The sequence below is a fragment of the Trachemys scripta genome, chromosome 3 (genome assembly GCF_013100865.1).
Source record: "Trachemys scripta elegans isolate TJP31775 chromosome 3, CAS_Tse_1.0, whole genome shotgun sequence".
Classification (NCBI taxonomy): Eukaryota; Metazoa; Chordata; order Testudines; family Emydidae; genus Trachemys; species Trachemys scripta.
The window spans coordinates 190,270,746-190,328,487 of NC_048300.1; the positions used below are offsets into that span (position 1 = coordinate 190,270,746).

The window sequence follows — 57,742 nt, forward strand, 5'->3', positions numbered from 1 at the left end:
CGGGAGAGCTCTCCTGACGACAAAGCGCTGTTCATACCGGTGCTTGTCATCGGTAAAACTTTTGTCATTCAGGGTGTGGTTTTTTCACACCCCTGAATGAAAAAAGTTTTACCGACGAAAGTCCAGTGTAGGCAAAGCCTAAGTCCTATTTAAATCCTCAAAACAGGGTCTAAATGAATCTTAAGTGGCAGCTGTCTCTCTGCACAGAGATTAATTTAATCCATTGTGTGTATGATTTCCAGAACTGGCCTACATTTGGTATCTTTATCAGTAAAGCTTTGGCTTTACTCTCATGCCTTTTTTTTGTAATGGCCACTTTGTGTTTCTAAAGTATGCACAGAATATTGATAAGATCTTTACATGTTCATCAGAGTATTTCATCCAATCAACAAAGGAATAAAATGTGGGACCTGGAACAGCTACAAAAGTGAACATTTCTGTGTTTCTGAAAATAGTATAAAATGTGTTACAACAAACAGGCGTTTCATTCAGAGATAAAAGCTTCTATGTAACACAGTACACATAGGATTTGCCATATTGGTCTGCCTAGCCCAGCCTCCTGTTTTATGTTGTTCAATGCTGGATACTTCAGAAGAACATGTAAAACCTCCAATGGGATATTTACTTTATGTAATTCTACATTATAGAGGGCATTTTCTCCCCAACCTTCAGAGGCAAGCCCTAAAACAAGGTGAAAATGGTCGATTTAATTTCATGCTTTAACCTTTTCAAAATCTTTCTGGTACCGCTATTTGTCAGACCTGTAGCTTGAAGGAATGAGTTCCATAGGTTAATCTTACACAATTCCTCTTCTTTTAAAATTAGTTTCTTTTCTGGTTCATCATGGAACCCTCTTGTCACTGGACTATGACACATGGTGAACAGGAGCTGATCTTCTCCAAGCTATTATTTTATGCACCTCTTTTCATAGGGAATTTTGTGAATGCTTCTGATTTTAATTTTTGTTGATATTCTTGCCACTTTTCCTTTTCTGTCTTTCGAGATGTGGTGTGTCCCCAGAGAAGGCGGCATAACATAATGACATTCTAATATTCTGCTTCTGATTCTGCTGTGATTTGAACAAATGTCCTTACTAACCTTTCCTTAACGGTACAGTTCCTTAACGGTAACTCTTTATTGAGACAGCGCTTAGCTCAGAACCAGTCAATGTACTTGAATAGGCTTCAGTTTTTTCTTCCAATGTATGGTATTTTTCACTTGTATATACTGGTTACCTAGTTTTGGTAGGTCCTTCTGGACTGGCTCATCAAATCCTGCCTTGACTGGTTTAACCTAAATAATTTAGTGCCAATAAAAATGTTGTCACTTCTTTCTCTGGGTCATTAATAAATGCTATATTGAAAAAAAAAAAAACAACCAAAAAAACTAAATCACGCTGTCTAGCTTTCCCAGTCAACTTGGTTAAGAAAATAGGCACCTCTTTATTCTCTGGGATCTTGTGGATCCCACACAGTCTCTCAAAGATGGACAGTTATTCCTCAGTGCAGTCAGTCTCTTGATAAATTGGACAGGCTTTCTCCCACTCCTTTCTGGTGAAAGGTTTCAGAGTAGCAGCCGTGTTAGCCTGTATCCGCAAAAAAGAACAGGAGTACTTGTGGCACCTTAGAGACTAAGATTTGTGTCCATTTATTCTTTTGCGTAGAGACTGGGGCTCGTTCACCTGCACATCTACCAACGTGATACATGCCATCATGTGCCAGCAATGCCCCTCTGCCATGTTCATTGGCCAAACCGGACAACCTCTATGCAAAAGACTAAATCGACACAAATGTGACATCAGGAATCATAACATTCAAAAACCAGTGGAAGAACACTTCAACCTCTCTAACCACTCAGTGACGGACTTGAAGGTGGCAATTTTGCAACAAAAAAACTTCAAAAACAGACTCCAAAGAGAGACTGCTGAACTTGAATTAATATGCAAATTAGATACAATTAACTTAGGTTTGAACAGAGACTGGGAATGGTTGGGTCATTACACTAATTGAATCTATTTCCTCATGTTAAAATATCCTCACACCTTCTATGGGTCATCTCGATTATCACTTCAAAGGTTTTTTTCTCTCTCCTGCTGATGATAGCTCATCTCAATTGATTGGCCTCTTACAGTTGGTATGGCTACTCCCACCTTTTCATGTTCTCTGTATGTATAAATATCTTCTTTCTGTGTGTTCCATTCTATGCATCCGAAGAAGTGGGCTGTAGCCCACGAAAGCTTATGCTCAAATAAATTTGTTAGTCTCTAAGGTGCCACAAGTACTCCTGTTCTTTTTTCTGGTGAAAGGGAATGTGCTCACAGTCGGAAACTGCTCCTTGTGCTGCTCCAGGAGCTGCAACGTGTGAGCTTCCCTCTGTTTCTGCGGTGCTCTTTCCTCAGCTCCTAGTTGTTCAATGTGTCTTATGTGAGCTTCCTCCTGAATTTCAGTGGTGGCTTTGTGTCTTTGGTAGGCCCTCTTCTCAGACTCCTTGGTTTCATTCTTCTTGATCTGGAGTTACACCATCAGTATGTGGTGCTCATGTTCTTTCTGGGCTTCCAGGAGCTTTAGCCGAACCAGTTCCAATGCAGCAATCTCTGCGTCAGCTGAGGTAAGGGGTGCTCAAACCCTGCTGCTTGGTCTAAGTCTATGTGCAAAGCTCTCAGTTCCTCATCCGAGGCTTTCTTTTTATGGGATATTCCCCTATTTTTACATAATTTTTTCAAGGTCTTTTGTGTCAAGGCCCTCATATGAATCCGATTCACTCATTGTGACTAGTCTTTAACCCTTAAAACTCTCCATCAAATTTAAACTTTTAACAGGTCAACTCAGTTGACCTGTGGCAAGTGAATCCTGTCAAGACTATGCCAATTGTCAGGCTGTCTGGAGTTCTCATAACTGTGAGTGGCTACCTCAGGCAAGGTCCGATGAGGGGGGGCGGAAGCCGGTACAAATTACCAGGGCCTGGCTTCCCCCCCCTCGTTGCCTTACCGGGGCCCGGCGGTCCAGAAGGGGGCCCAGGGCCCGGTTTCCCTGGCTTCCCCCGGTCTCATCGGCCCTGTTTAGCCGGTCCACCTTTGCTGGGGGGCCCGAACCCGCTCTCGGTGGCCCTGACCTCAGGGCAGACTGTCAGGAAACTGGTGGTGTGTTCTATAAATTAGATTTCACCAAGCCAGGGACAATTGTGAACTCCTGGATCTCTATACCAGTCTTTCCATGGAGTTACACAGAGTCCCCTTAGACTCTCCAGTCTGTTTTGTGACCCAGACAAACTAGACTTTGTGATAAAATGATTACTTACACTAAAACTCAGACCACATTTAGGTTGTTTCCAGTCCCAGGAAAAGAAAAGAGCTGGTAGGAAGCAAGCAGTTCCCAACCAAGATACAGACATTTGCAATAACTGTCAAGGATCATGCAAATCTTGGATTGGACTATTCAGTCACATGAGACATTGCAAACCATCCACATCAAAGCAGCAATTCCACCATCTCTCGCAGACGAAAGGATGCCAACAAACAGTCCCAAGAGACCAGTCACTTGCCCTAGATCAGTTGGTACTCTAGATCTTACACCTGTAGCCAATCCTGTAGTAAACGATCTAAAGGTTTATTAACTAGAAAAAAGAAATGAGCACTATTTATGAGTTAAAGTAAGCAAACAAATACAAGCAAATGAGTTACCATCTAGATCCTAAGAGTGACAGAGTGGCCGTGATCTGTAAATTCAAAGTGTCTTTCAGGGCGGACCCAGGAGGTAAGCCCTGGGGAGCTCCAGCTTCAGTTTGATTTCTCTGGCCCTTTGAGATTTCAAACAGCAAAAGAGAGGAAAAATCTTCATGCCCAGTACTTTTATTTCCCTCTTCCAGCATTCAAAGAGATGGGGCAAGTCCTTCTGCATGTACTTCTCCAGGGGTGGATGGGGCAATTAAAGTGGTATAATGGCCCACTTAAATTTTGATAGCTCTCCTGGATGGGCTCGGGGGAGGGGGAATTCCCTTGCAGGGGTTCACACATTCAGAGCAAACATTTTCAAAGTTACAAAGCAAAACTTACATATTTTCTTATAGCCTGGAATATAGACATTATGCCTGAGATTAAGGCATGCAGCAACTTAGAAGCATTTCATAGAGTCTAAACACTAAAAATATTCTTATATGAGTAACACCTATTTTGAACAAAGCTAACATACAGGTGAAATGATCTGGTCTCCAACTATGAGTTTGTCAGTTTTAGCTAATGCCTGAAGTCTTGAAAAGAGTTGGCACCTGCTCTGCCAGCATCACAACCTGATTATTGTACTGCTGCCTGAGATATCTCACTGTCACGCATTGTTCATACTTAGAATTAGCTATAAATTCCCAATACTTTGATTCCTATCACTTATCCAGTTTTTAATCCATGGCACGATTCATCTCTTGACCCAGAGTGAGGTAAGGAAGGTTGCATAGACTCATAGGACTGGAAGGGACCTCGAGAGTTCATCTAGTCCACTCCCCTGCACTCATGGCAGGACTAAGTATTATCTAGACCATCCCTGACGGGTGTTTGTCAAACCTGCTCTTAAAAATCCCCAATGATGGAGATTCCACAACCTCTCTAGGCAATTTATTCCAGTGCTGAACCACTCTGACAGTTAGGAAGTTTTTCCTAATGTTCAACGTGAACCTCCCTTGCTACAACTTAAGGACATTTTAGTGAAAAACCTTTTGGAAATCTAAATAATCTACACTAACTGATCCCCTTCAGCCTCTAATTGATTACACCTAGTAGCTTAAAGGGTATGTTTTTAAGTCTTTTGTGATTCAGCATGTTCAATGTGTAAAAAGAAACATTCCCAAATCTGAAATTTTGCAGTCAAATATGGTACCAGGGTGAAAGGCATATTAGAAACACATAGATAGGAAATCTGTACGTTAAAACAACCTCAGTGATGACGGATGGTTAAAATACAAAGAATACTGCATATCACTTAGCATCTTTCAGGTTAGAAAAATAAAATGTATATCAAGGATCCTCAAATGCATTTGCATTGTGTGTATCACATTTGTCAGTGATGACATTCTAAATAAAGTTTGTTTGGGTTTTAAAAAGAACGCAGCTATCTACACCTCTCTTTACGTATTGAAAGCAATGAGTGGTATAGATGATATTTAGATATTGTCTCTTTCAATTAGAAACTGGAAACAGCACCACTAGGACAGGAATTTATGATGGAGAATTCATCCTACACATTGATGTTGACTGTTCTGTGATCCCCAGCGTCACCGAACTGACCAGCAGGTTGTCTCTCTTCTGCTGGAACCTAGCATGAAAACCAGACAAGAGGTTAATGCCACATCATGATATTTGGCTTGTTTTCCCCCCTAGAAGTTACAGATCTGATTCTTTTTACTTATATCAATTGTCAAACATGCATAGCCTACTGAAGACTGCTGTGCCACCCAGAGTGATCATAGTTTGCGATGTTGCATCAGGCATCATGTACTGAAGTTCCCAGATCTGGCTCATGCATTTCATTATTAACAAGATGATCTAGCCTGCCATATATGCCTGTACTAAAATCAGCAATTATGCGTTATTTACTGTCTTTTTAAACTGGAACTGACTGAAAGCCATGCCAAAGGAAGTATTTAATAACATGTGCTATAACCATCTATATAGCATAAAGACTCCATCTGTGATTTTCAAAAAAGCCTAAAGGAGATCGGTGCCTAATTCCCACTGAACTTCAACAGGAGTTGGATGCCAAACTCCCTTAAGCTCCTATAAAAATACCAGGCTCTATTAGAGTCATGGGCTAATTAGTGTCATGGTATCTTACGCAAGTAGATTCACTGGCTCTAGTAGGACTCTGTGGTGGTGAGGTGAGCGGACCTGTATTTGTGGTTAAAATAATGCTGAGTTTCTTTGTGTCTCTTTCATCAACACTTCAAAACTTTTCCACTCGCTCTAATTGTTGTTGTTAAATATTTCTATTACGGACACGCATTTCTGGAACTTCTGCATGATTTCCCCAGGATCAGACAGAATCAGTTGCAGAGCTCTCAACAGGACCCATGCGTCTGGCCACTCACCCCAGACACTATCCTTTTTGATCACAGCTGCCCCTTAGGCAGGAAGCTTCCCTGGGCCACTGGATCAACCAAGTTGCATTTCTAACACTGGAGTGGTTTGTATTTCCCAGTGCATCACTGCATTCTCCTCCTCCCATCAAGTAAAGAGCCATGATTCACATACAGTGCAACAGTTTAGGCCTGGTCTTAAAAGACAGATTGTCCTAGCTACATCGCTCAGGGGTGTAAAAAATTCACCCCCTGCGTGTTGTAGTTAAGCCAGTGTAGCCCATGGTGTAGTCAAGTGTAGATTGATGGAAGAATTCTTCCGTCAACCAAGCTACTGCCACTTGGGAAGGGGGAGATGGGAAAACCCTGCCCACGGGATTAAGAAATATCCACTCTACGGGGCTACAGCAGTGGAGCTGTGCCGCTCTACCGCCCATTGTGTAGACATGCCTTTACTTCCCACAGAACTTACCTCACTTACCTCCTCTGACATTGCACTTTACGGGCTCACACTAACACTCACAACATTCAGGTATTTCTCTCTTCTTCCAGTACATTTTTCATCTGAGTTTGCTGGTGCTCCCCTCTCCCCACAATATAACTTACTGGAGACCTTAGCTCTGACAAATGCTCATGACCAGAGCATGACAGGCTGAAGACAAAGCCACCCTCTAAGGGGCCAGAAGCCTCCTGGTGCCTAAACCCTTCTCTTTGAAAGCTAACTGTGGTCTTTGATGTACTCTTGACTTGGGAGGGCCTGGTGTCTATTGTTGTTTGTGAGATTCCAGTGCCAAGAGGCCTTAATTGAGATCAAGGCCCCATTGCGCTAGGTGCTGTACAAACCCATAGTAAGAGTCTGTCCTTGCCCTGAAGCACCTACCATCGAAATAGACCAGACAGAAAAAGTAAAGTGACTTTCACATTATCCTCATTTTACAGATGGGGAACTGGGGTATACAAGCAGTTAATGACTTCCCCAGGGTTACAAAGGTAGAGCCAGGAAGTGAACTGAGATCTGATGAGTCCTAGCAGAGTGCCTTTACTATGAGACCTTCCTTGCACCTACACTGCAAAGCCTGAGATTTTCATTCTGGCTCCCCTCTCCCCCGCAGCCCTGTCCCCAAGGTTTCTCTTTATCATATGAAAAAAAAAAGAGTTTGTTTTTTAAAACCATGAGCAATAACCATCTCCTGATGTGCAATGAAATGGATTTCAAGAGCTGTCTCCTTTGCAGCCTGCCTATAGAGGGCCCACTCTCTATTCCTCCTCCATTCACTTTGACAGCTGTAGCACCGAAAGTCTTGTGATTTTGGAGGCGAGCCTGAGAAATCCTAAACCTGAGATTAGGCAAGATTTTTGAAGCCTGGCTCCCATGTGTAAGTGAGTCCCCAGTTTATCAAAGATTCAACAAATCCTCCCTCTCCGACTAGGAAAACAGAATTGCGGTGTGTTGTAATCTTCTAATAAAAGGCAATAAAAGCTGCACTTCCTGATGGTTGGATTACTCCACGGTTATGTCCTACCTCCCAGTAAACTGAGTCGTCGTAGCAGTTCTCATCAGGTGCTTGTCCCAAGAAAGGCAAATTTAGAACTAAACCTGCAGGAGAGAAAATACGGTCAACTACAATACTCAAACCTGCCATAACAGATGCATAAGAGATAGCCTTGGAGGGGGAAGCATGGCCTTTGTCCTATGGCCCTATCTACATCTCTGATTTTGTACTTCTGGAGAGGTACTGACTTCCTTTCAGAAACATCCAGCATCACAAAGGATCAGCCCCTATAATATCAAGCCATTCAATAGTCTAGGCAGTGCAGGTTAACACTTTCCATTATAAGACCCTAATTTCAGTTGCTTATAGCTTTTCCAAACATAAACTGTTTGGACTGAACTTTTCCACGCTGCGGGTCTGCCTCAGGCTAAATCTTTTTTTGGAAAGTATCAGCTAAAAGGGCTCACGCCATTTCTGACAATAAGGTTAGGGAAAAATACGTTTATTCCCTTCCCCCCCAGATTAAAAAATTCTTACAGTGGTTTCATTGGGAAGTTCTAGCCCTCCATGCTTCAGGATTTGAAATTTGGCATGCGGTTGCCCTGGTGTTAAGGACGTGCCTTTGGCTGTGCTTGTGACAATCAGCTGAAATTTGGTCAAATTCTAAGCCTTTGAAAAAATCAGTATGCACAGGTTTAGTAGAGGCTGGCAGTTAATTTCTCTGAACTGTTCATATTTACTGAGCATGCTCCATCCCCATACAGTACCTACCTGAGACTCAGGAATTCTGGGTTCAATTCCAGCTTCTGGGGAGAAGTGTTCACTAGTGACTACAGAGCCTTCTGTCCCAGCCCTCCACCAGCCTGTCCCTGTCCATCTCTGCTTCTATTCTCCCTTCTCACTCACCCCAACTCCTGTCCTGACCCTCCCACTACTTCTTATACTTCCCACCCCATTGCAAGTTATTTAATTAATTAAGTATATACATATAATTAATTAATTCTGCCATTTCTTAATATCCGAGTACTTCACTTTGTAACCTTAACCTTTTTTACAGCATAGGTTTTTGTTTTTTAAGATCATATATACATATAAGCTTGCTGCCTGATTCTTGGATTTCCAGGCAGGATTTCTTAAAAGTGTTGGTGGTTTGGAGACGATATGTTACATGTCTCCTATTGAGCACCCACAGATATACTGGAAAACAAACCAGAAGCTTTTATTACAATTCCACAATCAGATCCTTATGCCTGTGCAGATTCTCTGTGAGTATCCAGCTACACGGTCAGGCATTCCAGTCTAAAACTGTTTCCTTAACCTATCTGATTTACATCCACTGGCATATAAATAGATAGCTATTAAATTATTCACTGTTCCAAACTTTTATTTTATTGAAAAAAATAGATAAAAAAAAATAACCCAACAGCTAAGTGACATATATCAAGGGCAACCGCTTCAATAAAACAAGAAGATTCCCAATGTGATCCTTATTTTAAAATTCTTTATTGAAGGTTTAGCAGTGGGTAAGGTTGTGCAGGAAGTCAGACTAGATAGTCATAGTGGTCCCTTCTGGCCTTTAAAGCTATCAATCTGTTTTTCTGGTTGACATTATTTGCACCACAAAGTGCTACCTGAGGATGTCTCTAGAGTTTGCATCTTTCGGATCTGCATTTGGATGCTGTTTGCATCTTACTAACCTGCAAATGCTCCTCCTACCAAAGCAATCCCAATGGTACAACCCAGAGCAGCAGCCTGCATGGGAGCAGAAGGAGAGTCAGTCTCCCTGAAAACGAGAAAAAGGCAAATGACACAATATTAAAATACCACTGAGTTTCCAGAGCTGGTATTCTGCTAGCTTATACACATGTTTATTATCATCCCCTACTGTATGGGTGCGATTTTTAGGGAAGTTCATCTGCAGGAGAGCTGTGCTTTCATCACAAAAATTGAAACCATGTAAAATGTATTCACTTTGGGTTTTGTTTCAAATTCAGAGCACGGCACAGACTAGTTGAGAGGTTTACTGAATGCTATATTTTCATGTAAAGTTTCCATGAGAGAAAAAGGGAGCACAGTGAACAGTGCTGTCAACTATTGTGATTTTATTGCAGTAGTAGGTTTTTTCAATTCAGGCCGTGGATTCTAGATTCAGGTGAATTTGTGAGAACCTCTTCTGTCATTAGAAAACAAAACTAAGGGCTTGTCTACACTTACCAGGGGTTCGATGTGTGGCAATTGATGCATCGGCGGTCGATTTAGTGGGTCCAGTGAAGACCCATTAAATGGACCGCAGATCACTCTCCCGTCGACTCCTGTACTTCACCTGAATGAAAAGTGCAAGGGGAGTCAACCGGAGAGTGTCTCCTGTTGACACAGTGTAGTGTGGACCCCGTGGTAAGTAGATCTAAGTACGTCAATTTCAACTACATTATTCATGTAGCTGAAGTTGTGTAACTTCGATCGATCTCCCCCCGTAGTGTAGACAAGGCCTACATTGCTAGCTCTTGTGGGTGCAAAGAAAAGAATGAAAATGTGACCTGAGTGCACCCTAAAGGTTCAGAAACCAGAAGACAAATAAAAAGAACGCCTCTTCCCCAGTTTTTTAAAAATCTCACTGTTTTAAAGCCAATCTCATGATTTATGAGCATTCAGGATAAAATACAAAGTAGCTGCCAGTGACTGCAAAGAGGAAAGCTAAAGGTGCAGTATACAGAAAATCATATCAGTTACATAGCTCAATACATCATTCATTCAAGCAAGCCTAGGGCCCTTTTATGGTTCTGATATGTACCAGGGGGTTGACAGATTTACTCTGAATCGTTAGGTATGTTTGGCTTTGCAGGTGTGATTGCATTGAAAATGCCTAAGATATGACTGCAGTGGAAGAAGTGGCTTGTAGGACCCACTGGATTTTGCACAGCTCTGTTGTGTACTCGTGAGGCTGTTCTTTTAGGTCACTGGCAGTGGCCTATAGTTCTGGTGTCAAAGACCATGAATCTTATACCTGGTGTGTCATGTATGTGATTAGCTGTGATGTCTTTATGTCAAGAAGCTGCTAACTTTGGACAATTTGGGCATGAAAAAATTTATTTACATTTGGGCACCCCAGTAAGAATTACGTTTTAACTGCAGAATCGAGGCAGTATTTAAAAAGGTATGAAATCAAACCAGAGGGGCATCTTCTGAAAAGAAATAGTGTTTAGGGTGACCAGATGTCCTGATTTTATAGGGACAGTCCTGATATTTGGGGCTTTTTCTTATATTGACCCCCCAACCCCGTCCTGATTTTTCACACTTGCTATCTGGTCACTATCAGGGTTCATGCTCCTTTCGTGTTTCTCCTGTGCAAATTCTCTAACAAATGGGTTTTCTGGTCCTTGAAACAGAATTTTTAAGTGATTGTTCAAAATAGTGACCAAAAATGTATTTCAAATTTTCAATCCAAAGGATTTGCACTGGAAACCTGTTTCAAAAGCTGCAGATAGAGAACCCAGGATCATGGTCATTGAATGGACACGCAGCTAAGAGGCAGAGGTACGGCTGTGAATAGACACTTCCTGACTTTCTAGTACTTAACTTCTAGTACTTAACTTGCAACATTAAGTTTGCCACAGGACAGTGCCTGATTCTCTCTCATTTACAGCAGGGTAAATCAGCAGTAACCACATGGAAGTCTATGGAGTTAACTGGATGTAAAAAAGGTAGAAGCAAGGGGAACACCAGGCCCATGGGTTTTATATTTAATATAAACGGTATGAAATCTATTATATAAAGTTCTTATGCAGGGCTACAGGAGAGGATACAGTTTAGTCAGTCTGATCCCCACAGTAAAGTGGTGAAGTGGAATAAAGGCATTCTTGGGAATTGCCTTGGCTCATAGTCGAGTAATTCTAGATCCAATACTGCAACAAGGGACTCCATATAAAACATGGAAAGAAACCAAAGTAGAATGCAACTTCACTAAAGAAGCCTCACTTCCACCTTCTTTCACTCACCTCCATTTGACATGTGCCACAGCGGCAATGATGCTTGCAAGGCCTCCCAATAATCCAGGTAACCCATGTAAATTATGGACTCCACACGTGTCATGAATTTTCAGTTTAGAAGAAAAGAATGGCTAAAAGGGGAGGGAAATACACTTTCATGTCAGGGTATGGGCTACAGGTTTCATTGACCAGTTTTGCTAGGCAAATTAACTGGGGGAGAACATGAAATACTAAAATATGTTTCCAGAGCCGTCCCTAGGGGGGTGTGGGGCCTGGGATGGAAGTGATGATACTTCCTGGCCAGAAGTGACCAGTGACTGACCACGCTGGGGACGGGTAGGGGAGGTGGCACCTCTGGGCTCCAGGGAGTTGGGGCTGCAGCACCTGCCTTTCTGGGGCTGGAGGGGCTGCAGCGGTGCTGTTGCATGCTCTCCCTCAGGTGGAAGGGGTGGGGATCCCCCAGCCAGCAGTTCACCCACTGCCCATGCAGTGCTGGCCAATTGCACTGGCCCGTGGGGCCTCCCCAAAGTGCAGGGCCCTGAGCGGCCGCCCCAATTTGCCATTCCCTACGTATAGATAAGGATTTGATCTTAACCCAGAGGACTTCCCCACCATGGTTATAGTAATTATGCAGGAGCGAATCCCAATATTACCTGCATTATGGCACAGAACACAGCTGCTCTATGATGCTTCTGAACAACTCAGCCACGGATGTGAAGGTTGAGGGCTGAGTGATATCTACATGCCACCTAAAAGCTGGCTGAAAATTTTTCAAAGGAATTTTTTTCTGTTGGAAAATGCTGTTTCATTTAAATCAAAACTTTCTACCGGATGTATCAATTTTGGTGAAACTACATTTAGAAACCTATGGAATGAAAATCCTGAGTTTCAGCCAGCTCTAATGCCTACCCAATCCCTTCATCTTCCCAGGGTTTGGGATCCTTATTCAGGATAGCAATTAAGAACATGTTTTAGACCTATTGGCTTCCATGTAGCCCGCTGACTAGGTCTCGATGTCTCTATATACAGTACAGGCCTGATTCTGAACTTTCTGTCTAGTAAATCAGGAGTAACTCCAGTGAAATCAATGAAATTACAGTGCCGTGAAGCCAGTGTAAGAGAGATCAGAATCAGGTCCTGCATATTCTACTTTATTTTATACTTACAGTCAAGAACTTGAACCCGATGACAGAGATGACACCAGCAATACTACCAATTAACATAGCACCAAATGGGTAGATGCTCATGTCGGCACAGGAACCCACTGCTACTCCTCCTGCTAGGGTGGCATTTTGAATGTGAACCTGTGCAGGACAGAAAAGCCTGAAGAGTAAGAGGACAGCTGGGAATGGAGGGGCCAGGTTTGTATGTGAATGACTAACAGCACAAGCCTCCTCTGTCTTCTCACGTGATATTTACATTGTAAAGTATTTATCAGTGAAACTTAAAAGTTCATCTCCAATACACTGATGTCAGACTGAGGCAGTCAAGGAATGAATTACGACCAGCAGAGGCCTGGTTTTGATTCTACAGCACAATCACTGCTCTGTAGGGTCCCCTTCTGTACCCAGGGACTGGTTATGTAGATCCATGGATCCACACTAAATCCATCTATTGGCATAAGGGTAGGCTACATGGGTAATTAATTAGGCTGCTTAATTTTCAGAGGCAGTTCCTATGCATCTTCCCAACCCAGCCAGCAGGCAGGACAGCTTTGAGGGAGGTCACACTCTGATATACTTTAAAGACATCCTCCCACTACAGGGAGCAGCAACAGTAGTTGGGAGACTAGCCAGGATCTGACTTCCCCGTTCCCATCAGCTAGGACATTGTGGGGGAGAAGGACATCCACTCCTTCAAGGTCAGCCCCACCAAAGCTACAAGGACAGCAGCAGGGACCACGACTCCTCATTCCAGTGTGGATCGAGCCGCGGCCACTCCCTCACCCCAGTGGTAAGTTTTAGGGAGGTGGGAGGAGGTGGCTTGCCCCTTTGAGCCCCCCTTCCCTCCCTCAGTAGCGCTGGCCTAGGGCACTGGAGTGCCCAACACCAGCCAACTGAGGGGGGCTTTTTTTGCTCTGGAAAGAGTCCAACTCAAACTATCACTTGAGGGAACACTTGAATAGGATGGTGCAGAGTGGATCCAGGCCCCAACTGCCTTCCTGCCTAAGGGGCTGCTGGTGGAGATGGTATGTACCCCTAGAGAGCATGAGGAGGGACTGTCTTTGTTACTGACCCCAATGTTGTCCGTGCTTTCCCCTCCCACATGTCCCACCCCTGTAGCCAACCCTAGTTGGACTAACAGTTGGGTTTTATCCCTGGCCCTTCAGTACTACAGCTTGAGTCAATGGACTAAATCCTCTAGTAGCAGACACATAAATCTCCATGGATCATAGCCACTAGAGGGGGAGGGGAAACATGCACAGAACAGTGTGGGACACACACACACACACTCACTCACACACTACAACCCTAAACTTTTTTGAACCATAAACAAGGGTCCTAGTTTGGTCTGAGTTTGGAGCAAAGGCTCCAGCGAGCTCTTATATTTTCTGAACCAGCCCATTCATTGACAGCCCTCCATCATTGTAATTCTACGCTAGATTTAATGGCAGACATGGGATTTTGATGTGACTCTTACCATATCCAACTTGCCTCTGTGTTCGACCAGGCTTGAGAGGGCAAAGGCTGTGAGGGTGCATGCAGCCATAGAAAAGTAAGTGTTAATGATCGCTCTCTGCTGGAGATCAGGGTGCGCAATGGCAGAGTTAAAACTCGGCCAAAACAGCCAGAGGAAAAGGGTACCTGCATGAATGCAAAAAACCCAACAACATTAAATCGCAGGAGGGTTTTCAATGTCAGATACTCCATTTAGCAGAACAAGCTAGCCAAGAGCAGGAGAATGGGGAAGTGCAATAAGAAATGATTAGATGACTGGAAAAATGATGGACTATTACCCAGAAGCTTTTGACACCAGAGATGAAAGAGAAGACAAAAGAAACCCCCCCAGCCCATGTGAGCTCCACTACCTTCCTGTGAAGTGGACAGGAATTCAGGATGGTCAAGTGCTAGTTCTTCCGAAGACTCACTGTGTAGCCCTGCTTAAGTCACTTAGAGTAAGATTCTGTAATGCTCAGTCACCCTGAGTAGGATGTTACTCCCAAAGTAACTTCTAGGGAAACCCGCAGAGAAAGCTCCTCAACATGAATAAAGGGGGCAGAATCTGGCCCGTAACCTCTTTCTGCCTCAGTTTCTCTAGCTGTAAAAGGAGCGTCATACTAGTACGTACCTACTTAGCAGGCTGTTAACTCATTAATTAGAACGGGTTGATAGTTTTCCATTGAACCCTTTTTTTTTAAAAACAGAAAATTGACTTTTTTCCCTAAAGTAAATTTTTTGCAAAAAATGAACCATCACTGAAATTTTCTGTTTTCTTTTTTTCAATGAAAAACCAAAACATTTTCGGTTGCATTGAAAACACATCTGCAGCAGAAGAAAAGAAGCATGCTGCATGGAGGGAGAGAAACACAAGTCTCTAATAGAGCAACGGTAGTACACCTCTATCTCGATATAATGTTGTCCTTGGGAGCCAAAAAATCTTACCGTGTTATAGGTGAAACCGTGTTATATTGAACTTGCTTTGATCCACTGGAGTGCTCAGCTCCACCCCCCCTGGAGCACTGCTTTACCGAGTTATATCCAAATTCGTGTTATATCGAGGTAGCGGCGTATTTATAATGTATCGGCAACAGGAAGGAACAGCTGACCCATGCTCTCCATTCTTTTGACAATCCACTTCTCTTACTTACCAATCATGGCAAACATGTCCGAGTGGTAGGCTGACTCTTCATTTTTATGTCCCTCTTTCAGACCAGGACGATACAAGACTCGCGCTGCAGCCAATCCAAAATAGGCTCCAAAAGCATGGATAGTCATTGATGCTCCAGTATCAGTAGCCTGCAACAGGGAAAAAATGTGAATCCTAAAACTGGCACCATCCATACTGGGAACAGGGAGGGGGTAGGATTCTAATAGAGGAGGAATTTGGATGGGTCTGGCTGTGCACCTTCCATGGTGGAGACCAGAGTTAGAAGTTCAGGCTACTACAGAAAGACACAAGTAAGGATTAAAATGGGATCAGTAACTCTTACCCACCATTTAAACAAGGCACTTTTCTAGTGACCATCTTCAACAATGCTTCACGGTTCAGTTGTTTAACAGAGATTGACCCAAACCTAAATTCTGGCCCCCAGCATCCCTAAAGTTTGGGAGGGTTCACACAACCCCAGTCCCAAATTTCAAGTCGCTCCTCGTTTACTAGTGAGTGACTCAAAACTCCAGATCGGAGCACCCTCAGAATTTTCCCTGTTAGAAATCTGGGCTTGGATTGGAGTTCTGTGGCTCGAATTACGTCTCTGGGTTTTTTTAAAATTACCTTATATTTTATACACTGCAAGAATTATCTGCCAACTGTTAGCCAGGCAGTACAATGTTCTAGAGGAGATCCTAGGCAGATATATACAGACACAGGAGATACAAGAGGAAAAACATAGTTTAGTGTCAGGGATGGATGACTCAAAGATTTCTTGACTTGGGAGCAAAGGTCTGAACTAAAGACAATGAAAAGAAGCCAGGAGATCTCCAAAGATCTGGATGAGCAATTTTCATACTGGGCATGAGACTCTCTCAAAAGTAGATGATGCCATTATTTTCAAAGCAGCTCTCTGGGCTCTCTCATGCAGAAAACCAGAATCATGCCCATAGACCTAGAAGTCAGCTGCTCTTCATTCTCTTGGAAAGCCATTTGTCAATCATATACAAGATATTACTATCACCTTTTACCCAAAGGAGGGACTTCAGGAGAGGACTTCGAAGCATTCAGCAGTCACAAGTTACGCTGTAGCCAGGAGTTCACAAAGACAAAGATAGAGGAATTGGCAAGCGAGTTGAGGAAGACAAAGCTGTGTTACACACACTGAAGCAGTATCTGAGTTTGAAGCTAAGCAATGAGCTATCCGGAGAGGAGACAACAGATGGAGAAGTGAAGAAGAACAAGGAGGGAGATTGGATTCATCCTATGACAGAGCAAATGGATGGGAAATAGAATTCTCCACACACAGAGAACTGTTTGCTATAACTAATGGAGATAATAGTAGCTTTTCCTCCTCAGTAAATGTATATTTCCTACCCTTAGTACGTTCACAACAAGATGTTCATTGCATGAAAAAATTGTGATCTCCAGAATGGTCATGATCAGCATCTGGACTGGACTTGTTTTCCCCAGGACAGCTCCAAATGAAATCAAGACGGTTGCTGTACTGAAGTCTGCATTTATCATACTGTATTTAAGAAAAAAAAAACAGTTTAATCTGACGAGAAATTAAATGGATCCCCAAACTTGTATCAACACAATCCATAAAGCTAGAACCCTCAAAGAGTGAGATATCAGTTCTGCTAATTGTACATAAAAAACTCCTTAGGACTGTTTCAAAGTATGGGGCCCAACACATGCTGTGGGACAAATAGTGGGTCCCAAGGAAGGTTACATACATGTACAGACTTCATTCTTGCCAAGCAGAATGAAATCATAAAGAAAAAGTCAGATGAAACAAGGCAATTGAGGACACACAAGAAGATTGTTATTATCTAATTGTTATTGTCATTGCTGATGTTTCCAAAGGCAACTGTAAGATGAGTTACTCCCTTGTTCTGGGTAAGATTCTCCTCTTGGGTTACATGGTGTAGCTCAGCTCTGAAATTCTACTCCCCCTGTATGTGCCTCCCTCCCATTGTTATCAGGGGTAGATTTGCTTGGGTAGGTGTTGGGAGGGGGTTAGTGTTAACTGGTTATTGGAATGGAATAAAGGTATGTTAACTAGAGCTGGATGAATAACTGATTATGAGTTTGGCCAGGACAAAACTCAGAAAACATATTTGGCTTCAAAAATATTTGGAATTTGTCAGCAAATCGGAAAAAGGCAAACTTCAGAAAAGTGACTTCCTCAAAACCATTGGCCTTATGGTTGGGGCACTTTTGTCTGGGATGTGGAAGACAGAGGTTTGAATCCCTGCTCTGGATCGGGGACTTGAATACAAATCTGCTCCCTTCCTCAGTGAGCATCCTAACACCAGGCTTTGGGCTATTATGGGGTGGGTAGCATTCAATGCCTCCTGTTAACACTGCTCCACACACACACACACACACACACACACACACACACACATATATATATATGAGCCATTGCAGTCAGGGGATTTGGGATGTTAAATTAACTGGGAACACCATTGGGCCTGAGAGAGTTACACTTACCTTTCAATGCCAATATTAATTTTTTGTTCCTTCATGTGCCAAAATCCTTGCATCAGGGTGCCCCACTGGAGACCAAGCGCTGCAATGAGCATGTTGATACCGACACTGCTGAATCCATATTTCTTCAGGAAGGTCATTAAGAAACCAAACCCAACAAATATCATCACGTGGACATCCTGAAAGACTGAAAGGACCAAGGGCCCATAAAGCGGAGGTATTTGGGGCAAAGGATAGACAATTCTTTTCCTACCTAGCTATTTGGCAGAGAACTAGACCACCCAACCAATGCTGACAGCCAAGATATAGATAGAAGCCACCCAAACATTCTTGCTGTCTGACAGATGGGGAGATCTTTGTACTACAGTTAATTAAAATGTTATTTTTAAAATTTTATTAAAAAATTGCAACAGAAATTCATTATATTAATGTGGACATTTACCAATTAATAAAAAAGCCCCTCCCCCCAAAAAACGTCACTCTTCTACAGTGCCCTACATACCTCTCAGGGATTGCTCTGCTCCCAAAAGATCTGAGTCCCTTTATGAATATGAATAACATATTTTTCAATCTGAGTTTGACTTCCTAGTCAGAAAATTACTAGGGAATAACTTATTCTTTCAGTCTCCCCAACACTTGTCACATAAACGTGTCCAGCAACAACAGGGACAGTGGACGTTGTAAATGGAATATTTTGCTTGAAGATCCATTCTCCACGAGTATTATTTGCACACTATTTCTATCACCAAGACTGCATTACCACCTTATGCCACAAGAGAGCGCAAAGTGCATTCACTGAGATCTAATAAAGTTAAAGCGATTATATGGTGAGAAGCCTGCTGATTGTCTGCAGATAGGTGAGTCAACATTACATTGGTGAACACTTAAAATCAAACAATATTTATAAATAACTTAGATGAGGTCCCTAATCAAAGTGCTCTATGGATTTTATATGTACTGTCATATATGGTCCTGATCCTGCATGGAATGCACACAGGCAGACACCAGCACCTCCATGGAGCCCCACTGAAGTCAATGGGGCACAAGTGTTGACCTGCACTCTTCTCACCACAGAATGGGGGTCTATATGCAGATTATACACAGAGCTTTATCTTCAGACTGGACCGTCTCAGATTTATTTTATAATAAAGGATCCTCTCCTGACATCAATATGGGCTCTCCCTCTCCCCCACCCCAGAACTGCACCCCAAACCTTTCTGACAATCACGGTTGTGGTTACTATTTATTTTGAAGGGTTACACAATAATCTTAGATTTTCCATTTTGGGTTGTGACGTTGATTTACAGATGAATTTTTGACTGCGATTTAAAAAAAATGTTCATCTTGATTTGCTCGCAAAACATTTTCCTTCCTTATAAAAAGGCAAGTTGAAATGACCCTAGAAGTTATGACTGTGTATAGTATAAAGCATATATATGATTCAGTGATAGTGAATTTTATTGTTATGTCAATGGAATATATTTATTCATTCTGTGTTTCACAGAACATCTGGAAATAAAGCACAGGTTCTCTGGTCATTCTCTCTGCTTGATAGGGTGGCTGCGGTAATGGTCTCGGATAGTATGAAAGAAGATCAAATAGAGTTTCACACATAAAATGTTTCACCAAACTGAAATGGCGGAATTAACACATACACATGGACCACAATGGAAAACACATAAATCCTAGAGGATGACTTTCCTCTGAGGACTAGTGACAGATTGTTATTCTCTAAGTTGGCTGGCAGATTTAACTACATGACTCCTATTTGTTTCAATGGAAGTTGTATGGTTAAGTCCCCTAGAACTTAGCTTTGAAAATCTTGACCACAGGATCCAAATGGTTTACTTCATGTGGAATAAGCAGTCTTCTGTGGCCTCAGTGTGAATGAGTTGGTCATCAAGCCTATTTTTCCAGGTCATAATCCTTTTGAAGTCCCTCTCCTTTCAGCAGCACACTCTTAACCTCCTACAGGCAAAATATTAAGCTCATAAATTCATAGATTTTAAGGCCAGAAGGGACCTTTATTATGATCATCTGGTCCGACCTTCTGCCCAACACTGGCCATAGAATTTCACCAAGTGCTTCGGCCAAACAGTTCCAGCTGATTTCCATCTCCAAAATGTCCCACTGCAAAGACAGAGCAGGCATCCTACCTACTCTTTGCATATACTTGGCTGTGCTTCTGCAGCTACAATTTCAGGCCCATTCTCCAGTGGAAACTTCCACAGCTGAATAACAAGCCTAGAGAAACACCCCCCACTTGTTTATAGAAAATCTAGCAGGGGCCTCCAGGTAGCCAGTATTAGTAGTGAATTAAACACCTCACACAGCACCAGAGACCTCCCTGATCTGATCTTAATCCCTCAATTAAAATGACATTACCAGGATCTTTCAGAGCAAACCACCACAAGCAATAATTCTCCCCAGATTCAGGGAGTACAACAGCCCAGAAGGGCTCAGGCACAGATGGCCACTGACCTTTTCTTTTGAGTGAAAGAGACAAAAGTAAGTTGATGGGTTCTGGATTCATGCCAGAATGATATTCCCAGATAATCAAATGAAGTGACAGTTCCTGTTTCCCCCTCATTTGGAGAAGCCAGGGTCAAAATCAATAGGAAAAAGAAATTTATAGCTGCTCTACAGACATTACTAATTATTATTATAATATTTTATTATTGTCAATTCTCCACCCCTGCAACCAACAGCTTGTGGGATCAGGGCCTGAAATTGTAAGCATAACACAATGCACAGAATTTAAGAAGTGTTATGAACCTTGCAAAGCCATTCCATGAAATCTGTACAGAGGATAAATCTGTAAAAGCTCTATAAAACACCTATCATGGCTTTTATACAGAAACAGCCGATTTGCTCTACTTCCACAGAAATGAATGTGAAGCTTCTCTACAAGTAAGTATTTAAACATGTTGTGATGCAGCTCTCCATATCTCTTGGTCAAACTCACTGCAGGTGTAAGAAGAGAGAGTGGACTTAACCCTTGGTATAACTCCATTGACTTCAATAGTTCCATCACACATGAATTTGACACATTGCAGCGGACAGTTGCATCACAACACGATTGAATGCTTATTTCTTCTACTGTCAGTCAATCTAGCCATGTACATTCCCTGAGAAACAGCAAGGGCAGTAATCATGTCCCTCATGAAAACAGCCCTTTGAGAAAGACATCCTGTCTTGATTTGAAGCTTCCAAGTGATGGTGACTCTACCACATCCCCGGGTAAGTGTTCCAATGATTAATTGCCCCCACTGCTAAAATTTATTCATTAAAATGTGTTAATGTTAAATAAGCATATTGACTACTAATTAAATTAATCGTTCAAAGGTGTTAATTAATATGTGTTTGAAACACTACCCATTTTCCTAGTGCAGACACAGTCATTGCAATGATTGGCAGGTCTGAGAGATTCCGGGGCAGTCCCCACCTAACACTGCCCTCCTTTGGTTCCTCCCCTTGGAGATGTGTAGGAAGCCCAGGGTCTGCATAATTTAAAACCAGACTCGGCTGGACCACTGTTTCATCAAGCCTCTGATAGGGGCCAACACCCCCTAAAAGTCAATGGTGCTAAGCTGACCCACACCAGCCCATTTCTTTCATGTAGAACTTCATCTGGGGTAATTACAGGGCCCTGTACTTTTTAGAGGGATACTAAGGGGCTTGTGAAATACAGAGCTTGTGAGCAGTATCTTGAGAAAGACGTGAGACAGGCAGGTGCTGTTCAAAGCCACCACACACAATTCTGCCAGTGCAGCCCAATGCTGATTAAGCAGTTCCACTGCCAGGTCGCTCTGCATGACTGTTGATCTCCGTGCAGGAAATGTGTGAGTCCCATAGAGATTCTCTGGGGTGTAAAATAACTAATAGTGACTTCAGCTGAGACTAAGGAGAGAACAGTGTTGCATAAATACAGGTGTCAACACAGCCAAGCAAATTTACATCTGCTGAGGATCTGTCCTAGAGACTTTAAAGTAGAGTTAGGCCCCTATTCTCTGCTCAACAGTGTACAAAGGCCATAAAGGTGCTGCAAATAGCTGGGGAAAATTCCTCTGGTGCAGGGCAGCTGTATGTAGTCCTGTGCTGCCCCAATTCCAGCCCCCAGCCAAAGGGGTTCTGCTAGGAGCTGTAGGAAGAGTTTCTATAGCACTCAGCACTATGGAGACTTTTACACTTCTTATCCTTGCTTTCAACACCCTACGTCATGGGTCCTCTGCCAATGTCATGGGCCTGCCCTGCTTTCATGTCCTTCCTCCACTCCTACATCCTCTCTGTGTCATCTAGCATGCCAGACTCGATAGCCCCTTTGTCCCCTCCTCCTTCTCTGCAAGCTCTTATACTTGGAACACCATCCCAAAATCAATGAGACAAGTCTCCACTGTCACCTCATTCCAATCACTTCTGAAATTCCACTTCTGTGGCATCACTTGCAGAAATGAGCATGTCTGTACTTTAATGTATAAAACCAAACACAACGGGAAAACAGAATGTTTGAGCCAACCGAACCATACGTGCTCCCTCAGTTTAGGCCGTATATACTTGTTTGTAAGACACATTTTTTTAGTAAAAAAGGGAAACATCAGAGAAGGGGGTCGGGTTATGAACAGGTATAGAGAGGGAGAGGTGGGACACAGCCCCGCCCCCCAACAGAGGGAGCAAGGAGAGGCAGCAGAGCCAGAAGGGAAGAGGCGGGGTCAGAGTCTCTCCGCTTCTGGCCACGCTGCTCTCCCCCCAGCCTCCGAAGCAGCTGCAGTTCTGGGGCTTGCAGGCTGCAGCCGTGCCGCTCGGCCCTGCCCCCTAGAGCAGGGTGTGGCCGCGCCGCCCGGCCTACCAGTGCATGGTGCAGCCGTGCCGCCCGGCCCAGCCCGCTGCAACATGCTGCAGCCGCGCTGCCCGGCCTGCCAGAGCAGCTCCAGCCAAGCCAGAAACATCCTCACCTGGCCTGCCCCAGCTAAGATGGGAAGGGATGGGATGGGGAGAGTGTGGGAGTCCTGGGCTAGGGGTGGGGTCATGTGGGGGGTGGTCACAGGGGTTACTCCCGTGACCCCCAGCTTCTCCCTCCCCCCCTCTCAATTTCCCTACGAGTTGTCCCAGCCCGTCAGGGTAAGCCTCTGGCAGGCCAGGACTCTTTGTTTATTTATGTTTACCTCCATGCCTGCAGATGCTCGAGGTAAACAAACCTTCTCGGCCCGCCAGCAGCTTATCCTGATGGCCCGGGAACCAAAGTTTGCCGACCCCTAAATTATAGGGTTGGCTTATGAATGGGTCATAAAAATTTGCCATTTTTACTTATCCATCTTGGGAGGGTTGGCTTATAAACAAGCTAGCTTATGATCAAGTATGTACGGTAATTAAAGATGCATAATATCTTATTCTACATTACATCCTGAGGCAGATCCAACGGGATTCCAGACAGGTACAGCAGTTCATACAAGCAGATCTGATTAATATCTATATTAAACTAGTCTAGAAGCCCTAAAGCATATCAAGGCCCAATTGTACTAGGTGCTTACATAGGTAGTGAGATTCTGTCCCTATCCTGAAGAGCTTACAGTCTAAGTTTAAAGCCAGATTCAACAAATACGTTTAGCCAAAAAACATTGGCGGGGGAGGAAGAAGGGGCTAACTGTAATACTAACTCACCTCGTGTGTGAGCTCTCTGAGGCAGAAAATTATCTGCTTTGTGTTTTCTAGGATGTGCCAAGCCCCTTTGTAGGTGCTACAAAAGGATAGAGGACACTAATGATTAATAATGACAATAATGAAACTCCCTGTGGTTCTAGCTGGAGGTAGGTAGGTAAGACCCAGGGCTTACAGGCTTTTCACACGTCGCTCATTTGAAGTTCTGACCAATACAGTGTGCAAATCGGAAGTTACATTCCCTGGCCATTAGGCATATTGGAGAGGAAGCATGGAGTCAGGCAATCGGTGTTTTCACCCCACTCTGCCATTGCCTCTCTGTGTGACTTTGAATGAGTCACTTGCCCTTGGTCTGCTTCCACTTTTCTTTATAAGGTACTTTAGAGATCCGCAGAAGAAAGGCATTAGGATAATGCTGAGTTGTCTTATAACTTGTACGGAAAATCCATACAAGAGTTTTTACATAATATACTAAATCTGTATGTACAATTAAAATCCAATTCTATAGTACAGTATATGAGCACATGTGTTACATGGTAGTATGTCTGATTCACCACGGCCTTGTACTGTCATTTATACCTGTGCAAGGTGAGAGTTGAACAATATCAAATCAGAATGGTAACATTTAACCCAAATCACTCTGGCAGTGCAAAGGGACCATAAAGCAGCCTAGAATGGGTAGCTGGGGATTCCTGGCTCTACACTATCTCCTTCAGGCCTCCCACTGTATGGAGCATGCCGGGGCCTGCCAGGGAGACGAAATATGGCTGGAGTCCTACTGAACTCTGGCAATCCCTGGTGGACGTAACAGCATTTTTTGGGTGAGTTACCAGCCTATATAAAGCGGAGCAGCCTCAGAGCTGCCATAATTGACGGTAGGGTCCAAGCAAGGCCCTGGCAGCCAGGACCGGCTCCAGGGTTTTTGCCACCCCAAGCAGCAAAAAGGAAAAAAAAAAAAAAAAAAAAGCTGCGATTGCGATCTGCTTTACTGCTGCCGCTTCAGTCTTCGGCAGCTGGTCCTTTGCTCCGAGAGGGAGTGAGGGACTCGCCGCCGAAGAGCCGGATATGCCGCCCCTCTCCATTGACCGCCCCAAGCATCTGCTTGCTGGGCTGGAGCCGGCCCTGCCCCTGGGTGCAGGGCGGCTGGACCCGGAGGCAAAGCAAAAAATAAAAATAAAAATAGGGCAGCCATGCCACCCTAGGATTGGACGGAATGCCGCCCCTTAGAATCTGCCGCCCCAAGCACGAGCTTGCTTGGCTGGTGCCTGGAGCCGGCCCTGCTGGCAGCCCTGAGAATTGGGAGAGGACCCAGGTGGTATAACACCACTTTTTTCCACCCCTGGATCCTGTGTTCAGTAGAGTTCAGGATTAGGTGCTTAGCTGCAGGCACTGAGATTTCATGGGCCCCTTGAAGTCAATGGAAAGACTCTCAGACTTCAGTGTTCTTTGGATTGGGCCCCTGGTGCTTAGATATCAGTGATGGGTTCATTAAAAACACTTGATATACATTTAGATAAGAGTTGGGAGACTGAACTAGATGGACAATTGCTCTGTTCTAGGACGGAAACTCCTGTATTTCTGTTCCAAGGAGAATACTCAGGGCTCAGGGCAAAATTTTTCTCTCGGTGACTTTGCTGCATTGACTTCATTAGGGTTGACCCAATGTAGCTGACTTTGACCCTCCATGTCGGTCAATTCACATCTGAATAATGTACTGTTTTCCCAGCTCCCCCACATGGAGAATGTACCATTTACTATACAAGCGGCAAATTAGCAGCACATGACTAATAGAGAGGAATCAATGAAAAGAGCCCATAGTTCTGTCCTTCCTGTAACAGTCACTAAAAGACAAGTTGAAATAATGCATCAAGAATGATGCCTACTAACATTTACCACACTAAGGCCCTTTTAGTCGAAAATAAGCATTTGAGATTGCAGTTTCAGAAAATAATATCTCAATTGATGTCAGCAAATCACACGATTTCATTCCCATGGATCAGCTCTTTGTGAGAAGAGAAAGAGAAGGCAAACAGCAATATTATTGTCCAGGCAAAAGAACCTCCAAAACAGCTTCAAACTTTTACAGCGTAACAAACAAAAATGCCTAAGGATTGTAGGTTATAACTTTTCCAAATGCCATGATTTGGCAAGTGGAACCCTTCGAACCAGGGCTAGAATTCTGGTTAGTGGTAACTGCATACCCTGCCCAAACCCTGGTGCCGTTAGCTATAGAATAAACAGAACAGAAGGGTTGATAAGCAGCAATACAATTCATTTTAACAGATGAGCCCGAATTCCTGCACAATACTAGTGATCACTCAAAGGACTATTGCAACCTCAGCTTCACCAAATCTTACCCTGCTATACAAACAATAATACTTACATGGATATAGTAATAGTTTATCCTTTTTGATGGGCTGGTTGTTTTCATATCTTACAAATATCCCAAATAAAACGATAATTAACACCTCCAGAAAAATTGCCAGGATAGAGAATTTGAACCTCATGTTGGTAGCAAAGGCTGAAGGCATAGTGAGAGCGCTCAAGGCTGCAAGGGCTTGATAAAGAGAGAGGTTTGCTGTTTGCCTTCAATGGGGCTGGATGATACTGCCAAGAAGAGAGACTGGCCCAAGTGTCACACCCAGCAGGGGAGGGGTGTAATAGGGTTCAGTTAGTTGATTCCTATTCCACAGGCTGTTCCTGGGTATGAAATGTTATTAAATGCTAAAGCAAGCCGGGTGACTTACATGTTTCATATAATTTGTAGTGCAGAGTTTCTCTTCTAGTCATTTTCTAGTAATAGATAATGTTGTCAGTATGGTACTAAAAAAAAAGGGAAAACAGCAGTTTAGAAATCTGGTTCATGTAGCTATCAACTCCAAAATAAAGTAGCACTTAGTCATTTCACCAAGATATAAATCAGTCTCATTAAAAAAGGGGGGAAAAAAACTTTATCTGGTATGAAGTATGAGAAACCACTTAACCCTTAACACTAGGACTAGCTTGGCACAGAGAATTGGTTTTTACTAAGTCCTAAGAAGCACCCCTTGATCCTGTTTTACAATCTCTAAAGCATACAAGAATAAAGTAGAAAAACTTTTTAATGGATAATTGTTTAAAGGGGAAGAGGTTAAACACCATATTTTAAAAAACACCAATGTCTTTATTCGTTACAAATAAGGCTTAGATTTCTAACACCGAAGGATTTTTAAAACTGTACTTTACATTTCAATATTTAGGTTAATTATGCTCTGGTTCAAGCAGGAATTATTTCAGGGACGTTTTGTGTCCTGTGTTATACAGGAGGTCAGACTAGATGATCACAATGATCCCTTCTGGCTTTGGAATGTAGGACTCTATAGTTATTCATTCTTTGCGTTTCTCTTCGCTCAGACAGAGAAAATAGATCAGTCAGCAAAGCTGTTGGAAGAGCAAAAATATGGATTTGTGAATATTTTCTTGATAAAATATGAGGTTCATTAGGATTTGAGGGGGTAATATTACTCCTTCAAGAGTATTCAGATAGCTACCGGAGTATTTGTGAAACTGTTTGGCAGTCCTGAAAGTTTTATGGATTTTAGTGAAAACTTTTATTTGGCTGAAAATACAACCTAAAAAGTTCCCTACTTGTGAGTTCCTTTTCACTATTCTCCTGTTTTCAGTCCACTAAGAAGGGTGCAGCAATAACAACACGTGACAGTTGGTGACTAACCTACAGGCTGAAAATGACAATCCACACATTTAAACAGGTTTCAGAGGGGTAGTCGTGTTAGTCTTTATCAGCAAAAACAATGAGGAGTCCTTGTGGCACCTTAGAGACTAACAAATTTATTTGGGCATAAGCTTTCGTGGGCTAGAACCCATTTCATCAGATGCATGAAGTGGAAAATACAGTAGCAGGTATAAATACACACTACATGAAAAGATGGGAGTTGCCTTACCAAATGGGGGGCCAGTCTAATGAGACAATTTAATTAACAGTAGTATACCAACGGAGGAAAACTTATTTCCCCATACTAATTTCCCCCTACTGTTACTCACACATTCTTGTCAACTGTTTGAAATAGGCCACTCTCATTACCACTACAAAAGTGATTTTTCCTCCATTGGTATTCTACTGTTAATTGAATTGTCTCATTAGACTGACCCCCAACATTTAAAGAAAGTCTGGATCAACTCACCGATGTGGCTAACATCAGCCCTGACCATACAATTAGATCTGCATAGATGCACTGCTGCTCCTGCATGAAACCCTGTTGCAGGATTTGAAACAAGTGGTTTGATACTAGTCCATTATACTTCCAGGGTCTCATGCTTTATAACAATTCTGCAATGTCTGGCTTGCAATTACATCAAAGGAATGGGTTTCCCTGTTGCCCTATGTAACGTTTTAAACACACACCTACAAAAACCCTTTAGGAATTGTTTTTGTTGATCTCTGATTTGGTAAAAAACTTGTTGTTTTTCTTTTATTCAAAATGTGCATTTTGGACCAAATTAACACTTCTGAGTGTCCCTTTAAACAATCTATATGGGAGAAAGTGGAGTTAGGCTGAATGCTTGATTTGAACTACTGAAATTGTAACACTGATAAAAGATCAGTAATATCACATGGCACTGAATGAGCCCTCAGCATTTGGCTGACCGAGAGCAGAATATTTCTTAACCAAATAATGATTCCTCTTACTCTGCACAGTGCAGCAGCTGTTCAAGTTGAGCTCCTCAGACACAAAGGCATTGATCCAGCAAAACACATAACCATGTGCTAAGCTTTAACCTAGGCCTGTGTGCCTAAAACTGAGGATGCCATTACGCCTTTTACAGAATCAAGACCAAAGCAGCAGAATCAGCAAGAAAATAGAAAAGCTCTTATTGCTCTGCAGAGTGTTATTTAACGAATCTCATGTGGAATATTATGTAGAAAGTTATTTCCATTACTATCCATTGCTTCTCTGCAAACTCTTTAAAGCTTAGAGGAAATAAAGCTTACAAGCTGACCACTTTATGAAGTGCTGTTGATCAAGTTTGCAAAAATGATTGTAGTAAATAATGAGCCCTGGTCAAAGTGATCTAGATTGCTCGGTAAGCTGGGGACAATCAAAAATTAATTTAAGCCATAGGAATGGTAGGGATAGGATACAGAGGGACCTAGACAAATTAGAGGATTGGGCCAAAAGAAACCTGATGAGGTTCAACAAGGACAAGTGCAGAGTCCTGCACTTAGGACGGAAGAATCCCATGCTCTGTTACAGACTAGGGACCAAATGGCTAGGCAGCAGTTCTGCAGAAAAGGACCTAGGGGTTACAGTGGACGAGAAACTGGATATGAGTCCTGTTTCCTCAGAATTATGAGTACCAAATCACCCACCAGTATATTTCGTTATATTTTTAACAGGGAAGATATCACCAATGTCAAAATCCTCAACACAAATGGAGAGAAATGCTATTGTTTGATGGATAAACACAAACCACGGCTCCCTGAAAACACACCGCTATTTAATCTAAGTAATATAGAGCCACTATCATGGAAGTATCTAAGTGTTTCCTATTTAAAAAACAGAAATAATATCTCTTTCCATTCTGAGTCTGTAGAAGTAATTTCTTGATTAGCATTTCCCCCAACAATCTGAAGGAGAGTCGGAGATTTAAGTCTCAAAGGAACCATTAGATAATCTAGTCTGACTTCTTACATAATACAGACCATGTAATTTCATCCAGTTATTCTGCACTGAGCCAAGTAACGTGGAGTTGGCTAAAGCATCTCTCCCAGAAAGATATCCAGTTTTGATTTGAAGACATTGTGAGTAGGAGAATCCACCACTTCCCTTGGGAGCTTGTTCCAATATTGTCACCTTCACTGTGAAAAAATTGTGCCTTATTTCTAATTTGAATTTGTCTGGCTTTAACTTCCAGCCACTGGTGCTTGTTATGTCTGCGTTTGTTGGCCTACAGTGCCCTTTAGCCCCCTTAGATGCTATGGCAGGAGGGTTCTTCCATCTGCTTCTCACTTCGTACCAGCATCACTTCCAGCTTGCCTGGCTCATTTTTAGTCAGCTGCTCTTTGCCCAGGTGCTAGCCTCAGGGAGGGAGTACGGAGCTGGGTGTCAAATAGGCTTCCTTTAGATGCTGAATAAGAACAGGGACAGAACTGACCCTGGTGGGACTCCACAGGTGAGGGCTCTGGAAGAACAGCTGACCTTAATTAGTCTCTGGACTGGGTTTGAGAGGAAGGACTTAAATCACTTCAGGTTGTTTCCATCCTCCGGAAGCTGGGACCTGTAGCTGTCAGCAGTGCCTTGTCATAGGACACTTCATGCCTTTGAGACCCAAATTTAGCATTGCAGCATATCAACATGAGGCAATATGACCTAGTGGATAAAGCACTGGGGGTGTGGGGAGATCTGGAGCCTATTCCTGGCTCTGGTACTGGCCTGCTGGGTGACCTTGAGCACATTATGTCACCTGCCCGTGCCTCAGTTTCCCAACAATCAAACTGACCTCCTTTGTAAAGTTCTTTGGAATCTACTGCTGAACATTTTTATATAACAGCTGGGTAGTATTATCTTGCTTCCACTGAAGTCAGCGGAAGTTGCCATTGACTTCAATGACAGCAGGAACGGTCTGTTTTATTCCTGAGAAATATTGATAATGGATATGACATCCTGACGCTGCAGTTCCAGAAAATGTTTATTCACATTAAGGAAAAGAAGCTCCTGACGTTTCAAGCCTCCTCCTCTGTTACTGTTTGTTGGATACCTAGAGCTTTGTCAAACATTAAAAGAGGTCACTGCTCTGTATTTTGCTCTTGCTGGGTTAGAACTGTGCAGACAGAACAAAAGCATAGGCAGAAGAGTGTCACAAAGCCGCTAGGAGAGATCCAGCAAGCTGTTCACCAGAGATAACGCCTCCGATTCTCATTTACATAAGGGCCACTTTGCAACATTCTAGTCATAGAAAGGGGCCTGAAAGTGGATGCAAATACAACTGACTCCCACATTAAGGCCCCTTCACATTGCCAGAGCAGCGTAAAGTGGGTTGCGTGTAAATGAGAATCAGGTCTAAAGTCTAGCTGCACTTTGCCATGAGTGCTCATGCAAAATTACAGGCTTATGTTTCCTTTGTTACTATACCAGCTAGCTCCCCACCACGCCTCCGTGCTGAGTCTTATCTGAACTCTTCAGCTGGGTGTGACAAGGAAACTCCTGATGTCGTCGTCAGTGGAAAGCGTCCTCGGCAAGTCCCGTTCTGAAACAGGCAGTGAAAATCACGGCCAAGAAGCAGCAGCCGGGTCTGCAAAAAGCTGTGGATGGAGGAGTGCTTTTAAGTATTGTGAAATATGACACACAATGAATCATAGAAATTAAGGGTGGAAAAAACCTATCCGGTCTTCCAGCCCACCTCCCTCCCAATGCAAGATTGTCCCTTTTACTACATAATTAAGTTTGGGGATGGAGAGCTGTTGATCTTGGAGGATTAGAGGCAAAGGAAAATACTTGCGAGAAGCAATGTGACTTAGTGAACTCAGCCCAGGAACATCTGACTTCTAGCTTCAGGTCTGCCGCTAATTAGCAGCATGGCACTGGGCAATTCACTTCATTTCTCTAGGCCTCAAGCTACCTAGGAAGCTAGTTTGCATTTGTCGCTTGGCTGTCACTTAAGATTCATCCCTTGGCCACAGAGGCAGCCTTATCCTGGTTTATTCCTCCTTCTTTTCACAAGTTTCAGAGTAGCAGCCGTGTTAGTATGTATCCTCAAAAAGAACAGGAGTACTTGTGGCACTTTAGAGACTAACGTTAGTCTCTAAGGTGCCACAAGTACTCCTGTTCTTTTTGAGGATACAGACTAACACGGCTGCTACTCTGAAACCTGTCATTATGCAAGGCACTGCATTTAGCCGTATGGAGTGGAAATCCATCAACTTCATGAAAAAAACTCGTACAGATACAGACAGACATCATCTTATAAATTTGTTAGTCTCTAAGGTGCCACAAGTACTCCTGTTCTCTTTTCACAGGTACTTTTGGGGACCCCACTGCCAAGCCTCTCTTAATCAATACCACTCTGCACCACTACCTTCCTTCACAGGTGCATATTTGCTCCATTAACTATAGCAAATGGCTAAAAGGCTGGAGTAATGGTTATAGCAGTATTACTTCTTTTCACTTTGCAGTGATAGAGCATGTTTTTATCGCAGCCACTTCATTGCACCTCCCATGTGAAAGTCTTTAGCATCTCTCTAAACTCCTTTCCCGGGTGTTTTACAGAGTGTGCTAAGAACGCTGAAGTCCTAGTTGAGCTAAATAATCCTAATTCTAAATGCATGCATGAGGATTCAAGGTGGGTGTTTAGGGGGATATTTCCATCACAAAGACATGCTGCTTTCAGCTTGTCTGGCTTCATATGGCTCCTCGAGGCTGATATTACCTTTGGAGAATAATCCATCCCTAGAAACTACTTCCTAAAATGGTTTCTTCATGCTGTGCCCATGAGGCTTGGGTCCAAGGAGTGGATCCCAGAAGATGCCTTCCTAAGAGAGTGTTGTTATAATGGTTTACATTGCTATCACTCACTTGGAATCAAAATGTTTAATGGAACAAAAGCTAGATAGTAAAACTGAAAGCATGGCAGCTAAATGCTAACACATTAAAATACTGATAAACCCTACAAGTGTGCACTGCAAGCAGGATATTATATATAGAGAGACTGATGTTGGCATTCATGGATTATATAGTCAGGAGGGACCACTGTGATCATCTAAACTGACCTTCTGTATCACAGGCCATAGGACCTCCCTGAATTATGCTTTAGTTCAAACCGGAATTATCTTTAAGGTTTTCAGTGATGGACAATCCACCATAAAGCTTGGTAAATTGTTCCAGTGGTTAATTACTCTGTTAAAAACATGTGCCTAATTTCTACTCTGAATTTGTCCAATTTCAACATCCAGCCAATGGACTTTGTTATACTTTTATCTGCTAGATTGAAGAGTCCTCTATTATCAAATTTCTGTTCCCCGTGTACCTACTTACAGAGTGTGATCAAGTCACTCCTTAACCTTCTCTTTGTTAAAATGAACAGATCAAGCTCCTTGAGTCTAGCACTATAAAACATGTTTTTCAATCCTTTAATCATTCTTGTGGCTCTTCCCTTCCAATGTATCAACGTCCTTCATGAATTGACTTTACTCCTACTCGAGATTCCCCTGTTTATTCATTCTAGGATGATATTAGCCCTTTTGGTCACAATATTGCACTTAGTGCTCATGATCAACTGATAATCCACCAGGATCCGCCCAGAACCTCAAGTTCTTTTCAAAGTCACTGCTTCCCAGGCTAGTGTCCCCTATCTTGTAAGTATAGCCTACAGTTCTTATTGCTAGCAGTATACACATTTACATTTAGCCACATTAAAATGCATATTGGTTGCTTGGGTCCAGCCTATCAAAAAATTCAGATCACTCTGTATCTGTGACGTGTCTTCTTCATTATTTACCACTCTGTCATTTTGTATGTCTTCTGCGACATTTATCAGGAATGATTTTATGTTTTTTCTACACCACTGATAAAGATGTTAAATAGTGTAGGGCCAAGAACCAACCCCACTTGAAACACAACTGCTTGATGATTCCCCATTTATAATTACATTCTGAAACCTATCTGTCAGTTTTTAATCCACTTAGTATGTGCCATGTTGATTTTTTTTATAGTTCTAGTTTTTTAATCATGCGTGGTGCCAAATCAAATGCCTTACAGACATCTAAGTTTATTGCATCTGTGCTATCCCCTTAATCTTCCAAATTTGTAGTCTCAGGTCATTGGGCATTATGGGCTCTAGGCCACATCCATGCGGTGCATGTGATTGGAATAAAGTACAATTATTTATTTTATACAGACTTCACTGTTAACCCAGGATGGCTATCAAGACTGAGAAAGTTTGACCTGTGTCCAAAGTGTACATGGAACTGCCTCACTTTTTTTTAAATTTCCTACAGAAAGTGTAGATGGTTAACATAGTGAATTCAGGTACTGTATTTTATTCATCTGACTTAGTGTTTGGCGTGCAGAGAATTGTTTGTTTGTAGCTGGGTGCAGACAAAACAGAAGTCAGACCTAGCTACAAAATATATTTAGAACACTTTTCTTAGTTACCAGGAAGTAGATATTAAATCATGGAATATCCAGTAGTGGCTTAGTTCTTTTGAACTGACGACATGAATTTATTACTTCCTTGTAACGGGTCAGGCACAGATTCTGTGCACGACAGTAATCCAATATAATAGCTAAAACACAGGACCTCTTCCAGCCCAAACTGAGACTGGAGGTACTTGGACAAAGGGGTCAATTGCTCCGACATGCAACCAGTGATTAATCACAAGCTGTTAGTGTTTCTGAGGGTGCTTGACACACAAGAACACTTACATAGAAGTTTTAAAGTTCATGCTGGCGATTTGTCTCAGGATCTGTTTTTAGCGTTCTGAAATTTCTTTAAATGATGCCAGAATTGGCACATTCTATTTAAATATTCATTAATAATATCTCCACTGCACAGAATATTTTTGTTACAATCCTTGAAGGTTATAGAAAACAGAGAGTGATCCCCATAGCTTGACTCCCACCTCAGCAAAAGACTGGCATGGAACCTTTTAGTTTATATCAGATCTCCAGGAAACGATACAGAAATGGGGAGAGGATTGTCAACCTAACCATAACCTGACAACTTTTCTATTCAACTTTAACCTCACTGCTTTCAAAACATGCTTAAAACCTGCAACACGGCCATTTAGAATTTTCCTACGCTGAGCTGACATTTGTAGAACAGAGAAAAAAACATCTTGGAATGTTTCCTTGTGTATGGGTACGTGCGTACATAGACATACGCTATTTTCAACGTTAATGTATTTCAATTAATAATCTGTTTTCTGAACAGGTTGCACCAGTCTGTGAAAGATACAAAGTTTCCATCCCACATCCTTTCAGATATGGTCTATCCCACCCACATCCACTTCAGACATCTTCCAGATGCCTCGAGAGTAAATGTTCAGTAACATTAAATAGTTTCTAAAAAGCTCTACCAAGGCCTTAGCTAGATATATTTGGCCAGATCTCCAGTGGGTATAAATCAGTATGGCCCCATTGAAGTATTTGAAGTGCCACAGATTTAAGCATCTGGCCCATAATGTAAAACTAATGTTATCATTTACCGTGTCCAAATTCAGAGCTAACAGTGTTTTGTTTGTTTACTATTTTATTTAAAAGGGCATTTCTGATTATAAAGAGGATAAATTAGCTGTCATGTAATTAACCAAAACTGACTGATGCAGCTAGTCCATGTGGGAGTAGTGTCTTTTTCTTTCCATTATATTGTCACTTTTCAATACATTTACTCAGCAGAATGACAAAGCAAAAATGAATTATGATAATGAACTCCATCAGCCTCCCCATGAGATTATGGTGCAGTCACCTAACATGGCAAATATCTGTAGATGCCAAAGTGAGACAGAACCATTGAGATCATCTGCTCTGACCTCCTTATAACACAGGCCATGGAAACTCCCCCCAAAATAATTCTTAGAGAAAATCTTTTAAATCAAGATTGGATGTTTTTCTAAAAGTTGCCAGTGATGGAGAATCCACCACAACCCTTGGTAAATTGTTCCAAAAGATTAATTACCGTTAAAAATCTACGCCTTATTTCCAGTCTGAATCCATCTAGTTTCAACTTCCAGCCTTTGGATCTTGCTATACATTCTCTGCTAGATTGAAGTCCCCATTATCAAATATTTGTTCTGCCTGTAGCTACTTACAGACTGTGATCAAGTCACCCTTTAACCTTCTCTTTGTTACGCTAAATAGATTGAGCTCCTTGAGGCTGTCACTATAAAGCAAGTTTTTTAACCCTTTAATCATTCTTGCAGCTCTTCTCTGAAATCTCTCCAATTTTTCAACATCCTTTTTGAATTGTGGATACCAGAACTGTTTTCCAGCAGTGACTGCAACAGTGCAACATATAGAGGTAAATTAACTTCTCTGCTCCTACCTGAGATTTCCCCTGTTTATGCATCCAAGAATTGCACCATTTTGGCCACAGCATCGCACAGGGAACTCATGGTCAGCTGATTATCCATCACCACCCCCAAATCTTTTTCAGTCACTGCTTTTCAGGGTAGAGTCCCCCATTATGAAGGTAAGGCCTACATTCTTTGTTCCTAGATCATAGAAACATAGAATATAAGGGTTGGAAGGGACCTCAGGAGGTCAACTAATCCAACCCCCAGCTCAAGCAATCCCCAACTAAATCATCCCAGCCAGGGCTTCGTCAAGCCTGACCTTAAAAACCTCTAAAGAAGGAGTTTCCACCACCTCCCTAGGTAACCCATTCCTGTGCTTCACCACCCTGCTAGTGAAAAAGTTTTTCCTAATATCCAACCTAAACCTCCGCAACTTGAGACCATTACTCCTTGTTCTGTCATCGGTACCACGGAGAACAGTCTAGATCCATCCTCTTTGGAACCCTCCTTCAGGTAGTTGAAAGCAGCTATCAAATCCCCCCTCATTCTTCTCTTCTGCAGACTAAACAACCCCAGTTCCCTCAGCCTCTCCTCATAACTCATGTGCTCCAGCCCCCTAATCATTTTTGTTGCCCTCCGCTGGACTCTTTCCAATTTTTCCATATCCTTCTTGTAGTGTGGGGCCCAAAAGTGGACACAGTACTCCAGATGAGGCCTCACCAATGCTGAATAGAGGAGAATTATCACGTCCCTCGATCTGCTGGCAGTGCCCCTACTTATGCAGCCCAAAATGTAGACCTTTACATTTAGCAGTATTAAAATGCAGATTGTTTGCTTGTGCCCAGTTTACCAAGTGATTCAGATCTCTCTGGTTCAGTCACCTGTCCCCTTCATTATTTACCACTCTTCCAATTTGTGTGTCATCTGCAAACTTTATCTTTGATGATTTTATGGTTTCTTCCAGCTCATTGATATGTTAAATAGCATAGAGCCAAGAACTGATCCCAAGAACATACCTGCTCGATGATTCCCCATTTATAAGTTACATTTTGAGGCCTATCAGTTAGCCAGCTTTTTTCAGTTCATCACACAATGCGCAAAATAAAAGCTGAACAATAAACATTAACATAGAAAAATGATGAGAGGTGGTGGTGGTCGGGGGATGGGGGGAGGAAAAAGAGAACAGATTAGGAGACATGTTACTATTCAGGATTCCTTGTGTTTCTGCCAGTCAGCACATTTTAAAATGAGATCAAAGACTCTGGGCACTGGAAGGAATAAGACGACTGAAACCGGTGGAGTTACACCAGTGTATAAAATTGCTGAGAGAATAAGAAATGCCAATTGAAAATGTATGTACCAAATCCTGCACTTCTGACTCAGACAAACGTCCCATTGCCATCCATGAAGTCAGAGGGAGTTTTGCTCAAGAAGAAGTGACTTTACTTCGATCCCCAAAGGAATAATGCAGAGGAAACTCATGATGATTCCTCCCCATGAGACTTGTGCCCCATGAGTTTTTCTGTGGTAGAAGGCAGCTCTGTCCTGCCACAACATTTTTTTAACAGAAAATAACTGCCCAAATTCAAGTTATCTGCTTTTATGCTGATAGGTTGGATTAACAGGTAAGCCAACAAAAACACAAGGGCAAATTAATGGCTCTCTGTATTCCCAGAAAGATCAGCAAGAGTCAGGAGAAGAGGATGGTTCTTCAGGGTGCATCAAACCTCATGACCCCAAATCCTAATCAAAACCTGTTTTATCTCAGACTGCTAGTTAGCAGTGGTATGTGTTGTTTCCTTCGCCCCAGATGTATCTGTTTCCCTCCTGAGTTGATGACTCGGATCACTGACTGTGCTCTGCATTGCAAATTGCCTTGTGTGTGGCTTTATTGAAAACAAACAAACAAAATAGATGACTAAAGCTTATTTGAACAACCCTTTCTCCAGTTCAGGCTGTGACCTCTTGCTTGTTTGGAACCGCTCCTATCTCAGAAAGGCTTCTTGATAACCAGCCAACTGTCTCTCAGAAGATGAATCTGCAACCCTGATATTAGTTTACAGCTTGGCATTAGGAAAGTTCACACAAAGGGGAAGTATTTCATGGTACATGGTATAGGAACTGAGGCAGATTTAATGACATAGGGCTAAAGCCTGTCATTCTTCCTCATGTAAAACACCCAATGATTTCACTTTGCTGGCTGGTGTAACCCCAGCACACTGCGGATTCCACATCCCCACTGTGCCTGATACACACAGGACAAAAAATCTACTACCGCTACTACAGCTTAAAGTTCAGACCCTTATCTCTGGAGGTCTCAGGGTCCAATCCCAAGTGATGACCCAACAACTCTTATTGTAGTGCCAATAGGGGGAAATAGGACCCAGACTGTGCCTGTCCTCCCCCTTCCATGTGACCTTGGGAGGAAACAGCAAAGCAGGAACCTGCCAGAGAGTAGCAGCCAAAGCAAGGACTGCTGCACTTGCAGGCGTGGATAAAATGGAGCTCAGCTGCGTCACCATCCCCACAGAATCTCCATCCTTAGAGGTTTTTAAGGCCCGGCTTGACAAAGCCCTGGCTGGAATGATTTAGTTGGGGATTGGTCCTGCTTTGAGCAGGGGGTTGGACTAGATGACCTCCTGAGGTCTCTTCCAACCCTAGTCTTCTATGATTCTATGAACCCAGAGCTGTGCAGGTGAGCTCGCATACTCTGGTGGCAGACGGGGCCCAGGTGGTGCCTCACCATTGCTTGTCCCCCCTCCCATGTGGCCTTGAGGAAAAACAGCAGGGAGGAGACAGCCAAACACCAGCTGGCAGGAGCAGAAGCTGGCAAAGGAGGGACCCTCTAGACATTCACAGAACTTTCTACAGTTTTGCTCCAATTCTTCCACTCCCTCAAAATCTTTTCACCCGCACTTCACTCTTCTCCCTGGCCTATGTCCCGTCTCTCACTTCACTTTTCTTTCCTAACTGATACCCTCCCTCCAAAAAAACAAACTCACACCAAAACAGAATGCAACAATGTCAAACTAACATGATGTGTGCCCCATGATGTTTTTCAGGCTCCTTGCATGTTCTACCTCTCCCCACCCCTTCCACCCTGTGTCTGTCTTGTCAGTTTAAATTGTAAGCTCTTCAGGGCATTGAGTATTACTCCATGTCTGTGCAGTGCCTTACACAGTGGGGTCCCATTCTTGGTTGGCCTGTAGACACTATTGTAATAAACATGAACAATCATCATCATCAGAAAGATATGGGAGAATGATGCCAGAGACAAGGAACTGGCCTGTATCCAACAGTGATTCTCTTCATTATTTAAACTACAAGTTTAAGCTTTGACTGTATTCTAGAGCTGGGGTTCTCAAACTGTGGGTTGGGACCCCAAAGTGGGTCAGGACCCCATTTTAATGGGGTTGCCAGAGCTGGTGTTAGACTTGCTGGGGCTCGTGGCTGAAGCCAAAGTCCAAGCCGCACTGCCCAGGGCTGAAGCCCTGAAGCTTTGGCACCCCACAGGCAGGGGCAGGCAGGGCTTGGGTTTTGGCTTTGGCCCCCCGGGCCTGGGTGGTGGGGTTTGGGCTTCGGTCTCCCTTCCCAGGATCACATAGTAATTGTTAGAAGGGGATCGCGGTGCAATGAAGTTTGAGAAACCCTGCTTCAGAGATACTGCCCTGCCCCAAGCGTGGTGGAGAACAAGAGCACTGAGAGGAGCTGTGCCTCAAGGCATGTATTGGGGCTCTCTGTTCCTCAAGAGGAGCTTGCTTGCTGTACCCTCCTTAGAGTGTAGCACATGCTTCTTTACACAGCAGCCCACAAACCCAGCCCTCTTGGTGAGGCTTGCACTCCAGAGAGTGCAGAGATTACAATTTGGGCCAGCCATTTGGTGTGGGAAAAGCTCCTTGTACTCCCTCCTATCCTGTGTAGTGTCATCCTCTAGCTCTTAATGCAGTCATTGGTCTGGCTGTAAACCTCTCATTAGCTGTGTTGCAAAACTCAAAATGGGAGCAGGCCTGCAAATCTTGTAATTGTAAAACTCTAGCAACTCAACCAACACTCATGACATGTATTTTCCTGCATATTATCAGCACACAGATCCTGTACATTAGTGGAAACCTACTGGGAGAGCACCTTTCTATGGAGGCAGAGAGGGTAAGCGACTTTCTCCAGATCACATGAGTTAGTATTAGGGTTAAAAGTTAGGAACTCCTGGCTCCCAGTCACATGCTAGACCATGCCTCTTTCTGACAATAAGGGAGAATTTACTTTGTATTAATAGCTTCAGAAAAGCATAGGTTCTGATCTGATTAGCTTCACAAGGTCAATGCCCCTTCCCATGGTTGCACACCATCTCTCCACCTCTCTCTCTCTGGGTCTGCAACCCCCATCTCGCTCCATGAACTGCTGCTACCTCTTCATGACTCAGCCCTCTAGCTAGGTCACTATACACATTTTTCCCCTTCTGGGGTACCAAAGTCTTCCTTTGGCTATCCTAGGCACTCTTCCCATTCACTGCCTCTCCCTCAGTGGCTGGCAGGGGAACCCAGGTACACCCTCTACTCCAGATTTCAGCCCAGGAGCCCTCTAGTCAGCAGCCAAGGTCTTTTCCCTCCTAGGCCTTACTGCTTTTCCCTGAGCCCTTTTCTTACTACCTCGCACGCCCTGGTTTCCCAGCTTCACCACTCCCTCCTTCCAGGAAGCAACTACAAGCTACATATCTCTCTAGCCTTCCAACACATCCCCCAGAGAATAACTATGACCTATTTCCCTACAAGCCACACAGCTTCCAGTTTCCTGTCTTTATAAACCCCAGCCCAGCTCATTCTCCCTCAGCTGGACTCCCTCACTCAGGGGTTTACTTAGCCACCTGATCCCCCTCAGCTGTGTCTTGTTGGGTTAATTACCCCCCTTCTCAATCCACATGAACCCTTTCTGGGCAAGTATGGGGTAAATAGTCCATCACAGAACCTTTCCCGGTGACTGAAGTTTTTGCCTGTGGTGGGGAAAGACACTAGCATCAGGGAGGCAGCAGGACACTACACTGCTAGAAATAGCTATGTACCTGGGGAGTCACAGCTTGGGTGAGTAGAAAACCTTGTGGACTATGTACACAAGTACATATCCACACCCTTCAGGCCTGTCTTTGCTCTGCTTGCTTGAGCTGTGTCTCACTGTCAACACTGTATTGCTAGTGCTAGGGGGACTATATGTGTATGTACCCTGCATGCCACTGAAAGAAGGGTGCAGTTCACCCCGCCCCCCTCTGTATAGTGACTATTGTACCACACAACATTGGGATGAGACAGACACCTATTTGTCCTATATACTGTCTTTATTTTTTTATTCTAAAGATATTATAAATAACTGAAAGATTGCTGCTTCAAATGACTATAGGGGGAGGGGTAGCTCAATGGTTTGAGCATTGGCTTACTAAACCCAGAGTAGTGAGTTCAATCCTTCAGGGGGCCACTTAGGAATCTGGGGCAAAATCAGTACTTGGTCCTGCTAGTGAAGGCAAGAGGCTGGACTCAATAACCTTTTGGGGTCCCTTCCAGTTATATAGGCCCTGGGTGACATGCTCAAGGTCACATGAGCTGTATGGGATCAGAACTCTAATTCCTTGTATCCCAGTTCAGTGCCTTAACCAGAAGGCCATCCTTCCCCTGTAGAGGTAAAGGGGGCTAGAAAGGGCCAGTCTACATTTTGACAGGACTCCAGCTGCAAGAAATACAGTCATGCCATTATCAGACTCCAGCTACTCCTAAGTTCCTGAAGTCATGGCTCCATTCAGATATAAAACAGCCTCATGGGAAAATTTCATTGTGAATAGAAGGCAGAAATGTTTCTATTCCTGGTTATACACAATAGAAAACGTATACAGGACGGGTGTGATGGCATAGGATGTTCTTTAAGATTTGGCAGATTGCAGCTGTATTTCTTTTAAAAGAATAATTGCCTAGGGAGCCAAGAGCCCAGCCCTTCATAGAGGAGTCTTTAATCACGCAAGCAGCCCTAGAGCTTTAAAGCAAAGAGCCCAGGTGAGGGGCAAGGACTTGGGTAAGTTTAAAAAAAAAAAAAAAAAAAAAAGCCAAGCAAATGCTGCTGTTGCAGAGTGAAATTTAGAGCACAAAATTAGACAAGACACACAGCTTTTTAGACTAAACATGACACTCCATAGCTTCATATATGGGTATAGTCTTATCTGGGGAGATCCAATAATTCCACTGACTTCAGTAGTGTCCCTGGAAAGTCCAAAAAGGCTGTATCTTGGATGGCCTGACTGCTAGGTACAGACATCAGCCAGGATTATAGGACACTATTTACTGTTGTTCATTACTGTGAGCAATCCACTTAGTTTGGGACGCTGGGGGATAGAAAAGGTCAGGGGTTCAAAGTTCCTCTGAGTATGCTAAGCAGTAAATAAAACTTGGCACAGTGCAGTAACAATGAATCTTTTATGATGATAATCACAGACTAAAATGTTGGAAAAATCTGGCAGATTACCAACTCTGGAACACAAACCCGAACACAGTGAGGAAAACAGCTATGAAGATAGGAGTACTTGTGGCACCTTAGAGACTAACAAATTTATTAGAGCATAAGCTTTCGTGGACTATAGCCCACTTCTTCGGATGCATACAGAGTTATAGCCCACTTCTTCGGATGCATACAGAGTTATTCCACTCTGTATGCATTCGAAGAAGTGGGCTGTAGTCCACGAAAGCTTATGCTCTAATAAATTTGTTAGTCTCTAAGGTGCCACAAGTACTCCTGTTCTTTTTGCGGATACAGACTAACACGGCTGCTACTCTGAAAGCTATGAAGATCTACACCATCACCACCTCTAGCTAACCTCTGCACTAATGAGTCCTTCTCCCTACTGGAGGCCCATATGGCCAAATTCTGATATCTGTAACACCCACGCAGCTCCCTTAAATCCATGGGGTTGCACGTTTGTGACAGAAGAATTTGACCAAGTGTTTTGAAACCTTTATCCCTTTAGATATCTCTCCTCCTCTACAGTCATGTTGCTTTGATCTTCGGAAATAGAAATTTAGCTGTCTGCAGTAGATGGAGACCTCATGAACTCTTAAATTATACTGCATTATAAAGCAGATCCAAAACTTAAGAGTTATTAAACTGCTTTGTGTAGTAAATTACTACAGATAATGTTCAGGCCATTAAATAGGCACAATAAAGTCAATCTTTCCATTTATATTTCCTCCCTTAAATCAAGCACAGATTTGAATGAGCATTACCTCTATTATAGTCGGAAAAACAGTATAGCCCTTACAGTAACATAGGAGGCAACATTTTGAGGAGGTAAGACTTCTGTTGTAATGAAATACGGTGAAACTTGTTCAAGGGCAAACAGTTACCTGCGCAGCCCTTCACAAAAAGTCCCCAAGCTTAGGATCCAGTCTTGTGGCTACCAAAGTCAATGGCATCATTCCCATTAACTTGTCTGAGAATAGGACTGACTCCACACTTAGCACTTTTTCTTTACTAGAAGAGCATCAACCAACAGTTGCTGGATCCTTGAATGGCAGTTTGAGACAGGTTCCACTGTATTATGTGTGTTTGTACAATGCCTAGTATAAAGAGGTCTCCGTCTCAGATGGGGACTCCTAGGTATGCTGGTTGGACCTAATCCAGCTTCTATTTAAATCAATGGGAATAGGTTAGGGCAGTGGTTCCCAAACTGGGGTTCGTGAACCCTTGGGGGTTCGTGAAATGTATCGGGGTTCTCTGAAGAAAAATCTGTAATGGTGGACAGAGCTGTCCCTAGGGACCCTGGGGCCGGCAGCCCGACTCCCGTGACCATGATTTCCTAGCAGAACAAGTTTAAACTTTGTTGTAGACGTGTGTTGTTGGCCTGGACTGTTCAAGACCTGAATACTTGTGGGAGGAACTCTTTATTTGAGTTGGCTTCTTAAATACCTTCATGCTGTTTCATGTCTGGTGCTCCTTGATGAAATGTGTAGGAGGCTTAATCTACGTGATATGAGCTACAGAAATGAAATCTTGGAAGAGTGTTGTTGTTTTCATAATGTAATAAAATTAATAATGTAATGATAAATAGTGTGTAATAAATGTGTCATACAAAAACCAAATTATTTCTACGATCACTGCTTCTATAATTTATGTGGAAGTAAGGGAGAAAATCCCTGGAAATACGGTATTCATTTTTAGGAGGGGGTTTGTGAGATTTGATATTTTTGTGAAAGGGGTTCGTGAGGCTGTTAAAGTTTTGGAACCACTGGGTGAAGGCATCATTATCCTTTTCCCAGTGTAATATCCTATGGATACCTTTAATTAATCTAGTGTACTTCATGTATATTGAACAGTGTTATTTTTTCATTAGGGATACATATCATACTTAGAATTGAGTTATGTCATGTCCCATGTTTCTGCAAAGTGATGACCTGATGATCAAAATTAATTCAGTCAGGGAGGGTTGAAGCCCTTGTGAGTTTTGTCTGCAGAGGTACTGCAGGAATGAGACCACGGGGGAGTAAAGGAGTATCTCTAAACATCGTGACCTCCAGAGCTAGGAAGTTGCAACATGAAATCAATCATCTTACAGGGAAAGGCAGGAAAAACAAAACAAAGAGAATAGAAACCTTGTGTTCGGTTTTAACCAAAAGTCAGAAGGAAACCTAATTATCTTTGTTATTCAAACACTGATTAGCTGTTTTTAATTTATATAATAAAACACACAGTAATGAGCACATGATTGTTTTTGCAACTTCGGTATCTGGTTTGTCCTGTAGAAAAGAGCACAAAATTAAGGCAAGTAAATTTATATATTACAAAAATTCCAGACCCTGTGGTTATAACACACGATCTACTTTACCATGGAAACTTACAAGAATGATTCAAAAGATCTGAGAACCTCATTTGATTATATAAACTTTTCACCTTTTACCAATTGCTTAATTATTTTTTTAAATAATTTTCTAATACAGTACAACTCACAATAAACAAACTCTTTTTAAGTGAAATTGCAGGTTAACCAAAGTTTTATGCCTTCCAGGGTGGTATGGAATATGAATACTAGCCAGTTTTGCAGGTAGGCTGGGTAAAGGCGGCACACTCATAATATCCCAACTCGTGCATGTTTTTAGACTTGATCATAAAGCCAAAGGTGTTCTGTCCACTGTGCCTTTGGGTTGGAGACCCAGAGCACAGGTCACCAGCTTCCCCTATTTATGTTAACGTTTTAGAAGTCAGCACGGGCTTTAGAATAACTGTGATTGTACAGTAGACATTTTAATGAAAGATTCACCCCATGGTTTAGTTTTCAGAACTATGGATGGAATATAAAATAGCCTTGACTGCATCAATTGATAATGCCTTTTTTCAAGATAGTGCAACAAAAGTACCTGACATTGTAAAACCTGTACCAAGCAATAGCAAATCCTGCTCCAAACAGCTTGTATTTTAAAGACAAATGCAGGTACAATAAAGAATAAACAGAGTAATAATAATAATAATAAACCTCTTACATAGCCTTTTCATCTACAGACTTCAAGACCTTTTACAAAGGAGATCGGTATCATTATCTGTACTAGGGCACTGAGGTACAGAGACTTATGTAGGGTTGCCCAGTAGGCCAGTGGCAAGAACAGAATCCAAGTGCAGGTATCTGTACCTAGCTAGATACAACACAACCTCCACCATTAGAGTAACCATTGTATCACTTGAGTAACAAAGTCCTCCAACCTTTTAGGCAGTTTCCTTTTTCTTGTAGTTCTAACACCATCAGAGGCTGGAATAAGAGTAAGCTGTGGAGCAATTCCCACTACTATAGATGGACCATCATCTATCGGAGTCATTGATGTTCTCCTTTCCAATGTGGAAATCAGCATTCTCTTCTTCAACTGCTCATTGATGAGTTGCAGACAATCTTGAAGTGTTCCATTTCTTTCCATCTATTAACACAGCAGAATCTCCCCAGATTTCCCTTATCTGTAAAGGACATGAATATCTTAAATGTCTCTCTTTGACTCTATATGTCAGCTTCACAGGAACAAAATCTCTAATTTGAAACTTGTGAGGTTTACAACTTTTCTTGAGATCTTCATTCTATCTATGCTCTTGTTTGTTCTTAACATGTTCATTAATAGTTTCATCTGAAGGTTTGGTTGAAAAAGGGAAACTGGTAAGCCCTTGACAGTTAGTAAGTCTGGTATAGGCCTTGCACCATCTTAACCATTCAAAGGGGATACTCCTGTTGTTGAGTGTGAGGAGGTCCTGTAAGCAAACCATGGTTCATGTAAAGCTTCTTTCCATGGTGTCACTTGCAAACATCTTTCAACAGTCTGTTCATTCTCTCAACTAGACCATTAGCTCTTGGATGGTATAAATAAACCATTTTGTGTTTGATACCATTGCTACTGAGGTATTGCTATATTTCAGCAGAGATCAATTGAATTCCATTTTCAGTTATCAGTTCCTTGGGGAATCCTTCTCAGGTGAAGATTGATAACATGAGCATAATCTCTATTTCAGTGGTAACCTTTCCAGCGAATATAATTTCTAGCCACTTTGCCATTACTATGGAGAACCTTTGCATAATAGAATGATCTTCACAAGGTCCCATTGTGTTGAGAGGCAGTTTCTCCCATGGACAGTTGGAATAGTCAACTGGTATGAGAGGGATGCTGAAGGTTTTCTATGACTCATCACTATTAGCCCGAGCCATTCAATTCGTGATTACTTCCTCAACTTGCTTGTTCATCCATGGCCACCAGAAGTCTTGTCACAATTGCCTTTTCATTAAAGTCATCCCTAGATGTCCTTCATGTGCCAGGTGAATCAATATTTCTTTTAGAAGTGTAGGCAAAAGATGATTAATTCTCAAAACCCATTCATTCACTGGAATACAGACACTGCAGAGGTTAGCCCACACAGCATCCGTTTGAATTGGAACAAACCTTCAAATGCTGAAAGCTGCGTGCTTGTGGGATCCTTCCATTAAGGGGAACTGGTACACAGAGGATAAATCAAGGGTCGTAAAGACTCTTGCTTCCTTCAAGATAAGCAGCATTTAATTAGTTAGGCAGAAGATGACAATCCATCACAATGTTGGAGTTTAGCGCGCTCAAGTCCACACACCTGCAGATGGCAGTATTAGGCTTCCTGGAGAGAATGACAGGAGGAACCCATTTTGATGAATCAACTGGTTCAATATCTGCTTTGCATCGTTTCAGAATCTCCTTTTTGAGTGGTTGTCACACTTTATGCTGTACAAGCCCCACTTTTTTTTTTTTTTTTTTAAAGCTGGATCTCGTGTATGAACTTTTTTGTAACATCTGAGGTATTGATGAAAACTTCCAGAAATTCAGTGATGATTCCTGGCTGTAGCCTATCCTCTGTTTGCAGGACAGGTTCAGTACTATTATCTAAAGATCCCTTTCATGATTCCATTCTCATCGCCAATTCATTTTGTGCCTGAAGCCCTGTGAGGAACACTTGGGAAGCTAGATAACAGCAAAGGTAAAGTTAATTCCCCTCAGTTCTTCACAAAGCTCACAATCTAAGTTCTCCTCTTCCTCTCTCCCCTCCTACTTTCCAAGGTGCATCCTGGGAGCCGTAGTTCCTGGCCTCAAAGCTATAGGAACCACATAGGAACAAACTGATCAATGCAAACTGGTATAGATGCAGCTAGATAGATATAACACCAAGTTTCCTGAATATCAGCCTCATTTAGGCTGCTCTGCCTCCCCTAATGATGGTCTTCAGAGCAGGAATGTTTGTGGGATAGATGTTCAGAATTGTCTGTAAGGAAGAAAAGGAGAGGATGGTTTACTTGAAGGGATAATGATATATTACCTTATGGAAATGTTCACTTATGCCCTTTCCTCTCTATTAGAAAAGGAGAGGAAGGAGGCGGGAATGAAAGGGGGAGAAATAAAACCCAAACCCAAAGGTGAAGCAAAAAAAATTCCATTTGAATTGAAATTAAAATTTTGGTTGGCTTAATTGAAAAAAAAAAATTAAACTTTCTCATTTAAAAACATTTATTCCTCTCTCCCACCCCCCAAAACAAACTCTGTTCAATACCATGAATATTTGGCAATTCCACCCATGTGCACTAGAATGTTTCAGTCCCGATTTGTTAACTCAGCTGTTCTAAAAATGTGTCTTGACAAGGTTTGGTATTGATGTCTGAGTTAAGGAGGCCTTTTTAGCTCTGAACACCAGCTAGGTCTCCTAAGCTACACAGCACTGTGTCTCCATCTGCGCAGCTCTATAGCTAAGCCATTCTTCAGCTCAACTGCTGTTCAGTGAACTTTCAAATGCCATTGTGTAATGTGGACAGAGCGTGGCATTTCCTTACTTCTGTCTTCTCGTATGCAGAGTCTTCTTCTCTACTTGCGGTTACACAGAGTTATAATTGAACTGGAGGCGTGGTTATAAAATATGGCTGTGACACAGCAGCCCATAGTCTTCATAGTGATATTATTATGATATGATTATAGCATAATTATGGTTTATTTTATGCAAGATGCGTCATGTAAGGTGTCATTGGAAAAGTTATGATTTGAGGAATATGATAATCCTATTTGTATGCATGTATCACTTTTTGTATCTGAAGTTATAAATACTGACTATGTATCTGTACTTCAAATGTAGTTATACCTGGGTAATGCCCACTAGACAAGATTCAGGGAAATGAGCCATTAAGGAAAACAATAGGCCTTAGGAGAGGCTTATGTCCCACCTGGTGAGCCTCCCTGAGGACACTCCTGTAAGTAATGGCTGCTATGACTCTACAAGGACATGTGACCAGGCCACATGATTCTGGACTCCATCTTGGGATGTCAGTATTTTTCCACAAATTGGTCTGGGAACCAAGTTTTGAAACAAAGGGTTACTGACATATGCTAAAGCTATGTAAGGCAGGGAGTGACATCATCTGTTGTCCTTCACTCCCCACACAAGAGGACTCCTGGAAACACCTGAGGAACAAAGACTGAACTGGGGGATGTGCTAGACCCAGCATGTGAAGAATTTTGGGAGGACTTATTTTGTCAATGCTGTATCTGGGGGAAATCTGCCCCCACAAGGTAGGGTGTCCAGAGACTCTGACTCCTGAGAGGGACAGCATTCTTGAATGCTGGGTAACCATGGCTATAGATACATGGAATGTTGTAGGAGATGTCATCATTTAGTCTACATTCAGCCTTTGGTGCAGAAGTCCTTTCTCCTGAACACCATGTAAAATCCCCGAGGTTCTAGAAGATCAGCTGTGGACAATTGTTGGTTTATTTGAATATTTTTGTTAGCTTCCTGTCAACAAATGGTTGATTTTTACCACATCCTGGATTTTAAATTTACTTAAGCAGATGCAAGCCTCATTGATGAACTCATAGGGACATTATAACGACTGCTCAAGGGTGTGTGGAGGATAATTGGTTCATGTTTATACAGCACATGAAAGATGCTATCATTACTTTTTAAAAAAGATGTAGTGAACCCATTCTATAGAATTCTTTTTACGGAGCAACTTCATTATATTCAGAAAAATAGTTTGCATGTGGCAGGGATCAGAACAATTCTTGATGTTTATGGTACTCGGAGTTTTACTAGGCTAAAGTTCACTATAAAACAAAAGGATCCACTGAAGTTAGATATAATAAATTATGGAGGAGTTGTTTAAGATCACCACCACAATAGTGGAGTATATATTCAGCTAAGGTGGTTTTGTTTTAAGGTTTTGTACATTCAGCCTTATTGCATGCTTTCTGTGGAATCTTTATCCTGGAGGATGCCAAAAGCTTATATATATACACACACATGCTCACCTCTCCCACTCTTGAAATGCAGCCATTTCTGTTACTGATATATTCTGCTGCTATTACTTGACTGGAATTTGTTCCCTGATTGCACAGCTCTAATGGACAGGTACCAGAGGATGGGAGTTCTATTTTGCAAAGGATTTAAAGTCTGGCTTACTTCCAAACCAGCGCTAAATTTCAAAATTCTCCATGAAGGAAAATCCTTCCACCCCACCCATCAATTTGTCTTGAGTCATGTTTCTTTGGACAAAAAAATCAAAATGTTTTGTTTTGATTTTGACTTTTTAATTTAAAAAATAAATTCAAAACAAAAAGCAGCTTCCAAATGGAATTTTAAATATGGCATTACAAAAAAGATGAACCGGGACATTTTGACATTGTCGGCATTCCCTACAGGTCCTGCCCCCGCACTCCCTCTTTTTAAACCAAAATTTTGGCAAATTGACTCGATATTATAAAGCATTTTGACTTCAAAAGACCTGCATATTCCAATGGAATATGGTATCATTGATGTTTCTTCAGCTCTACTATCTACCATGATATGCTCAAATGTATTCAAAGTGGATATTTATAAGCACTCTCTGATACTATATATGGTAATTAGATGGTATATCAAGATCATTGGGTTACTCTCAGTGAGTCAGTGTGTTGTTGTGACATTAGGTCTGCATCTCTTACAGTGGCAGTGGGGAGCCAGCAGGTGCTAATGCAGACAAAAATCATAGTTTTAATTCCATTTTCTTAAACGTTGCTACCTATCCCCCACCCAAAAGTGTGCTGTGCACCATTACATAGGGAATGGTAGGGGTTAAGAGACCGGGTGAAATAGGTGGAAATAGACACACCAATGTAGAAATGAACCAAAAGTTCTAACTGATTCAACAACAACAACAACAAAAAAGGAATGGGACATGAAGCAGAAATCCCAGTCAGAGATGAGTTTAGAACTCAGTAATTCCTGGCTCCCAAGCCTGGGATAAAGGAACTTGTACTGGAAACTATGGCAAAAACCCTCAACAGTTTTCTTTCTCAGATCATTGGGTTTTCTGCTTGTTTGATTTTTGGGAGGGGAGTTGGTACAGTCCTTGGTACAGTCCTTGGTGTATTTTAAAAATTCAAAATGCTCTTAATTGGACATAAGCCATCAGACTGGTAGGTTATTTTAATGCATATGTTCAAAACTTGACTTGTAAAATTCTTATAATTTAAGTGAGTTACATATTTAGTTTAAGAGCCCACAAAACTTAAGAGCTTGTCCATAAGCTTCCACAGATAAAACTTAGTTTTCTCCCATACTTGCTCTTATCTCTCAGCACATGTGCCTGGTGTAAATGTATCTATAGCCAAAACAGAACTAGACAGGAAAGTCTCGGTGCTATTAATTTCTCTGTTGAATCAGGGCCTCATAGGAGGCAGAATTATGTAGTTATAATTTTGAAACATACATCACAGATCCACATGAAAAATGATATGCATGCAGTTATTTAGAAAGTAAGTATATAAAAATACAGCCTAGTAAACAATGAGCAGAGAAAAAAATCCCTGAAACTCCATTTCTCAAGATGTTATACTGAATCTAATGTTTCAAAGAATGTTTTTTTTTTTTAATCTTACCTGCCTACAGGCAACTCATATTCAAAAGTATCTAAGCCTGTTCTGGTGTACAAACAACTCCTGTTAAATGGGTATGTTTAACTTTGCAGCAGATTCATAATAAGTTTTTTAACACAGCTACTGTTTTTTAAAGGATATATTAAGGTCATTCAGTGTAAAGGTGTTTAAAATCCCATCCACAGTCCATTTTGTTAAAAAAAAAAAAAATTCAAAACAAAGATGTGACTGATTGTTGGTTTAGGAGATACTATGGACTCATTTACAGATCCAGACTAACACGGCTACCTCTCTGATACTATGGACTCATTTGTAGAAGGAACCTCTATGTAACTCCCAACTTTAAAGCAGCTTCCTAGGATGTCTTTGGGTGCTTGAGATTGTCATGGTGGGAGGAATGTTTTAAAATGACACCAGCGTTTGTCATGGTTCCTGGGTAGTCTTTCCCTTCTGAGACCCTTTTCCAGTCACCTGAGTGCATCCCTTTCCAGTGACAGGCCTGTGCCTCCATTTCTCTTTGGTGGGGGGGGGGTGGGAGGAGCCTGGAGTGCAATCCAATCACTCCCCAACTGGGTCTCTGTGTTACACCTACCTGGGTGACAACCATGTTACCTAGCAGGTCCAATTGGGCCTGAACCCTGTGGTCAGTAATAGAAAGCAGTGACACACAAGCAGTTTCTCCAAAATAAAGTATGACAGGTTTCAGAGTAGCAGCCGTGTTAGTCTGTATCCGCAAAAAGAAGAACAGGAGTACTTGTGGCACCTTAGAGACTAACAAATTTATTAGAGCATAAGCTTTCGTGGACTACAGCCCACTTCTTCGGATGCATATAGAATGGAACATATATTGAGGAGATATATATACACACAATTAATTGGCCTCTCAGAGTTGGTAAGACAACTCCCACCTGTTCATGCTCTCTGTATGTGTGTGTATATATATCTCCTCAATATATGTTCCATTCTATATGCATCCGAAGAAGTGGGCTGTAGTCCACGAAAGCTTATGCTCTAATAAATTTTGTTAGTCTCTAAGGTGCCACAAGTACTCCTGTTCTTCTTTTTGAAAATAAAGTATGATTTATTTTGCTCAAATGGTACACAGAGCTCAGAAAAGCAGATTTAAAATAACAAGTACACCTATAGCCATATTCTCTAACCCAGGGATCGGCAACTTTTGACACATGGCCCGTCAGGGAAATCTGCTGGTGAGCCGGGACGGTTTGTTTACCTGCAGTGACCAGAGGTTCAGCCGATTGCAGCTCCCACTGGCCATGGTTCGCCATCCCCGGCCAATCAGGGCTGCGGCCAATGGGGACCACTTCCCGCAGCCCCCATTGGCTGGGGATGGCGAACCGTGGCCAGTGGGAGCTGCGATCAGCCGAACCTGCGGACGCTGCAAGTAAACAAACCGGCCCGGCCCGCCAGCAGATTTCCCTGACGGGCCGCGTGCCAACGGCTGTGGATCCCTACTCTAACTGATGCTTGGCAGTCCTCTCCAACCCCTACTTAGACATGACTTAGCCTTGAAGTTACAGCTTGCTTGCTGCCGAACCTGATTCTCAACCAGCCAGTCTACGTATCATCCCCACTGCATGCTGACTCTGTCTCTGTCAGCTTCCTGCTGAGCTGACCATCTCCCTCTTCCCTTCCTGCCAGGGGCATCTTTTCAACCACTCATGGTCTTTTTCTCTTAGCCCGAGACTTGGGAAGATAAAAACATCCTAATTTGGATGGAGCCAGGTAGGTTCTTCCCCAATGGCCCAGCCATGGTGATCTTAATTCCTTTGAAGTGGGATCATCATTTACCCTTCCTGGGTTTCTTAACTCTTTAGAGCCTTTTTGATTTGACTATTCATTCATACAGGCAAGAATACCAAATTGGAAAGGGTCATACGTAATGTTTCTCATTTAATAATACAGATGCTTTCCCAGTTTGTCAGAATATTCACATCCAGATTTTACAGTTGTGCCCCTATCTCCATAACCGACCGAAACATAATCCTGAATCTGAACAACTCTGAATGCAGGGGATTTTCTGATTTTTCACGGCTTGAGCCCATCCATACTACCAAAGTCACAATCGAAATGAGAGGAAAGGTAAATAAAGCAGAGCTCCACACGGATCACTTTTTGTCACTGGGTCATGGAGGAGACACAAATGAAATACCAGATTATAGTCCAGACAAAAGATCAAAAAACCAAGGAGCTTGGAGAGGAAAAGTCATAAATTTTAGAAGCTGTTAAGGGACATGAGCCCGATAAAGTGACAGATGAGGTAATAAAAAAAAAAATTAAAACATTCAAAACAAAAAGTGGCTTCAAAATGAAAAGGCTAAATGTTTCATGCCAAAAATGAGTAAATGGGATGTTTTGGCATTAAGTCTCTCAGTTCATTAGGCTTTTTGTTTGCTTGTAGATAACAGAGTCCAGAGAAAATATCAAAAAAACAAGTAGCTTGAAGGGGAAACGTCATACATTTTAGAAGCTGTTAAATGATACGAGCCAGATAAAATGATTGATGAGGTGGGTTTGGCCTGAACCGTTTTCTGGCTCAGTTGTTCTAAAAACTTAAAAGTCACATCCTAAAGGATTCATTTTCCTGGGGAGGAAGTAAAATGTCCAGAGCCCTTATAACAACAGAGAAGATGGTACATTTAGTACTATTAAAAGTTATCAGGCATCAGACCAACCGGAATAGGGTCTGACAGTTCTGAAGGGACTTTGTAAAGGAAAACAAGATTCTCTTTTGGCAGAAGTTTTTCATAGTTTGTTGAGAGCATTAGCCTCCAGTGTTCCCCTCCCTGTAAAAATGAGCACAAGGCAGAGACCTCCAGGAGACGGCATGGAATTTACAACACAGAATTCCATGATGCAAAAGTCCCAGTTAGGAGGCAAAAAATCTCATATGACGTGAGAATACTATGGTTACCTACTCCAGACTGGCCCTCTGCACACAGTAAAAGCAGAACTATAATGGCAATATCTTCACACCGCCACTGGCACTCCCAAATAGGTCCTCCTACACAGAGGTGAAAGTAAGGTAAATTACTAAGTGGTACAGGGGCCTCACTCCGGCCCCCTGGAAGTGGCGGGGCCTCAGGCAGAAAGGGCAGGGCTGGGGGTCAGCCTCCCCCAGCCAACCTTTCCATGCTGCCTGGCCAGCGCCGTCCGGGGCTCTGGCAGTGATTTAAAGGGCCCGGGGCTCCGGCCACTGCCATGGCAGCGCTTTAACATGGGCTGCGTACGGGCTAGTACCGGCAGCCACTTCTTACCAGTACGCCATTCCAGCCCATACCAGCCCACTTTCACCTCTGCTCCTACATACAAGTAAATATAGAAACTAGATTCTTACACAGGAGTCTCAAGGTTCAAACTGGATTTCAGATGGGTAGGAAAATCATTGCTACTAAGTATAAGCAGCATTAGCTAGTGAATAGAGTACAGTCTTTTCTGGATAGAGTAAATGACCTTCAAGAATCATAGAAGATTAGGGTTGGAAGAGACCTCAGGAGGTCACCTAGTCCAATTCCACCACCTCCCCAGTCCAGTGTTTTACTAGCCTCCGAGTGAAATAGTGTTTCCTAATATCCAACCTAGACCTTCCCCACTGCAACTTGAGACCATTACTCCTTGTTTTGTCATCTGCCACCACTGAGAACAGCCGAGCTCCATCCTCTTTGGAACCTCCCTTCAGGTAGTTGAAGGCTGCTATCAAATGCCCCCTCACTCTTTTTCTCTTCTGCAGACTAAACAAGCCTAGTTCCCTTAGCCTCTCCTCGTAAGTCATGTGCCCCAGTCCCCTAATCATTTTCGCTGCCCTCCGCTGGAATCTCTCCAATTTGTCTCATACCTTCTGTTGCCAAAACTGGACACAATACTCCAGGTGTGGCCTCACCAGTGGCGAATAGAGGGGAATAATCATTTCCCTTGATCTGCTTGCAATGCTCCTACTAATATAGCCAATATGCAGTTGGCCTACTTGGCTACAAGGGTACATTGCTGACTCATATCCAGCTTCTCGTCCACTATAATCCCCAGGTCCTTTTCTGCAGAACTGCTGCTTAGCCAGTTGGTCCCCAATCTGTAGCAGTGCATGGGATTCTTCCATCCTAAGTGCAGGACTCTGCATTTGTCCTTGTTGAACCTCATCAGATTTCTTTTGGCCCAATCCTCAAATTTCTCTAGACATCTAGCCATCTAACCATCTAGCCAGCTTTATTTCCACCTTATAGTCCATTCATCCAATCCATACTCCTTTAACTTGCTGGCAAGAATACTGTGGGAGACTGTATCAAAAGGTTTGCTAAAGTCAAGATATATCACACCCACCGCTTTCCCCATATCCACAGAGCCAGTTATCTCATCATAGAAGGCAATCAGGTTGGTCCGGAATGACTTGCCCTTGGTGAATCCATGTTGACTGTTCCTGATCACCTTCCTCTCCTCCAAGTGCTTAAAAATGGATTCCTTGAGGACTTGTTCCATGATTTTGGCCGGGGACTGAAGTGAGGCTTAGTGGTCTGTAGTTCCCCGGGTTCTCTTTCTTCCCTTTTTAAAAATGGGCACTATATTTGCCTTTTTCCAATCATCCGGGACCTTCCCCGATCACCACGAATTTTCAAAGATAATGGCTAGTGGCTCTGTAATCACATCAGCAAACTCCCTCAGCACCCTTGATAGAAGATACACTAGCTTCAAAATAGCTAAATTTGATCAACAAGAGGGAATGAAAATAATGAAATGGAACAAAGGATTCCCCACTGATTGGATTATGCTGTACTTATGTAGTTTTAATTGAGTAATTCAATACCACAAAGTATTATAATCAGGTAGCAAGAAACCCAAAACTTAAATTCCAAATTATAGGAAGGGCCTTCTTTAAGATACCAAAGTCAGTGAATTCCAATGAGGTTCACTCTCTGTGCATAACCTGCCCCCAGGTGCTTGTAATAGGAACTGCAGCTTACTGGCATAGAGAGATGCTGTGGAGATGAAACCTGGAGCCCACCTGCTTAGATAATTTTGCATTTGTTTCATCATGACTGGGTTGAGGAAATGTGTTTTTTGTGGGACAGATGTTTTGGCATTTTTGACACTTTCTGGTTTGCAAAGGATAACTCTTATGTTACTATTCATTGTCATTCATAGTAGCAATTCATAGTCATTCATAATGGCAATGAATAGTCACTGGGCCAGAGCACACAAGTGAGAACTACTTTAGCTTGGTGGTTGTGGCACTCACTGGCAAAGTGGGAGACTGCACATCAAGTCCCTACTCTAATGACTATTTAATGAGTTATAGAGTGCAACAGCTCCAATAGGTGAGATTAAGAGCATCTCCACAGAAAATCACATAACCCAGTGGCTAGAATGCTCACCTATCATGTAGGAGACCCAAGTTAAAATCCCTTTATGTTGGGGAGACCCTGACAATCCCCACATCCCCAGGGAGTGTCCTAACCATGGCCAAAAGTTCTGAGCATGAATCCTCTTCCCTCTCATTTTGTGAATGGCATCTAAGTCCCAAACAAATTTTGGGGACAAAGTATTTTGCAAATTCAAGTAAAATTTGTGACAAGTTTTGGGTCAGCCAAAAACGCATTTTTCAGCACATAAACAATGTGTCTGAAAATTTCAACCAGCTCTACTCCAGGAACCCATTTTACCATTTGCTCCCAGTGTTAATAGGCCGGTGTCAGATCTTCCACCTTCTCAGTAATGAGAGAGGCAGAAGAGTTACCTGCAATACATAAGACCAACAGGAAATCACTCAACCAAAAGAAGGTGGCAACTGTTTAGAAGCAACTCTCCCAACAACAGCAGTAACCCAAGCAAGAAGTGGGAGACTGATTGGAAGACCAGCCCACTTGGGAAAACAAAAAAAGAGGCCTAACCAGTTGAATGGGGCTCGCAGCAGAGGTCATATCCCCAGGGAGGGCAATGGGTTACCTAGGGAGGTGGTGGAATCTCTTTCGTTAGAGGTTTTTAAGGTCAGGCTTGAGGAAGCCCTGGCTGGGAGGATTTAGTTGGGGATTGGTCCTGCTTTGAGCAGGGGAATGGACTAGATGACCTCCTGAGATCCCTTCCAACCCTGATATTCTATGATATGTACTAATAACCTCTGGCCCGAACAAGTAATTAAGTGGTTGTGCAAATGACACAACCGTAAATTTGTTAAAAGGAAAGATATAGCAACCTGCATGTGTAACGCTGACAGACCACAGTCGTCGGGATCGAACTCGGACCTCTGGAGCTTAGTGCATGAGCCTCTACTGCATGAGCTAAAAGCCACTGGCTGTTAGCTACAGCTGTAGAGAAAACTCATTTTATTTCTCTCTAAGTGGTCTCGGCGCGGGGGATGAACCTATGGCCCCTGGGCTGGATCTGGTCCCATGGTTAATTTCATCCAGCCTGTGGCGCCCCCACCCCCTACAGGGCTGGAGCCACAAGTGCCAGCTCACCCCACTGCAGGGGGAAGCCATGAGCCTCCACTCCCCCCGCCCCACCTCAGTGCTGGAGCCACGAGCGCCTGCTCACCCTGCTGAGGGGGGAGCCCTGAGCCTCCGCACCCCCCCCCCCCCAGGTGGGTGAGTGGCCTGCAATTGATTTTTTTCTGTGGGTCAATGGCCCATGCCAGAAAAAAGGTTCCCCACCCCCAACTGGAGCCCTCACTCCCCCCTGGCACCCCAACCCCCTGCCCCAGCCCTGATCCCCCTTCTGCCCTCCCAACCTCTCAGTCCCAGCCCGGAGCCCCCTCCTGCACCCCAAATCCCTCATCCATGGCCCCACATCAGAGCCTGCACCCCCAACCAGAGCCCT

At 42.8% G+C, this 57,742-nt stretch overlaps 1 protein-coding gene across 1 annotated transcript; it reads right to left on the reverse strand.

The window, feature by feature from the left end:
- Positions 1-3,584: 3,584 nt before the first annotated feature.
- RHAG (Rh associated glycoprotein) lies at positions 3,585-26,206 on the reverse strand. Its single transcript, XM_034766679.1, has 10 exons — positions 25,884-26,206; positions 17,849-18,032; positions 16,727-16,877; positions 15,348-15,495; positions 14,180-14,343; positions 12,706-12,843; positions 11,549-11,670; positions 9,251-9,336; positions 7,584-7,657; positions 3,585-5,300 (listed from the first exon to the last, which is right to left on the reverse strand). Exons 1-10 carry the CDS (start codon positions 26,029-26,031, stop codon positions 5,223-5,225), a joined length of 1,293 nt encoding a protein of 430 aa, XP_034622570.1. The 5' UTR covers positions 26,032-26,206; the 3' UTR covers positions 3,585-5,222.
- Between the last annotated feature and the right edge of the window lie 31,536 nt (positions 26,207-57,742).

What these genes read in the sequence shown, in the direction of transcription:
- RHAG (XM_034766679.1), bottom strand. Translation starts at nt 26,031, where the DNA reads ATGCCTTCAGCCTTTGCTACCAACATGAGGTTCAAATTCTCTATCCTG. An exon ending in GGACATGTTTGCCATGATTG is followed by an intron (nt 14,344 to 15,347) that starts GTAAGTAAGAGA and finishes GCATTCATGCAG; the next exon opens with GTACCCTTTTCCTCTGGCTG. An exon ending in ACGACTCAGTTTACTGGGAG is followed by an intron (nt 5,301 to 7,583) that starts GTAGGACATAAC and finishes TTTTCATGCTAG; the next exon opens with GTTCCAGCAGAAGAGAGACA.